At 41.8% G+C, this 57,969-nt stretch overlaps 1 protein-coding gene across 1 annotated transcript; it reads left to right on the plus strand.

Annotated features, from left to right (window-relative positions):
- The first annotated feature begins 16,406 nt into the window (after positions 1–16,406).
- LOC124131226 lies at positions 16,407–53,096 on the plus strand. The gene is made up of 15 exons (XM_046494339.2): positions 16,407–16,597; positions 29,412–30,113; positions 32,447–32,877; positions 33,969–34,694; positions 39,150–39,390; positions 40,220–40,472; positions 41,914–42,054; positions 42,912–42,958; positions 44,042–44,743; positions 46,134–46,591; positions 47,436–48,152; positions 49,718–49,958; positions 50,569–50,821; positions 51,301–51,444; positions 52,567–53,096. The coding sequence occupies exons 1-15, from the start codon at positions 16,537–16,539 to the stop codon at positions 52,721–52,723; spliced, it is 5,274 nt and encodes a 1,757-aa protein (XP_046350295.2). The 5' UTR covers positions 16,407–16,536; the 3' UTR covers positions 52,724–53,096.
- The last annotated feature ends 4,873 nt before the right edge of the window (positions 53,097–57,969 follow it).

Below are 57,969 nucleotides of genomic sequence, written 5' to 3' on the forward strand. Positions count from 1 at the left end.
CCTGACCACCAGATCTCGTTAGTCGCCTTTTACAGCAAGCATGGGTTGCTGAAGACCTCTTCTACCCCGGAATCGGGGGGGGGGGGGGGGGGGGGGGGGGTCGGGGTCATCTGCACTGCGAAGTCCCCCGCCCAACAAAACTAGGTCACCTTCACCCTTTGTCTAAAATATTCTGTGAACTGTTACCCCTGAGTTTTGGTCGCGCAATAGCCGTCCCTTGGCCTACATCGGGTATTATGCATCAGACTCTTTAACACAATCTGTCAAATGCATTCTGTACCGGGCAACGACCGTTGTCTACGCCCTTATCACAAACTATGCATACATGGACTTTGCTTTCAACCAGACATTTAAGGTCATTTTTTATTTGAAGGAAATACATTTCCATTGAAATGAATCATGGCGAACTCAATAATACTTTGACCTATTTTTGTATTTATTCGTGTTCGAGTAACCACGTGAAAGACATATTTTTTTGTTACATGTCTTATCCTAAATTCTTCAGCTGGGAGCACGGGTGGCCCAGTCATCTGAGGTGCCGAAATTCGCTGTGCAGAGTTGCGTCCCTTGGGCACGTCAGGAACCTATGATTCTATGGGTTCGAATCCCTGTTCGCCTCCATTTTTTCTAGGTTTGTCAGCACCATACTTGCGCTCGTGGGTTTCACCGAAATGGTAAACGTCTAAGACTTGCATCACTTCGGGCTTTCCTCCAACATTAAGCTGACACGCCGTGATAGAACTGGAATAATGTTAAAACCGGCATTAAACACAACTCACTCACTAATTCTTCAGCTGAACCAAATATTTTGCTTGTGTTCACTGTTTCATTGTCTCCAAAAGATATCAACGTCATCAAACCTTCTTTATCAGTTGAACCCATGACGACCACTAGCGGACCGGTTCATTTAAACTTAGGGTCAACAGGAAGCTGTTCTATTTTCGAATTACATAGTGTTCGCAAAATATAAGCACGTAAAAAAATACCTAAACTTTCAAATGTCGAGAAAATGCGTTATCGACGCATGTCAATGTGCCACTGACTTACAAGAAAAAGCGAAAGAAACTTAATAAACCTTCAATAAATTCTGTCCTAATAGTTGACGCGTCCATACTGATTAGCGTTGTTATAACATTAACACCTGTTGCACGGGCTGCGACTGGCATTTGTCGCCGCACGAGACAAATTGCACGGGCAAAACATGCGTTTCGGGACACAGAATTCAGGGAGAGTCGTCTGCTCAATTTACTCTTTGTCCAAACTGGAAATTTAATCAGTTGATTTTAATATCATGTAAAATATCACGGGAGTTTCGGGTCAATCTTTTCCCAATAAATTACAATAATAGGCAACATATTAAGGAAGATTCAAGTAAGAATATTCCTAAAAACATTTAAAAACAATATTTGGAAAATTTAGACAGCTACAAATCATTCAAAACATTCCTTTTTCAATAAACCCTTCCCAAGTACCATTCTGTCGGGTTGTTTCAGATGCTCAAACAATCCTCTCATAAACAAATCAATGTTTTAACACTGAAAAATATTCAGTGAATTGCTAAATATTCCGTTGACAAATTCAAGGCTTGAGAAAACTGTAAAAATCGATAAAGTGGCAGATCGATTGAAATCAAGGCCGCGTTGGGTTGACTGGCTTGAATCTGTCGCCGATTTAACGAAATGCGGCGAGGCAAAGTTGTTAGTTAGACAGAAACTTTTTATAAAGGACGGAAGGGGAAAAGGTGTGCCTTTTAAATACTTCAAATACAAAACAGTTTTTTTTCCAGGGAACTAAAACCCTAAAATCTCATAATTGTAGATATTCTTTAAAGATGTTTTCAAAGTAAGGGGTTAACATATTTAATTACACATAATATGTCAAATTCACCAACATAAAAAAATGAGAATATAAATCGTCTTTCATTTGAAAGCGGTCTCTTACAGATAAGAGTCCTATTATTTATTATAATATTAAGCGTCTATTTGTCAAGTGCGGGCACACATCCCGCCAGTAAGCTACATCTCTCCTAGTTAACATGCTACTCAAAACGAGGTACAGAACACCCGAGTCTTTCATATTCCTGTAGTTAAGCTGCCATGCCATGACAGGTAAACTGTAGTAAATAATATGAAAGAATCGGGTGTCCTTTACTTCTTTTGAGCAGTATATAACTGTGTCACGTAAAAATACATGCTTTCCACTAATCAGCAATCTCATTCAAATCAGATCGTTTACTCCGATTGCACTGATCTATGTGAGGGACAATGTACCTGTTACATTTGGAAACTTGACAGTATAACCCGCTTGACCCAAGGTTTTAGATGGGGTCCCCAACAACCTATGCTTGTATCAGGCGTCCTTATGACCCGGGTTATCAGACATGGTTCAATGCGTGTCACTCACTCACTCATGGACGTCCCCAGTCACGCCCGCGTGGACGCATGCACGTAATCACTCACTCGCGTACGCACCCACTATCAAGTCCACAACATCTACAAGTCAGTACTGAAACACCACGCGGTTTCCCTCTCGATAGTCTGAACCGACCATATTTAAACAACTGCCCTTTCTTGTTTCCGGGAAAGATCTTCCACTCAGTGTGTCTAGATGGGGACGTTTCGCCGTCCAAGCATTGCCTTCATATCGACGCATGTCACCTTGTGTTTGTTTTGACGTTAAGTCGGACACAGGTCAGATGCCTGGCGAACTCCGCGCAGTGCCCACCTGTTTCGACAAAACTTTGTGTCCGGCACCACACCGAATCCAAGCGTTGCACAGACGCGTTCATGCACATAAATAACTGTTGTTTTAATTTGCTGTTAAACAAGCAGGAGACTACTGGCGACGACATTGAAATCGCGGATTTGCTTATGTGCGCCGTCGATAACAACAGCATGGGTGGATGGTTTGCTCCTGGGACAGACGACGTGGTGCGTGGACAAATTCACGTAGAGCATGGCATCCACGTGCACCGCGTCACGCTAAACGGCGGTCCCCCGTTCCGAGGAAATGGATTCTTCCGATGCACGGGGAACACCTACTGACCGAAAACGCGGTGATCGCACAAAAAAATTATTCAGCTGTGTGTACCTATAACATATGACGAGTTAGAACCATTTCTGCCAAGGAACGGTTTTTAACGATCTGTAATTCATCTTATATTCATTCTTCATCTGATAGTGTCCACATCAACAACTCTTTTCTCTGTAAAGACAAATTAAGGACGAATTAAAGCAACACAAGCGCCCTTAACGGAACACGAGGGCTGTACAAATGAGAAAATGTATCAGCTGTGTTCGTATAAATGAGAACCGACTCTGTTCTTTCAAAACTTGCGTGATCTGGACTTATAAACTGGTTTTAGACACTGGTCAAACTGTATAAAAAGGGATGATTTTAAGGATTTTCGTGAAATGTTTTGTTTCTAAGATTTGGACCCGTGAAGATCCGATTAAGAACAGGTCTTCAGCAGCCTATGTTGTTAGAGGCGACAAATGGGATCGGGTGGTCAGGCTCGCTGACTTGGTTGATGCATGTCATCGTATCCCAATTGCGTCGATCGATCCTCATGAAGTCATTCACTGGATTGTTTGATCCAGACTCGATTATTTACAGACCGCCGTCATATAGCTGGAATATTGATGAGTGGGGCGTTGACCAACAAACAAACAAACAAAACCTTTGCGTTTCTTCATGATATCTATAGCTATTACCTATTATCGATTCTATACAAAACGTTATATATGTATTCATAGTGCATGAATTCTTAATGTTACGTAATTGTTACCTAACACATTTTTGTATTTTTTAAGATAAAGGAAATCCCACTCAGCTAAATCGTCATTAGCGGCCGTTGTGTGATTCCAGCCTAAAACAAAAATTAAAATTTGGTCGACTGTTTCAAGTTGTAAAATGACGTTTGCTTCCAAATAAGGAATCGATTTGAGATCAAGGCCTGCTGAGATTGATTGAGTAAATATATTATTTTTTTACCAGTTGAGCGCCAGCTACACGTTCCTTCATATCCCGTCCACATGCACTTATGTACATATGGGTGTATATTTGCATACGTTTGTAAATATACATACGCCAGTATACTTGTCATGGGAACGCGTTTACTCATGTGTGTATATTTACACCAGGAGAAACTTTGCATCATGTTTGGAGCATGTGCAAATGTTAATTTAATTTTGCACTTTATGGATATGTTGTAATGTGAACAATAATGTCAACGTCAGAGGATGATTTGCCAACACCAAACAAATTGTCATCAGTTCTGTATTCTGAAGTTGACGCTCTTCAGTATACAGCTATACCAGCTTTGATGCGGACATCCAGTGCTGGGCGGACAGTATTAATGGGGTTTCCAGGAGTCCAAATCTTGTGTATAGATAACATCAAACACATGTTGCTTCATGTGAAGATTTCTGTAAGGTTACTCTATTCTCATTCGACTTTGATTGGAAAACAACATTTTCATGTTGAAAGTCGTGAACAGACTGATGAATATATGTGCCTTACACTATTTAATACACCATATTTACACACCTTAGTTAATTTTTTTGTGAACGCATCGTCAATTTACATATACACACGTTTGTTTAGTTACTTACATGAGTAAATGGTGTGCATGTGAACGGGGTATTAGCATTACGATACCATTTGACTGTTATCACAGTTCAAACAGATCTATTCTTAATCGAAATCCGTGCCGATTAATCAAATGCAAAGTTTAAAAGAAGCTGACATTCTGTAGGTCAAGGTATGAATATGTGACATCAATGTCAGATAGATAATAGTCTTGCTTTGAACTGTATAACTGGGAAAATCTAAAACGAAAATATAGCAAACCAAGATATGCATACATCTCACCCGGCAATATTCCAGCAATATGACGGCGGTTTGTAAATTATTTTAATAATCGAGACTGGACCACGTTTTCAAGTGATGTTTGTCATGAGCATCAATTTACGCAAATGGGATACGAAGACAATCGTCATGCATCAACCATGTCAGCGAGCCTGACCACCCACTCGATCCCGTTATTCGCCTCTTACGACGAACATGGGTTGCTGCCGACCCATTTGAACCCGGATCTTCGCGGGGGACAAGCATGGGTTGATAACGACCAATTTAAACCCAGATCTACATGGAGTACAAGCATGAGTCGCCGTAGACCAATTTAAACCCAGATCTACACGGAGTACAAGCATGCGTCGCTGACGACCAATTCAAACCCAGATCTACACGGAGTACAAGCATGAGTCGCCGTAGACCAATTTAAACCCAGATCTACACGGAGTACAAGCACGAGTCGCCGTAGACCAATTTAAACCCAGATCTACACGGAGTACAAGCATGCGTCGCTGACCACCAATTCAAACCCAGATCTACACGGAGTACAAGCACGAGTCGCCGTAGACCAATTTAAACCCAGACCTACATGGAGTACAAGCATGAGTCGCCGAAGACCAATTCAAACCCAGATCTACACGGAGTACAATCATGCGTCGCTGACGACCAATTCAAACCCAGATCTACACGGAGTACAAGCATGAGTCGCCGTAGACCAATTTAAACCCAGATCTACACGGAGTACAAGCATGCGTCGCTGACGACCAATTCAAACCCAGATCTACACGGAGTACAAGCATGAGTCGCCGTAGACCAATTTAAACCCAGATCTACACGGAGTACAAGCATGCGTCGCTGACGACCAATTCAAACCCAGATCTACACGGAGTACAAGCATGAGTCGCCGTAGACCAATTTAAACCCAGATCTACACGGAGTACAAGCATGCGTCGCTGACGACCAATTCAAACCCAGATCTACACGGAGTACAAGCATGAGTCGCCGTAGACCAATTTAAACCCAGATCTACACGGAGTACAAGCATGCGTCGCTGACGACCAATTCAAACCCAGATCTACACGGAGTACAAGCATGAGTCGCCGTAGACCAATTTAAACCCAGATCTACACGGAGTACAAGCATGCGTCGCTGACGACCAATTCAAACCCAGATCTACACGTAGTACAAGCATGAGTCGCCGTAGACCAATTCAAACCCAGACGTACACGGAGTACAAGTATGAGTCGCTGACGACTTATTCAAACCCAGATCTACACGGAGTACAAGCATGAGTCGCCGTAGACCAATTTAAACCCAGATCTACACGGAGTACAAGCATGAGTCGCTGACTACCAATTCAAACCCAGATCTACACGGAGTACAAGCATGAGTCGCCGAGGACCAATTCAAACCCAGATCTACACGGAGTACAAGCATGGGTTGATAACGACCAATTCAAACCCAGATCTACACGGAGTACAAGCGTGAGTCGCCGTAGACCAATTCAAACCCAGATCTACACGGAGTACAAGCATGGGTTGATAACGACCAATTCAAACCCAGATCTACACGGAGTACAAGCATGAGTCGACGAAGACCAATTCGAACCCGGAACTTCACGAGGGCCAAGCATGGATCGCCGAAGACCAATTCGGACACGGAACTTCACGAGGGCCAAGCATGGGTCGCCGAAGACCAATTCGGACCCGGAACTACACTAGGGCCAAGCATGGGTCGCAGAAGACTAATTCGGACCCGGAACTTCACGAGGGCCAAGCATGGGTCGCCGAAGACCAGTTTGGACCCGGAACTTCACGAGGGCCAAGCATGGATCGCCGAAGACCAATTCGGACCGGGAACTTCACGAGGGCCAAGCATTTGTTGCTGCTGACCAATTCTAACCAGGATCTAACGCGGTACAAGCATACGTTACTGACAACATATTCGAAAACCCGGATCTCCCCGGGAACAAACATGTGTCGCTGACGACCTATTCGAACCCGGATCTTCACGGGGGTGTAAATTAACAAGACAAGATATTGACTGACTCATTTCATGGTCGACATTTGAAAGTTCAGGGCATCCAATACTTGACTACAACTGCAGATTAAAAAAAAACCCAACATGTTTATTGTAAATTTAAATTAAAATGTTATCAGTATTTTTCTTTAAGTACTCATGGTGAACTCTTAGTGACAGACATGACGTCAATCAGGAATGTGATGGCAAACTGACATAGACAGAAAGACAGATAGGTGTGCACTTAAACAGATAAACACACCTACACTGTATATAGAGACGTCACCACGCGAATGTGTTTGGGGATGGTAAAAATCCTGTATTCGAAATAAACGTTATATTTAACGATAGTGTTTATCTCAAAGATTGGATATTTACCATCACCATGCACACAAGCGTGAGAGCAGTTTTATCATATATTGTCATTCTTAAATTCTGGTCACGAAAACAGTTTTTTCACCTATCACAAACGATGCTTAAAAATTGCAGGTTTTACTGAAGCGTGCGCATTAATATATTACATAAGGTCAGTGATAGGTCGGTCGGATAGCTACAGCAGTCAATAACGCTGAACGTGAAAGTTGCTATTTAGACGGGTGGCGCAACTGCATACAGGCAAAATACTCTTGCATACACGTAATGTTTCAATGTCGGTGGACCCGTGAAGATCCGTGGGAGAATAGGTCTTCCGGCGCGCTGCGATGTAACAGTGAGGCCCGACCTCAAGACGACAGGGCCGCGAGTCTCCCTCGAATCTGTGAGAAGAAACCCCAAAGGGAGGGATAGACACTTATCACTTTGGGGAAACCCACGTGCGCTAATAATGCAACGAACACCAATGATCTCAGGATTCGAACTCACTCGTATGGCCCTGACATCGAATTATGACGCGCTATACAACAGAACCAACCGTTCCTATGGCGACAGATATGAGAGGAAGAATAGGCGACCTTTAGACTAAAGCTGTGTAAAGTGAAGCGCATGGTGGAATATATCCATGGGCCGATTTCAGTATCCATCGATGGCAACTTAGAATATGAATAGATTATATCGATGCCGCACTACGTCACCAATAGTGACTATAGACCGTGAAGATCCGGGGTAGAATAGGTCTTCAGCAACCCATGCTTGCCGTAAAAGGCGACTATGCTTGTCGGAAGAGTCGACTAACGGGATCGGGTGGTCAGGCTCGCTGACTTCGTTGATGCATGTCATCGTATCCCATTTGCGTGGATCGATGCTCATGATGTCAATCACTGGATTGTCTGGTCCAGGTTGATTTTTTAAAGACCGCCTCATATAGCTAGAATATTGCGGATTGCGGCGTTAAACAACAAACAAACAAATCAATGTCATTGATTAACTTTTGTATCAGTTCATCTGTTGGCCCTCTGGAGAAATTGGCCTATGCCAAAGGGAAGCTACTCTAGTCTATGAGACGTCACGTTTGTTCATATAAATTAGAGTCTGTCTAGCCTGTCATAACGTTACGGAACAGCTGTGAAATGCAGCCAGATGTGGCACACATCGACAAGGAAAAGCTGGTAAAATATTTTGGCCAAAATACAACAGTCTGTTTTAAATTCGGTCGAAGAGCACATGTATGGACACTGATCCGGTTGGCGTTTTTACTGACATTGCTTTGCAAGTTGTGGCTCCAGAGTTGCCTAGATTTGTAAAGGGTCTAAGCTACGTCCTTGTTGGACACTGAGTTTCGGTATCTAGACTTTTATTTTGACGATGATGACATTTACCCGAGTAATTTGTAGAAAGAACCCCGATGGTCAATCCTGACTCAATCGGAGATAGACAAGGGCGACGCCATGTTTGTTTGTAAACACTGATAGTGGTACCCACCTAACCTCGTATGTTTGTCTATTTATCCGTAAAAGACACCAAAGCATGGTTTGATCTGTTGGTGTTATCCTGCCAGGAACCTACCCATTAGATGATACAATGACAGAGACCAGACAAATAGACGGGCGGATGAACCTACCCATTAGATGATACAATGACAGAGACCAGACAAATAGACGGGCGGATGAACCTACCCATTAGATGATACAATGACAGAGACCAGACAAATAGACGGGCGGATGAACCTACCCATTAGATGATACAATGACAGAGACCAGACAAATAGACGGGCGGATGAACCTACCCATTAGATGATACAATGACAGAGACCAGACAAATAGACGGGCGGATGAACCTACCCATTAGATGATACAATGACAGAGACCAGACAAATAGACGGGCGGATGAACCTACCCATTAGATGATACAATGACAGAGACCAGACAAATAGACGGGCGGATGAACCTACCCATTAGATGATACAATGACAGAGACCAGACAAATAGACGGGCGGATGAACCTACCCATTAGATGATACAATGACAGAGACCAGACAAATAGACGGGCGGATGAACCTACCCATTAGATGATACAATGACAGAGACCAGACAAATAGACGGGCGGATGAACCTACCCATTAGATGATACAATGACAGAGACCAGACAAATAGAGGGGCGGATGAACCTACCCATTAGATGATACAATGACAGAGACCAGACAAATAGACGGGCGGATGAACCTACCCATTAGATGATACAATGACAGAGACCAGACAAATAGACGGGCGGATGAACCTACCCATTAGATGATACAATGACAGAGACCAGACAAATAGACGGGCGGATGAACCTACCCATTAGATGATACAATGACAGAGACCAGACAAATAGAGGGGTGGATGAACCTACCCATTAGATGATACAATGACAGAGACCAGACAAATAGACGGGCGGATGAACCTACCCATTAGATGATACAATGACAGAGACCAGACAAATAGACGGGCGGATGAACCTACCCATTAGATATTACAATGACAGAGACCAGACAAATAGACGGGCGGATGAACCTACCCATTAGATGATACAATGACAGAGACCAGACAAATAGACGGGCGGATGAACCTACCCATTAGATGATACAATGACAGAGACCAGACAAATAGACGGGCGGATGAACCTACCCATTAGATGATACAATGACAGAGACCAGACAAATAGACGGGCGGATGAACCTACCCATTAGATGATACAATGACAGAGACCAGACACATAGACGGGCGGATGAACCTACCCATTAGATGATACAATGACAGAGACCAGACAAATAGACGGGCGGATGAACCTACCCATTAGATGATACAATGACAGAGACCAGACAAATAGACGGGCGGATGAACCTACCCATTAGATGATACAATGACAGAGAACAGACAAATAGACGGGCGGATGAACCTACCCATTAGATGATACAATGACAGAGACCAGACACATAGACGGGCGGATGAACCTACCCATTAGATGATACAATGACAGAGACCAGACAAATAGACGGGCGGATGAACCTACCCATTAGATGATACAATGACAGAGACCAGACAAATAGACGGGCGGATGAACCTACCCATTAGATGATACAATGACAGAGACCAGACAAATAGACGGGCGGATGAACCTACCCATTAGATGATACAATGACAGAGACCAGACAAATAGACGGGCGGATGAACCTACCCATTAGATGATACAATGACAGAGACCAGACAAATAGAGGGGCGGATGAACCTACCCATTAGATGATACAATGACAGAGACCAGACAAATAGACGGGCGGATGAACCTACCCATTAGATGATACAATGACAGAGACCAGACAAATAGACGGGCGGATGAACCTACCCATTAGATATTACAATGACAGAGACCAGACAAATAGACGGGCGGATGAACCTACCCATTAGATGATACAATGACAGAGACCAGACAAATAGACGGGCGGATGAACCTACCCATTAGATGATACAATGACAGAGACCAGACAAATAGACGGGCGGATGAACCTACCCATTAGATGATACAATGACAGAGACCAGACAAATAGACGGGCGGATGAACCTACCCATTAGATGATACAATGACAGAGACCAGACAAATAGACGGGCGGATGAACCTACCCATTAGATGATACAATGACAGAGACCAGACAAATAGACGGGCGGATGAACCTACCCATTAGATGATACAATGACAGAGACCAGACAAATAGACGGGCGGATGAACCTACCCATTAGATGATACAATGACAGAGACCAGACAAATAGACGGGCGGATGAACCTACCCATTAGATGATACAATGACAGAGACCAGACAATTAGACGGGCGGATGAACCTACCCATTAGATGATACAATGACAGAGACCAGACAAATAGACGGGCGGATGAACCTACCCATTAGATGATACAATGACAGAGACCAGACAAATAGACGGGCGGATGAACCTACCCATTAGATGATACAATGACAGAGACCAGACAAATAGACGGGCGGATGAACCTACCCATTAGATGATACAATGACAGAGACCAGACAAATAGACGGGCGGATGAACCTACCCATTAGATGATACAATGACAGAGACCAGACAAATAGACGGGCGGATGAACCTACCCATTAGATGATACAATGACAGAGACCAGACAAATAGACGGGCGGATGAACCTACCCATTAGATGATACAATGACAGAGACCAGACAAATAGACGGGCGGATGAACCTACCCATTAGATGATACAATGACAGAGACCAGACAATTAGACGGGCGGATGAACCTACCCATTAGATGATACAATGACAGAGACCAGACAAATAGACGGGCGGATGAACCTACCCATTAGATGATACAATGACAGAGACCAGACATAGAGGGGCGGATGAACCTACCCATTAGATGATACAATGACAGAGACCAGGCAAATAGACGGGCGGATGAACCTACCCATTAGATGATACAATGACAGAGACCAGACAAATAGACGGGCGGATGAACCTACCCATTAGATGATACAATGACAGAGACCAGACAAATAGACGGGCGGATGAACCTACCCATTAGATGATACAATGACAGAGACCAGACAAATAGACGGGCGGATGAACCTACCCATTAGATGATACAATGACAGAGACCAGACAAATAGACGGGCGGATGAACCTACCCATTAGATGATACAATGACAGAGACCAGACATAGAGGGGCGGATGAACCTACCCATTAGATGATACAATGACAGAGACCAGACAAATAGACGGGCGGATGAACCTACCCATTAGATGATACAATGACAGAGACCAGACAAATAGACGGGCGGATGAACCTACCCATTAGATGATACAATGACAGAGGCCAGACAAATAGACGGGCGGATGAACCTACCCATTAGATGATACAATGACAGAGACCAGACAAATAGACGGGCGGATGAACCTACCCATTAGATGATACAATGACAGAGACCAGACAAATAGACGGGCGGATGAACCTACCCATTAGATGATACAATGACAGAGACCAGACAAATAGACGGGCGGATGAACCTACCCATTAGATGATACAATGACAGAGACCAGACACATAGACGGGCGGATGAACCTACCCATTAGATGATACAATGACAGAGACCAGACAAATAGACGGGCGGATGAACCTACCCATTAGATGATACAATGACAGAGACCAGACAAATAGACGGGCGGATGAACCTACCCATTAGATGATACAATGACAGAGACCAGACAAATAGACGGGCGGATGAACCTACCCATTAGATGATACAATGACAGAGACCAGACAAATAGACGGGCGGATGAACCTACCCATTAGATGATACAATGACAGAGACCAGACAAATAGAGGGGCGGATGAACCTACCCATTAGATGATACAATGACAGAGACCAGACAAATAGACGGGCGGATGAACCTACCCATTAGATGATACAATGACAGAGACCAGACAAATAGACGGGCGGATGAACCTACCCATTAGATGATACAATGACAGAGACCAGACAAATAGACGGGCGGATGAACCTACCCATTAGATGATACAATGACAGAGACCAGACAAATAGACGGGCGGATGAACCTACCCATTAGATGATACAATGACAGAGACCAGACAAATAGACGGGCGGATGAACCTACCCATTAGATGATACAATGACAGAGACCAGACAAATAGACGGGCGGATGAACCTACCCATTAGATGATACAATGACAGAGACCAGACAAATAGACGGGCGGATGAACCTACCCATTAGATGATACAATGACAGAGACCAGACAAATAGACGGGCGGATGAACCTACCCATTAGATGATACAATGACAGAGACCAGACATAGAGGGGAGGATGAACCTACCCATTAGATGATACAATGACAGAGACCAGACAAATAGACGGGCGGATGAACCTACCCATTAGATGATACAATGACAGAGACCAGACAAATAGACGGGCGGATGAACCTACCCATTAGATGATACAATGACAGAGACCAGACAAATAGACGGGCGGATGAACCTACCCATTAGATGATACAATGACAGAGACCAGACAAATAGACGGGCGGATGAACCTACCCATTAGATGATACAATGACAGAGACCAGACAAATAGACGGGCGGATGAACCTACCCATTAGATGATACAATGACAGAGACCAGACAAATAGACGGGCGGATGAACCTACCCATTAGATGATACAATGACAGAGACCAGACATAGAGGGGCGGATGAACCTACCCATTAGATGATACAATGACAGAGACCAGACAAATAGACGGGCGGATGAACCTACCCATTAGATGATACAATGACAGAGACCAGACAAATAGACGGGCGGATGAACCTACCCATTAGATGATACAATGACAGAGACCAGACAAATAGACGGGCGGATGAACCTACCCATTAGATGATACAATGACAGAGACCAGACAAATAGACGGGCGGATGAACCTACCCATTAGATGATACAATGACAGAGACCAGACAAATAGACGGGCGGATGAACCTACCCATTAGATGATACAATGACAGAGACCAGACACATAGACGGGCGGATGAACCTACCCATTAGATGATACAATGACAGAGACCAGACAAATAGACGGGCGGATGAACCTACCCATTAGATGATACAATGACAGAGACCAGACAAATAGACGGGCGGATGAACCTACCCATTAGATGATACAATGACAGAGACCAGACAAATAGACGGGCGGATGAACCTACCCATTAGATGATACAATGACAGAAACCAGACAAATAGACGGGCGGATGAACCTACCCATTAGATGATACAATGACAGAGACCAGACAAATAGACGGGCGGATGAACCTACCCATTAGATGATACAATGACAGAGACCAGACAAATAGACGGGCGGATGAACCTACCCATTAGATGATACAATGACAGAGACCAGACAAATAGACGGGCGGATGAACCTACCCATTAGATGATACAATGACAGAGACCAGACAAATAGACGGGCGGATGAACCTACCCATTAGATGATACAATGACAGAGACCAGACAAATAGACGGGCGGATGAACCTACCCATTAGATGATACAATGACAGAGACCAGACATAGAGGGGCGGATGAACCTACCCATTAGATGATACAATGACAGAGACCAGACAAATAGACGGGCGGATGAACCTACCCATTAGATGATACAATGACAGAGACCAGACAAATAGACGGGCGGATGAACCTACCCATTAGATGATACAATGACAGAGACCAGACAAATAGACGGGCGGATGAACCTACCCATTAGATGATACAATGACAGAGACCAGACAAATAGACGGGCGGATGAACCTACCCATTAGATGATACAATGACAGAGACCAGACAAATAGAGGGGCGGATGAACCTACCCATTAGATGATACAATGACAGAGACCAGACAAATAGACGGGCGGATGAACCTACCCATTAGATGATACAATGACAGAGACCAGACAAATAGACGGGCGGATGAACCTACCCATTAGATGATACAATGACAGAGACCAGACAAATAGACGGGCGGATGAACCTACCCATTAGATGATACAATGACAGAGACCAGACAAATAGACGGGCGGATGAACCTACCCATTAGATGATACAATGACAGAGACCAGACAAATAGACGGGCGGATGAACCTACCCATTAGATGATACAATGACAGAGACCAGACAAATAGACGGGCGGATGAACCTACCCATTAGATGATACAATGACAGAGACCAGACAAATAGACGGGCGGATGAACCTACCCATTAGATGATACAATGACAGAGACCAGACAAATAGACGGGCGGATGAACCTACCCATTAGATGATACAATGACAGAGACCAGACACATAGACGGGCGGATGAACCTACCCATTAGATGATACAATGACAGAGACCAGACAAATAGACGGGCGGATGAACCTACCCATTAGATGATACAATGACAGAGACCAGACAAATAGACGGGCGGATGAACCTACCCATTAGATGATACAATGACAGAGACCAGACAAATAGACGGGCGGATGAACCTACCCATTAGATGATACAATGACAGAGATCAGACAAATAGAGGGGTGGATGAACCTACCCATTAGATGATACAATGACAGAGACCAGACAAATAGACGGGCGGATGAACCTACCCATTAGATGATACAATGACAGAGACCAGACAAATAGACGGGCGGATGAACCTACCCATTAGATGATACAATGACAGAGACCAGACAAATAGAGGGGCGGATGAACCTACCCATTAGATGATACAATGACAGAGACCAGACAAATAGACGGGCGGATGAACCTACCCATTAGATGATACAATGACAGAGACCAGACAAATAGACGGGCGGATGAACCTACCCATTAGATGATACAATGACAGAGACCAGACAAATAGACGGGCGGATGAACAGGCAGGTGGACGGAGACCCGCACAGGCAGACAGCCACAGAGGGACATAGACAGACACCCATGGGAAAAAATACCTAAAAAATAAAATATAGCTTATTCGCTGTCAAATGTCATATCATTAAAGGACGTCATACATAGCGACCATCATCACGCTGACAATCCGGGCTCTATTCCCATCATGGCTCCAATATTGGTGCCATTTTTTGGAATCTCCGGTCTTCATTTGGCTGTATAATTGTAAAATGCGCCGACTCTCATAATTAACACACTCGCTAACCCGTGAATGTATACGGAACAAAAACGTGAGGGATCGTGACTATTTTGGGTTATATTTTTATGAAATTGTGTGCTCAGTCGTCACTACAAAAAAGGTATCCCAAAAATATTATTACTATTAACATTTTTGGTCAGTGTAGTTTGCTTCGCCGCATGAATGTCCATTTGTCACATTTGTCACATTTATGGGTGCAGAGTGTGAGGCATAATTCTGGTTCCTCGTCGTAACAGTCTTGAAAGAAATACTAAACGCGGGTTAAAACTATACTCATTCACTCACTGACACACACACAAATTCGCATCGGCCAACAGCCAACCTCACCAACACGCTCAACTCGATCAAACTCCCTTGACCCGAGTCAGCTCAGCATTGGCAGATCTCCAAACAGAACACCGATAACACTCACAACGAACCCCTCGTAAGGCGACGCAGAATCTTTAAATCGGTGGCAGTAAACAATCAACAAAGATGAGGGGTGTTGATCGCGTTCTCGTCCGCGGCTGACACATCCAGGGGACGCGCTAGGGGGATGCTGACGCACTTGGGGATAGACATGGGGCTGCGGCTGCTGTTGGTCGTTGTTATTCCAGGTAAGAGGGAAAAACGGTCAAAATAGCAGGCGGGATAGGAGGCTCGGTAAAACCGACCGGTAAAAACACTGTACTATTCTTTGGGGATTTAACAATAAAAACCTTTTACGGATCAAAAGATAAATAGTTTTAATTCTTTTATTTTGGGGATTTGGTGACATTTAGATTTGAATTGCGTTCATGCGTTTCGCGTTTGATTCATGGTAGAACCAAAGGTTATTCAATTCGGCAGTTTGCGATCGTGTGGACTTACGTCTTTATGATGATATTGCAATTGATTAAACTGATGATGATCAGTTTGTAACAAAAATGATCATGATAATAATAAATGGTTTTGGATCGTCAAAAAACTATACTTCTAGTCCATGTCTTATCTCGTTTCAAAAATCACAACTCGCTATTATTTCTTTTTTTTAAATATCCGATGTACAGTTGCATAACTGTGATGCTGCTGCCTGCGGCATTAAACAATATTCACTCTCATTCTTACTTAAAATGTTGGAATACTAAGCTGATTTCGAAATTAACGTATGAACAAATCAACCATTGAGATTATAATCAATTCTTTAATACTGCAAGTGGCGGACTGTTTAACATGGGGAAAGTTGAACTGATATGAATCCCACATTTGCACCTAAGTGATCGTAACTCACATTGACTTTGAATTGTAGATAATCTCCACATTAACCATCATCTTTGAGTAAAACGTTATGACGAAAACGTTATATACTGATAGCCCTTTAATTCACCTGAGTTCAACATTAACGGTTGGTGAGATTGGAGGTCACAATGTTTATCTCGTTGCTTGTCTGTTGCTTTCACACGAGTTTAACTGTGAGCATAAAAACTTTGTAAAATCATTGTGTTAAAGGGCAGCGCCTTCCAAAAAACGTTTACACGAACTGACGCGACATCCACCATGCCCGAGCTGTCTGACGCATTCCCCATAATCGTTACTTCGCGACGTTTTATATAGTTTTTTTGTTATTTTTTCCCCGCCGTCAAGATTTTTTGTCTATAAAAAATTAGAGGTGAGTTTGACCCTAGAGATCCGAGATGGATTTCCAAAATGGCCGTGCCCGGTGTAAAATCGCCGACTTCCCTGGTGCTGTGATTGTCAGATTATCGAAGCCAAATTAAATGTTTCTAATTATCAAATTATTTCCTTTCGTCAGCAAATTTTTTATACATGTTTGTCAAAGTAGGAAAGAATATTATGTTGAAAAGACGATTAATTTGTTTTACGTCATCTGTAGGATATATTTGATGACGTCATCTCTAAAAGGTCAATATGAAGGGTTTTTACCTTGATCTCGTTACAGTTCGATGACACTTATGAGATGTTATTGTCACTCGCCAACATTACTTCGAGAATGAATCTTTGTAACGCGTAAGGACGTAATGATAAATTCGTTTCATGTACTGCGTCAAGATGCTGCGTCATTGTTGCCTTGCATAGCGCTCGGCATTAAGGGGATAAAACAAAGAGTGGTCTTGCTCCGAGTCAGTGCACTGTGTCTGAGTGTCCACAAGCACGCACGCACGCACGCACGCAGGCACACGTACGGCCGCACACACGTTCATACACGTCGGGGGGCACGGGTGGCCCTGTCGTCAAAGGCGCCGCGATTCGCTGTGCAGAGTTGCGTCCCTTGGGCACGCCAGAAACCTATGATTGTGGGTTCGAATCTCGGTTCGCCCCGATTATGTTTCTAGGTTTGTCAGCAAAAAACCCGTTATCGTGGGTTTCACCGAAGTGGTAAACGCCTGAGACGTGCATCACTTGGGGCTTTCCTCCTACATTAAGCTGACACGCCGTGATATAACTGGAATAGTGTTAAAAGCGGCGTTAAACCCAACTCACTCACACACTCATAAACGTCGGTATATAAGTGCAATGACGTCAAGCACACCATGTCTATTTTACTGTATGTATATTGATTTGATTTTATTCATAGTGACTCACAGATCAAACGTGTCTCATATGTATGTTATATATGTTATAACACTCTCTCTAAACTCCTGCTTTGATTTCAACATTTGTATATACCTGACGGCCTAGACAGCCACTCTTATCAGTAGTGTACATGTATGATGGACGAGATTGGATATACTGTTATCACCCTACATGTATGTACGTGCGAGACAGAGTTTGTTATGTTAGTTTGTTTCATCGAGATAGCGATAATACGATGCGACAGTACGAAAGGACTCTGCCGATTCACAATATCACTTTATTGCGTACATTATCGCAATGTCGCTTTATAAGGTAAAGGTAAAAAACCAGTCTTCAGCAACCCATGCTTGTCGTGACAGTCGACTAACGGGATCGACTGGTCATGCTCGCTGACTTGATTGATGCATGTAATCGTATCCCAATTGCGTGGATCGATGCTCATGCGGTCAATCACTGGATTGTTTGATCCAGACTCGGTTATTTACAGACCGCCGTCATATAGCTGGAATATTACTGAGTGCGGCGTAAAACAACACACATACAAATTATAAGGTAGAGAAAAAATACACTGGGCTATAATTTGGATCGTGTAATAACATGATCGTGTGTACCGTCGATACTTTCTGACATACCGTTATAGTATACATATGGAGATACAATACTACATTTGTCTTATTGAGTGCGCCACACATGACAATATCAATGTTGTCAGGTGACGACAAAAGTAAAACATTTTTTTTATTCGTTATTCTTTGTCATTGTCAAGAGCACAGAAATGCGAAGTAAAATTTACGCATGTATTGATCTTTATTAAGATATAAAAGTTGTGGGAAAATAATGGCCCTTCTCGGCCATCATAGTTACGTAAGTTAGTTGTGGTCGCGACCTGGCTGAGTTATTTCTAGAAAGAGATTACTACCCTGGTTGTAATCATGACTCTGAATATATCTATTTACCCATACGTCCAAGACCAAGTGTCAGTGCGTTCTCATTGATCCGTGATCGTAGGTTGTGCACGAATGCATGTATTTTTTGAGCGCAAACAAGGTAAACTGAAGTTCAATATAGCTGTTGTTCTGTTCGGATATTGTTTTCCGCCACAGTATAGTCCTGGGTTCTGGTCCACAAAGCCATCGTAGCGCTACGACTGTCGTAAGTGTTTATTAAAGTATGGGAGTTACGATCATCTCAGCGCTAAGATCGCTTTGTGGAACGGGACCAAGCTGTCCCCTGTCCCACAAAGCCCCGGGAGCGCTACGACTGTCGTAATTCAGTGTTGCAGAGTTACAATCGACTCGCGTGAAGATCGTTTTGCGGAAGAGTCCCTTTACACTCCTCGTAGTGTTAAGATGGCGGTGTGTCATAGCTCCTTGCTATACGTCAGTCATGCAAGTGAATAGTCAACTCTGGAATACCTAAACCAGTTCTTTTGGACATGAGGACACATCAATGTCTTTGTGGTACGATGACACACTAATTGTATAACACATTGATGCAACCCGATTGTATTCGACTCTTTCGAGACGATTCTGTTTTTTTCACTCATCTATATTTTATATATGACTGCGGCTTGTGAATGATCGTGACGAGAGTATGGTTTTTTCGCCGCTTTTACCAATATTCCTGACGGGGGACACCAGAAATGGGCTTAACACATTGTAACCATGTGGGATCTTGACCAGACAGGCCTGAGATAAATAGTGATAAACGTCCCACGTCTACAAACATACTGTACTAAGGAACAAGAATATTTTCGACCGAGGAATCCTCACAGGGATTAAACACGCTTTGACTACGCCAGACCAATCGTTGTCGGGAATCCGCGGAAGGGAACAGTCCGGAAAATGTATGCATATACAGTCGAACCTCGTTGTCCCGAACTTGTATTTGTGTCATATTCACTGCTGTCTCGAACTCATAAAATTTCCCTGATGTCTCGAAACCCGGATAAAATTCCCCTGATGTCTCGAACCTCGGGTGTCTCGAACCCTGGGTAACTCGAACCTTTTTCCAGGTCCCCACGACTTCGACACAACGAGGTTCGACAGTATTCACAAAGTTTCTGTTCCTCGCATAACTTAGCCCTGTGTAAGAATAACGCAACATAATGTTGACAGTGTACATACTCCCTCGTAGAGAGCCCCAATATATCGGTTGTGTTTACACCTGACACCTAAATAAAAAATATACCTTTTTATAGATAAGATGATCGGCAGCGCGGCCTCTCGCGTGACAAGTCCACACACAGTATTGGCTTTGTTGTCAAAGATGTAAATAACTGCAATACGGATAAAACCTACATGTAAACAACGACATTTATGTCAGCGTATTTGAAATACCTTTGTTTAGGTTTCCGGGAGGTCTAAAGCGCTCAATAAACAACCGCTAATCTGAGAATTGTGTTTATTGTTAGCTTAATTGTTTTGCTTATATATAGCAGGGACAGTATATGTAAAAGCCTTCGTACCAATGTGTTACAGCCAATAGCCTAAAAATAATTTTTCCATTTTCCATCACCTTTTTTTAGAGGTAAACATGGATAAGATAACATATTGAGCTAATCTTTTTTTTTCATAGATTAACAAATATGTTTGTGTTACAAGCCTTTCATCAAACACACTATGGCTGAGAATATACTTAATTACGTGGTGGATAGGTATTCTCTGGTTGAATTTCGATTTGAGTGTTAGGTTGTAACAAGCCGGGTTATCACGTCGGCCTCATGAACATATATTAGGCAATCATTCGTTGTGTGAGTCGACAAGAACTTTTATTTAGTAAGAGGGAGTAGAACAGTTTGGTCGGTGTGTATGGATTAAACAGGCAAACTCGAATGTTTACAATGGCTGGATTCCCTGTGGCGGAATAAACAAATACATGTTGTTTTCATGTTGATAATAGAATTAAAAAAGATTGCAAATGACTATGCTTTGTATGTTAATCGCCTTGTTTATATATTAATATTTATAAAAAATGTTGATGTGTGGTTAAATTAATTTTCATGATGTGATGAGCGTATTTTGTCGTATTCTTAAAACACATTAGGGGCGGTCGGGTAGCCTAGTGGTTAAAGCGTTCAATCGTCACGCCGAAGACCCGGGTTCGATTCCCGACATGGGTACAATGTGTGAAGTCCATTTCTGGTGTCTTTGATACACTGTCACTGATACCATGTCACTGATACACTGTCACTGATATACTGTCACTGATATACTGTCACTGATACACTGTCACTGATATACTGTCACTGATATACTGTCACTAATACACTGTCACTGATACACTGTCACTGATACACTGTCACTGATACATTGTCACTATAATACTGTCACTGATACACTGTCACTGATACAATTTCCCTGAGAAACTGTCACTAATACACTGTCACTGATACACTGTCACTGATATACTGTCACTGATACACTGTCACTGATATACTGTCACTGATACACTGTCACTTATACACTGTCACTGATACACTGTCACTGATACACTGTCACTGATACACTGTCACTGATATAATGTCACTGATACACTATCACTGATACACTGTCACTGATACACTGTCACTGATACACTGTCTTTGATACACTGTCACTGATACACTGTCACTGATATACTGTCACTGATATACTGTCACTGATACACTGTCACTGATATACTGTCCCTGATACACTGTCACTGATACACTATCACTGATACACTGTCACTGATATAATGTCACTGATACACTATCACTGATACACTGTCACTGATACACTGTCACTGATACACTGTCTTTGATACACTGTCACTGATACACTGTCACTGATATACTGTCACTGATACACTGTCACTGATAAACTGTCACTAATACACTGTCACTGATACACTGTCACTGATACACTGTCTTTGATACACTGTCACTGATACACTGTACAATGTTATTCCTCACATCGGCGCAAAACTCACTCACTCACTCCAAGCACCAAAGCTGAAAACATTTTCGTTAAAAATTACGTGAGGTGTATTTTATCAGCGCGGACTGAAATGGGAACAGTTGGAAGAATTCGGTTTCAAAAAAGGGTTACCGATAACGGGTTTGTTTTAATGTTGTTGAAACCATAAGACTTATCTGCTTCACAACTCTGAGATTCAACGCTATGGAGGTGACAAATGAAGTAACGCTCTACAGTTTTACATTGTGCCTTGACCTGACTTTAAAGTACCTGGTCGACGCCGTTGTTGCATTCAGTGACATCTTTATGGAGGTCAAGTTAGCAGAACACAATCACTAAACGGTACACCCCGAATATCACGAACTCTCACACATATTCCTTATTCCAAAACTATCACAAATTGTTCGTTATATCTGAAGTTCTTCACATAACATTAATAACAATGATAGCAACAATATTAACAAACCTAGGGAATTATATTTATCTGTGATGTACCGAGTATTCGTTTTATTCGACGTTCTATTTTTCACATGAATATTAGCAAAAACAAAGGAATTAAAATTGGGTTTTGCTATAACCAAATACAATGGTCGTTATAGCCTAGTATTCGTTATAACTGAAGTTCGAATTAAGGGAGTAGTCGTAATGTCCGGAGCTGATTTCATATTTATAGGCGTGCCTACATCATAATAGGATCAAGTGGGGGTACAAAATGTCACATCCAAAAAGAGGGGGGTCCTTTTTACCTCATCTTGATATACATATTTATACATTCCTTTGCGCAAGGCTGGCATTGTCCTCCCAAACGTAACGCATTAAGTAACAAAAAATAATCCTCAACTAACTACATCGTGTTTGTGAGATTCATGCTTTTCATGTACGTGTGTTTTATTGGGAAATCATATGTTTGTTTCTCGAGTTGATTCTGAGGTCTAGAAACGCGCCAAGGCGGACCCACTGCAGTGTGTTTGTGTTTTCTAAGACTTATTTTTATCGTAATACTTCACGTGTTCTGCTATGTAAACCTTGCCCATTGAAATAATCCAAATCACACGAAGAAAAACTCAAGTCAGATTGAAAACAAACTTGATTCATCTTTAATGCAACAACGATCAACAAATAACCTGACTCAATGTAGTTTAATCGCCATCCTGACTTCTCAAGGGTGTGAAATATGACATAGTTATCTGACAATGCGAATGAATATTGTCCTTGAAACAAAAAAACTGTCACGCTAAAAACACGTCACACAGGTGTATTATACCTCTCGGTATGATTAACGCAATAACCATGATTAAACCACGGTCACGAAGAGGCCACGAGTTTGTTAAAGCCTATGTATCATATTTGAATCATTACTGCTAACCCGTAGACTTTTAATCGTTTGCGTGAGATGCCCACTTATTTTGATTAGATGATAAGTGCAAATTTGAAAAACAAAAATCGTACGCTAAAATACAAACATCTTAACCCCCATCTCCCTAGCCGGATCTTCCCTAGATGTTCCGACAAACAACGAACGTGATTTAAAAACGTTAGAATCAATACTTAAATATTTGTTGGGCCCAGCGTGGCACCTTGATTCAGCCCATTGTTGACGCTCGTTAAACAGACGCAACTCACTGCAAAAACCAGTCATCCTATACATAGCTTAGTGGGCGAGTTTGTGGTTAGATATGGGGGGGGGGATGCCAGGTCCCTGAGCCAACTTAGTAATACCTCCTTTAAGAGGGTCTGTATGTGCGAAACCCCTTTTGTGGGAGCGAGTGCTGAACGTTATGACCTCTTGGTCAGCCGGGTCATTCCGTTAAGGAGAGTGTGTTGCCAGTAATTAAAGAAATGGTTATTGACAGTATCCTCAAAATTCCAAAAATATCTCCTCAACAGCAGACATACCGCGTTCATAAAACGGATTTTATGCTAGAAAACTATTTATTGAAAGAACGTTTCTTTCTGGCAAGTACTTTACTATATTTCAGAAAGGCATGCCGTCGCTTAGCAAAATAAGTCAATCAAGGCAGAGGGATGTTCCAAAACCGCTGTAAAAAGAACTTTGTATCTGCGTAAAATGACCGATCTTGATAAGCATATTTACATTACTTTTTAAAAAGCTATCATGTCAAAGAAATAAGAAATTTGTACGTCTCAAACCAGTAAACAAAATACTTCAATATTATATACACAACTTATCTGATTACAGTTAAACCATACTAGTACGGAAACCTTGTGGTAAGGCCTAGCGTGTTGCGAAATGTTGTTGAAAACTTTTCTGAATGCTGTAACCAAAACAAACAAACAAACAAACAAACACACGCCTCTTAAGAGAAGTAGAATACGCAGCGGACTGAGACAAACCGCCAGTCTCCATGGGAGACAGCTGTAATGACATACAAACAAGATTAAGTATGGGGAAACGTTTTATTTGAAGAGTGAGTGAGTGAGTGACATACAAACAAGATTAAGTATGGGGAAACGTTTTATTTGAAGAGTGAGTGAGTGAGTGAGTGAGTGACATACAAACAAGATTAAGTATGGGGAAACGTTTTATTTGAAGAGTGAGTGAGTGAGTGAGTGAGTGACATACAAACAAGATTAAGTATGGGGAAACGTTTTATTTGAAGAGTGAGTGAGTGAGTGAGTGACATACAAACAAGATTAATTATTGGGAAACGTTTTATTTGAAGAGTGAGTGAGTGAGTGAGTGAGTACATTTGATATAACGATATTTGATATATCCTGCTAATTTGACCTTTATGACCTCCATGAAGATATCCCTGGATGCAAGAACGGAGTCAGGTCAAGGCACAATGTAAAACTGTAGAGCGTTACTTCAATTGTCACCTCCATAGCGTTGAATCTCAGAGTTGTGAAGTGGATAAGTCTTATCGTTTCAACAACATTAAAAAACCCGTTACCGGTAACCCTTTTTTGAAAGCGAATTCTTCCAAATGTTGCAATATCAGTCCGCGCTGATAAAATACACCTCACGTAATTTTTAATAAAAATATTTTCAGCATTGGTGCTTGGAGTGAGGGAGTGAATGAGTGAGTGAGTGAGTGAGTGTTAATTACAACTTGACCGCCGGGCAAAGGAAAGACTCAAGTTTTTTTTCTTGGTTTTGACCCAAAATTGCAAACGTTTCTAGGCAGAAAACAGTCGCCGAAACACTGCAAACACAAGGTCCAAGACACAACTATGATACCTGTATTAAGTACATCACCATCGAATAACCATCCCTTGTTTGTTCTGTTTTAGGCACCATCAAACAAGGGTGTATACATTCTGAATATGATGGTGATGTATTTGATACGGGTATCATGGTTGTGTTTCGGTAACTGTTTTCAGCCTAGTAACGTTTTGATAACGTTTGTAATGTTTTGGGTGAAATCCAATTTTCAAGTGTATACATTTGACCGGCAGGTTACTACGATGCGACGTACCCTGAGCACAACGGAGCGAGATTTGAACCATCACACTGTATTTACACAGGACCCAGTAACAATATTTAGCCTCCTAGAATCCTGTGTTGGACAGAATGACCTTGAGGATCCCCAGTGTCTTGAAGACAGTTTGTCGTTTCATTTACAAAAAAACAATCTCAGCGTTAACTCAAGTACTTGCGGTAGTATCGCGATGACTATCATAATCCCATTATAGCATATACTTACGATATTCGTAGAGATAGGTGCCCGATCTTCAAAGTGACCTCAGCTCAAGGTTGATCTTAATTAACGAACCTACACTTACCTCCGACAGCTGTAGCGTTTAGATCGCTTTGTGGAACGAACCCTGCTCTGTGATAGATAATCCTGCAAATAATCGAATTTTCATAAGGCAAACCATTATTGTGGACCATGTTACCAATGTTCCCGTGTTAGCGCGGGTGAACACTTGCTGCGCCTTTGAACGTGTTTGTGATGCTCATAAACTCATGCTCATGGTAAAGTCGGAATCGCACAATAGAAACTGCTTCCAGGAGAGATGTCTTGTGATTATTGTCACCTACTGTATGTGCGTTATGTGTCACCTATGTTTACACACAGATCTCAACTAGCCGATAGTTCTTATTTTGTCGTGCAGCACAAACATGCCTAAAGACAAACCCTTCCGAATTCTCAACTGTTGGATGTTTTTGTAAATATATTTTTAGCAAGATGGTTTGCTAAGTAAACCAGACTTTTTTCCTATGTTAACCGAGATTATAAATCATAAAAATGTTTGTTTGAATAACCGATTTATGAAATTAATCGAACTGGAAAACAATAAGTTCTTTCTTCCAGTAAAAAAGAACAAACAATAATTTCTGTGGCAATGGCAAATTGTTTCGAGGCGAGAAGATGCATATGATAGAACAGTAAATAATGTTTGCATAATAATCATGCATAAATAAGAGTGATGTAATATACTGATGTGTTTCGGGGGAACGTCCTAAGTACAGATAAATATAAAACTATTAGTAAATGTATTTCCATTGATGTTGGAACAATTCCAATCAGGTTTGTGGCTTGCGTCATTTTATCTCGGTCATACATTCACAGTGTACGTGCACTTTCAGGTCGGCACGTACTAACGTTTGATTAACAATATCATTTAAAACAACAAGCGCACAGCTCCTACGGGACACCAAAAAGTCAACACCTTGTGAGGAATCCGGGGTAGACTTGAATGTTATGCTGCTTGTAGGGGGACTAAATGGATCGGGTGGTCAGTCTCGGTGACTTGGTTGTTATGCTGCTTGTAGGGGGACTAAATGGATCGGGTGGTCAGTCTCGGTGACTTGGTTGTTATGCTGCTTGTAGGGGGACTTAATGGATCGGGTGGTCAGTCTCGGTGACTTGGTTGTTATGCTGCTTGTAGGGGGACTAAATGGATCGGGTGGTCAGTCTCGGTGACTTGGTTGTTATGCTGCTTGTAGGGGGACTAAATGGATCGGGTGGTCAGTCTCGGTGACTTGGTTGTTATGCTGCTTGTAGGGGGACTAAATGGATCGGGTGGTCAGTCTCGGTGACTTGGTTGATTGCGTGCCATTGTACCCCAACGGCGTGGCTCGTTGCTCACAATATCAATCACCGGTTTGTCTAGACCAGGCTCGACTATTTACAGACCGTCTTAAACCTGTAATAGTACTCAGTGTTGTAAACGAAATTGCGTATTGCGAAAGATAAATCTATAGCTATCTTGTGAAGTTAGACGATGTTGTGAAGAATAAAAGTACCTAGCGCAATTCGACCCGTGAAGATCCGGGATAGAATAGGTTTTCAGCAATCCATGCTTGCCGTAAAAGGCGACTGTCATAAGAGGCGACTAACGGGATCGGGTGGTCAGGCTCGCTGACTTGGTTGATGCATGTCATCGTATCCCAATTGCGTTGATCGCTGCTCTTGATATCAATTCCTGGATTGTTTGGTACAGACTCGATTATTTACAGACCGCCGTCATATAGCTGGAATATTGCTGAGTGCAGCGTAAAACAACAAACCAACCATCAAGTCTGCGACTTTCAATAAAACATTTCGGCCGATTTGGCTTCCATATGAGGCCAGCATGATTGACAGGCAATGCTATAACTTCCTTATTCCAATGTCCAGAGTCCAGTCATACGCTGTATCGCGACAGGGTATTTGTCCAGGAGGAAGGTCACGATATTGTACACGGCACCGCATGAAATGCAGACAAATGCAATGTTCAGGTGCCTTATTTTTAAATCACTTAGAATCAAAACAGACAGAACCAAAATCTGCATTCACCAACAAAAGACAGTATTTTCCAATTCGTGTAAAAAGAACCAACGCATTTTCTTCTCATACACTGACATATATTTGCATCACTTTGTATTGCTACACTATCTCAAAATATGCCTCGCACAGTGACTGGGGTGCTGGATTAGCCTAGACGTCAAAGTTCTCGCTCGTTACGCCAAAGACCCGGGTTCCATTCTCCACATGTGATCAATGTGTGAAGCCATTTCCGATGTCCATTGCTTGATTATTGCTATAAGCGGCGTACAAAAAATACTCAGTCACTAGTATTGCGACACAACGTTTTGCATAGTGTTAAGCATTTTGTTGTTCTATAGTGTTAATTAATTGCGTAACACATAGTGTTATTGCATAGTGTTATGACATTGTGTTATTGAATTGTCTTACTGCATGGTGCTATTACATTGTGTTATTGCATTGATATTGTGGTGTCTTATTGCATTGTGTATTGTATAGCGTTAATGCATTGTATTATTGCATTGTGTTACTGCATTGCATTATTGCATCATTGTATTGTGTTATTACATAGAGTTATTCAGTAGCGGGCTGAGTTTTCTATTCAAAAGTGTGCGGAGTATAAAACTGTAAAGTTAATGGCATAACCGTGACCTGTTGTCGATTTCACATGCGGGGTATATACACTATTTATATAGATATACATTGAAAGTAACCCTGAAGGTATTACGATATATAACAGATAGACAGATATCTAGGCTTAAAACACGACGTGACATCATCGCAGACTGACGTCATGTCTGTATGACCTTATATGACAATGTGATTGCACATTGCGGCCAGCAAATAAATAACGTGTGGACCTGCCATAGATCAGATTCCTACAAATATATATGTTGTACTATATATGTTCACTGACACAATATAGAGAATAGGTTTTCAGCAACCCATGCTTGCCATAAGAGGCGACTACGCTTGTCGTAGGAGGCGGCTAACGGGATCGGGTGATCAGGCTCGCTGACTTGGTTGATGCATGTCATCGATCCCAGTTGCGTTGGTCGATGCTTTCGACGTCAATCACTTGATTATATGGTCCAGACCTGATCATTTACAGACCGCCATCATATAGTAATATTGCTCAGTGTGGCGTTAAACAACAAACAAACAAACTGACACAATAATGAAATATATTCGTTATATTTCAGCATTGGTCACGTGTCAGACATGGAACCAGGCGACTCTCAACCTCTTCAGCCAGCATCTGAAGGTCAGCTGGAAGGTCAAGGACAACACCCAAAATGAACTGACGACACAAGTCGAGGTGACCTTGACCAACGAGGGGTCAAAGACGCTGAGCAAAGAAGACCAATGGGGGATATACTTCGACTGTATCTATATGATAGAGCCAGGGAACCTTCCACACCCGGACGGGTATGTTCTACCCGGGCAAGGAATTGTTGTCACCCATCTCACGGGAACCCATTTCAAGATGGAACCAACAGAAGACTTTTTGGACTTTCCTCAAAAGAAAAGTAGAAAGATCAAGTTTAAAATGCAGTACTGGTCAGTGGCCATGACGGACATCATGCCCAATTGGTATATCATAGCACCCCTTCTGCAGCCCATGGTGATTCAGAGTACGGTTGGGAATAAACTGGACTTTGTTGAATCTTTCGGAAACGTGGAACAGTTTAAGAGGTACGATTACGACATGTATTCTCCTTACACCGCTCAAGAGAGGTACGCAAGGAACAGAGTTGAGGATATTTTTGAGGATGATGAAATCCGAATAGTTCCTCGGCCCCATCAGGTGAAGGTCGACAGAGAAGTTAACATGACCTTCGACACCTCGACATGGAAGATCCTCGCACCGGACACCCTCAATGAAGAGGCAGCTTATTTAAGAGGTACACTAGCCTACGTCTATAAAAATTTATGATTAGGGGACTGATGACATACTTTCCTTATAAGTCAGTGCTTTGAAAGGAGTATCTGAACTTTGTTTTTAAAAAAAACCCCAAAAACCCAGTTTTTTTAGGACTCGCAACATGCCAAGCGAAAATTATGGTTTAGTAAAATCGGGTGGTCAAATCATGTTTCCATTGTTTACAACTGAAACACTGCTCAAAGCGGCATTGAACCCCAAATCACTCACTCACGCTATGGGGGACACGGGTGGCCCAGTCGCCTAAGGCGCCGTGATTCGCTGTGCAGAGTTGCATCCCTTGGGTACGCCAGAAACCTATGATTGTGGTTTCGAATCCCGGTTCGCCCCGATTATGTTTCTAGTTTTGTATGATCTGGTTTTTGCCATGACCGCATCATGACCTTGTATTGTCTTTTTCATGTCATATGTATCATGTCGTATCATGTCATATGTATCATGTCGTATCATGTCATATGTATCATGTCGTATCATGTCATATGTATCATGTCGTATCATGTCATATGTATCATGTCGTATCATGTCATATGTATCATGTCGTATCATGTCATATGTATCATGTCATATGTATCCTGAGATATGTATCATATGTATCCTGAGATATGTATAATATGTATCGTATCATATGTAGCATATGTATCATGTCATATGCATCATATGTATCCTGAGATATGTATCATATGTATCGTATCATATGTAGCATATGTATCATATCGTATGTATCATGTCATATGTATCATGTCATATGTATCATATGTATTCTGAGATATGTATCATATGTATCGTATCATATGTAGCATATGTATCATGTCATATGCATCATATGTATCCTGAGATATGTATCATATGTATCGTATCATATGTAGCATATGTATCATATCGTATGTATCATGTCATATGTATCATGTCATATGTATCATATGTATTCTGAGATATGTATCATATGTATCGTATCATATGTAGCATATGTATCATGTCATATGCATCATATGTATCCTGAGATATGTATCATATGTATCGTATCATATGTAGCATATGTATCATGTCATATGTATCATATCGCATGTATCATGGCATATGTATAATATTATATGTATCATGGCATAAGTATCATATCATATATATCGTGGCATATGTATCGTATTTTGTGTGTCCTATTATCATATCTTGTGTATCATATCATATGTATCATGTTAATATATATCTACCATATTTATCATGCCATATGTATGATATATATCGTATCATATGTAGGATGTCATATGTATCCTGCCATATTACCATATCATCATGTCATTTGTATCATATGTATCATTTGCGGAGTACCCTGAAATAACCCTGACCTTACTCTGTATGACCAGTGTTGCGTACTTACGTTACCCACGTTGCCGAACACAAGATAATGTTTGACGATAACGATGACGACTGCTGGGTAGGATGGTCCAGGGCTTCCTGGTGCAGTAACAAAGATACCACAATCTCCATCCACGCATGGAGTGTAATACTCAGTGACACCAATTCTCTGATAACAACTTGGAAAACTACATCCAACAGGTCTGAGCGAGATGGAGAATGACTGAGAGAATCCCGCACATCGTATTAAAGTTGGATTAAATTAAGTCCTGTTGATTCCAACTTCATGGCCCGCCAATAATGGTTGCATTGTTTCAGTTTCACACATGGCACTCACAAGGCTTCATGTCTCATGTACAACCCCATCCAACTCCACATGTGCCCCAGCCCAATGTGTATTTAGCACTTATACTCACATTTTATTTGTGCACCGCATTCCAACTTTTTGCACTCTCTTTATCATTAATATCATTGCGTTAAAACGCCCTGGTCAAGAAAGGGCGGATGCATCTCTGCATTCTTAAAGTCGCAGGAATTGTGTACAAAACTGCCTGGCAAAAGAAAGTATACACTTGAAAATTGGATTTGAACAAAAAAAATAAAACTGAAAACAGTCGCCTAAACCCTGCAAGCTAAGGCCCAAAACACAACTAATGATACCCATATAAAATACATCACCATCGTGTAACCATTTCTGGTTTGTTTAATTTTGGCCATCATCAACATGGTCGTATATTTTCTGTTGCTTGGAAGCTTATCTGAATTAACTAACAATTGGTGAAGAGAACATTCCTTCCTCACTATTCAGTGAGTTTAAAAAACATCATGAGAAAAACGAACATATATTGTGGCCAGACTTTGGGTGCAAATAGTCGTGTTGAGCATATTTGCCCTTTGCCAATAATATTTTACTTTAATAATATTTTTATTTCCATTTTTCAGAAAAAGCCAACATAGAGATCGGAGCTCCAACAGCCGAGTACGAGGTCATCCGCCTCCTCATGGAAGATGTCCATATCACTGGTGACGTCATCGCTCATAGCCCGGATGCTTACAGCCTCGATGTGGACCCAGCCAATCAGATCATCATCATCAAGGGCAACAGCCAATCGGGAGTTTTCTACGGCGTTCAAACGCTGCTGAATCTGATTGAAAACAATGGCGGTATTTTGTATGACACGTTCATCAAGGACGCTCCCCGGTTTGAGTATAGGGGCATGCATCTGGACGTGGCCAGGAACTTCCATTCCAAGGAAGACGTGATCAAACTTCTCGACCTCATGTCCATGTACAAGCTCAACAAGTTCCATTTCCATCTGACCGATGACGAGGGATGGAGATTGGAGATTCCGAAACTTCCCGAGCTCACCCAAGTGAGTGTTTAAAGTCCCCGAAAATGTCAAAATCGGGCTTGTGGTGTTAAAAGCTTGAGTTGCGTCCCATACACCAAGGACCGCCTCCGTGGTCTAGTGGTAGAGCCTCCGCCCGGAGAGCGGAAGGTCCAGGGTTCGATCCCGGGCCGCGTCATACAAAAAGACGTTAAAAGATTGTACTTGTTGTTACCCTGTCTGGCGCTCGGCATTAAGGGGCTCAAACAAGGACTGGTCGGCTCGGAGTCAGTATACTGTGTCTGAGTGGGGTATTCATGTTAAACTGCGGCATGGTATCTCAGTGAGCTAGCACTATAAATCGGCATCAGTCCGGACTAGTACAAGCAGCCACACACACACATACACGTGCATGCACGTCGCTATATAAGTGCAATAATCTTGGACGCGACGTTAAACCCAATTTCACCTCACCCCATACACCAAGACAATAAAGTGGCCGGATGGCCCATACTCGGCCGTTCCCTGGGACCGTGCAATTTTGTGAAGTTATTATGGTATACTAAACACAACTAAACCGGTTCCACTGATTGTATGCCCAGCAATCTGGGATATGGTGGCTAAAAGATGGCGGCCCAAAAATGTGGTAGAAGTCTGTGCCACACTCCTTCAGCCTGGTTCCGTGTGTTGGCAGCACTTGCGCTACACTCTGGGAAGCAGGCTGGGCACCGTTCATAACCAATGTATATAAACACGGAGAAATGTTTCCACCTGGAACGTTTCGGGCAACAAGATTATAACAAACTGCTCTGTTAATGTGGATTTTAGCTCGAACAACGGCACTTCACATATTCTGCTAGTTTCAGTTGATACCGAGGACTAATGAATGTAATGTTAAGGCGGTCGAATCGCAGCCAACGAAGAATCAGTCATTCCCAGTCTACTCGTTGACGTGATTTTGGCTTGAATATTCTGAATACGGCATTAAAAAACATTCGCTCAGTCTAGGTATAAAAGTGGATCCTATATTTTTATAGGAAGCAAAATACCTCCATCTTTTAATGTTTTTCTCACGTAAAATATATTTGTACAATTTCAGTTCGATTGCTGACTTGCTGGTTTTACCTTTGCTTCAGATCGGTGCCCGTCGTTGCTACGACATCGATGAGACAAAATGTCTGCTCCCACAGATCGGTTCGGGGCCGACGTTCACCACTTCCGGGTCTGGCTTCTACACCACGCGAGATTACCGCGATATCTTGAAGGAAGCCAAGCGCCGCCATATTGAAGTGATCCCAGAGTTCGACATGCCGGGTCACGCTCGAGCCGCCATCAAGGCTATGGAGGTCCGGCACATAAAGTACGCGCGGACTAACACTGAGGAAGCCATGAAGTTTAAGCTGGTTGAAGAAAACGACCCCTCGAAATACTTCTCAACTCAGATGTTTACAGATAATGCCATCAACCCTTGCCTAAACTCAACCTACGCATTCATCGAATACGTGATGGATCAGGTTCTTCTCCTTCATCAAGAGATTCAGCCATTAAGAATATTTAACTTCGGAGGCGATGAGGTCGCAAAGGGGGCGTGGGTCAACTCCACGGCGTGTCAGACGATGTCCAACTCAATAAAGGTGTCAACGACGAAGCTTAAAGAGCATTTCTTTACGCGGGTTGCGGAGCTTGCTGCATCCAAGAATTTGAACCTCGCCGCTTGGGAGGATGGACTGATGCATGGCGGGAGTGCAGTATACGACCGTGACCTTGCCGGAAGTGCTGAAGTCTACGCCTTTACTTGGGATAACGTGTGGGAGTGGGGTAGCGCAGGTCGGGCGTATAACCTGTCCAACCACAACTATAAGGTAAGCTTGCTGAAACCCATTTATGAACATGCCGAATGGTTATATAATGAACAATAAAGTTCATGAATCAGTGATAATGAAGAGAGTTTTATAAGATTATCCTCCAAAATATTCTCGATCCCTAACTGTTCGGTTTAGGATGGATATATAATGCACTGGATTACCGAGTTGGGATTCTTGGGCCAAAGTGTTTTTTAGTAATACTTTCATTCTCATAAGCTTGTCCAAATTTCGCTCGTACCATTGACGGATCGATATCGCCGGATAAGTATGCTTGCCATTCGTGACCAACTCGTGTTATTCCGGGACAAGCCGAATAGCGACTCGTGCTCCTTTCATGGCCATTTTTGCGACCGGGTTCCGTCTTAGCGCAAACGGGCATACCTAAAACAATTGTCAATTCCTTGCGAAATGGTTCACATATATTTCCCCATGTATTACATATATTTCAGATGCAATTTAAAGCACACAGGGATGTGCGGAATTATACAGTATAATTGAACACATTTTACTGTATCTTGGGTATATTTTTAGATGCAAGACATACGTAAAATCAAAAATTATTTCTGAGGGATTGTTTGACGAAGAACTTGAAATCATACGCGCAGTCTGATTGGTTTGTCGTATTTTCGCACATAACATTCATCGATAGGGGGACGAGTCTTCTTTCAGGTTACGGAAAGAGGCGAGTGGTGACGAATGGTATGCTGTCTATACACAGCAATTTTGGAAACTTCAAATATGTTTTGGTACTTGTCTAAATTGTCTAAGCTGCACTCATATGTGGTGCCCAGTTTACTATTCATGGTAAATAGCCATAGTAATGATGACATGTAAATTTGAATTGGGAAACATAGTAAATACAAATATAGCACCGGTCGACGTATCAGTATACATTCATGATATATTCTCAGCTCCCCGAGGAATATACAAAAATGAATGGTCACAATGTTTTTATTTAAACCACAAAAAGACATAATCCAAACTTTACAGATTCGTACATCATAATTATTATAAGCGACTTAGCATCTCATGAGCATGTGACTATAACTCACTTTCAAATGGTGATGAACAGACGTGTTCGCGAAAACGTGAACGTATAATACCTGAACAGTGGCACCCGTCACAAATGCATGCCAGGCTAGTCAAGTATTCACCAGAAAAAGACACGGGAACATATGGTACAAGTCAAGATAGGGAATTGTATCGGACATCATTTTTGTCACTGATGCGTCAAATTTGGAAAAGTTCCTTCAGTTGTATGTCTACCATGAAGCTTTACTGAGGCCTTAAATTTTGTATCTTGATCAAACAACTTTAGCGCCAGAGTTGTATGACGCTCTGTGAAATCTCCGTAGGAAGAGCATGTCTGATTGTATCTCGAAAGTTGTGAAATGTAATCACCAGGGGTTGGAGCTACAGGTACACTGCACGACATGGAGAGAAAGTTGAGGTGAGGTGAGGTTCAAGATTATTGGACTTATATAGCGACGTGTATGCACGTGTATGTGTGTGTGGCTGCTTGTACTAGTCCGGACTGATGCCGATATACTGTGCTAGCCCACTGAGATACCATGCCGTAGTTAAACATGAATACCCCACTCAGACACAGTACACTGACTCCGAGCCGACCAGTCCTTGTTTTAGCCCCCTAATGCCGAGCGCCAGACAGGGTAAAAAAAAGTACCTTCTTTTAACGTCTTTTGGTTTGACGCGGCCGGGGATCAAACCCCGGACCTTCCGCTCTCCGGGCGGACGCTCTACCACCAGACCACGGGGCGGTCAGGGAAAGTTGACTTCTGGAAAGGTGAAGTCATTCATCTTGTCACACAGTCTTGTGTAGAATTGTTTGTCATTTCGAATCTGTATAGATCTAGATATGAAACAAATGAGGCGGTCTCAAAGGTCTCCTTTATTTCTGGTTCAGGTGGGTAAATCAGTGGAAGGGAATTGGCTATTTGATGGTTATTGAAGGATATGAGATCATCGATATACCTGAAGGTTAAGAAAAACGTCGTGGCCAAATTACCTTGTTTTGACTTTTCCAATCCAAACAGAAATTCCTGTTCATATGCATAAGAAACAGATCAAGCAAGAAGGGGAGTACACTTGGTGCCAATGGGGATGCCTACATCTTGCCTAAATGTCTTACATCCAAATGTTTATATAGACGTTATCAATGAGGAAGTCCAGCATTTCACATATTGTTTTGTCAGTACATTTTAGATGGAGGTTGCTTTCATTTTTTATGAATTGATCCGAACCTCTGAAGATAGATATGTAACTGTATCTGTGGCCACCACATTTTGTAACCAAACCGCATTAATCAAGGAATGTCAATGGTGGTGTACAAGGAATCAAATCAATGTTTTGACAGCGTAGAACTTGTTCATTTCTGAGATTGGAAAATTTCAATCAAATCTTTGTGTTTTTGAGAATCCACATGGTATTAACTTCACTTGTCTCAAAGGCCTTCCTTGATTGTATTAAGGATTATGGTTAATCTATGAGACGGAGGTTCGGTGGTACATGTTCTAGGCCCAGCAATATTTCACAGATTTTTATGGAGCTTAAGGCACGTGGGGTGTTTATAAATTATTTGAATAGAGCAACTGTCCACGATCCACTCCGAAGTCTGAAATCAGCTGATTGTATTAAAGTGTTGACGATATCGATGTATTTCTTAATCAGACACACCATGTACACACTACCGCAAATTTACATTACCAAGTAAACAAATTTCCCAGCTAATATTTCTTGTCGGGAGTACAGCAAACGTCTAATGTTAGGAATGCAAGCATCAACGTTTAAAGTACGCGTTTTCCCTTGTACGCGAAGTTACAAATCTGCGAATTAAAAAATCGAGTTTAACACGATGTCGGCATCTTGCGAGATTCCCGAAAAAGCCTTATCCTGTCAAATGGAAAAGACCGAATTTCCAAACAACATTTCATTTTTATCACGAAAAAAACATTTTTATTAAGTTTCGAGGCAAGCTGACACTTACCGACTTTTGGCATAATTTGGAGGTTTGTGTATTCGGGACTTTTATTTTAGAATTCTAAGAAAAAGAAACGTTGTTTATTTTCCCTTTTTTTCAAGTCAGACATTGTCTAACCTATTTTTCAAATTGAAGTTCTATAGGTTCTATTTTAAAGTTGAAGTGACCTGCGATATTGGTATTCGTTTTTAGAGATAATCACACCCACCCACCCACCCGTGGGTATATATATATATATATATATATATATATATATATATATATATATATATATATATACAAAAATGAGGTAAATGTTCACTCGGTGTACATGTAATATATAATAAAATAATAAAGTCCACGTTAGTCCATCATCTTCTTTATATAAAGAAGATGATGGACTAACGTTGACTTTAACGTGGACTATATATATATAATCATAATATCAGTCCATCCATAAACTGGTGTCTATGTTTTTTAGGAATGTTTTAAATTCTTTTTATATGTTCCTGTTTCCATGACAATAAATTAGACTTCAGTGAAATCAGTAAGGGTTCTTTTCCAGAGCATAGCTCATTCACTATTTGTCTCTACACACTTATCTAGAGGGCAACTGGGGTCTTTGGTTATCTATTGTATATCTTCGAATTCCATCAAAATAAATGGAAAACTCCAAAGTATATATGACCATGCCCAGAGATCGTAGTATCACCGCCCAACTGAGCTAAAGGTACAAGTCTGCTGACAGCATGTAACTCAGTGTATGGTTCATTGTCATCGATTCCTTAGAACAAGTCCAAGGCGGCATGTGTAGCCTTACACTCAGGACCGCCTCCGTGGTGAGGTGGATACAACGTCGTCCCGGAGGACGCATATTTGGTAGTTCGATCCCCGGCCGCGTCATACCAAAGTCCTTTGAAAGATGGTACTTATTGTTACCGTGTCTGGCGTTCGGCATTAAGGGGCTAAAACAAGGACTGGTCGGCTTGAAGTCAGTATCCTGTGTCTGAGTGGGTTATTCATGTTAAACTGTGGCATGGTATCTCAGCTAGTATTCTCAAACAGGCATAGGCCCTGACTAGCACGCAGTCAATCACACGAGTGCATGCACGTCGCTTTACAAGTGCAATAATGAATGATCTTGAACGCGATGTTAAACACCATTCCACCTCACCATCTTACACTCAACATAATATGTCGACCCGGAGAGATTCGGGGTGGAATTGGTCTTCAGCAACCCATGCTTGCCGTAACAGGTGACTGTGCTTGTCGAAAGAGCCGACTAACGGGACCTGGTTGATGCTCGTCATCGTATCCCAAGTGCGTGGATCGATGCTCATGATGTCAATCAATGGATTGTCTGGTCAAGACTCGATTATTTTACAGACCGCCGTCATAGATCTGGTATATTGCTGAGTGCGGCGTTAAACAACAAACAAACAAACATTGGCAAACATTGACCGATATCTCTCCAGGTTGTCATGGCCCAAGCGACCCACCTTTATTTCGACCACCCCTATGAGCCTGACCCCGAGGAGATGGGGTACTACTGGGCCACCCGCTTCACAGATTCCCAGAAGACGTTTGGATTTATGCCGGAAAATATTTACGAAAATATCGACACAGCTCGCAGCGGGAAGCCATTGACCCGAGAACAAGTTTGCGGGGATCATAGCCAGAGTTGTCCCCCTTTGAAGAGCAGGGAAAATATTGCAGGTACGTCCGTTCGAGACCATTCGTGCCATTCCGGGACAAGCCGAATAATAGTAACGGAAAGGGACGAGTGGTGACGAATGGAGGCGATATAAGGCCTCTTGTAAGATTTTATGGGAAATGAACGCTTTGAGTTTGTTTTTCGCAATGCATACATAATGTTAATGCCGCCGAAAAAAATTCATTTTGATGGTTAAAATAATCTCAAAATATTTGAAAAACTGAAATGATGAAATGAAACACTCAAACACAAATGTATGGTGTCAAGTTTTTAAAGGCCTACACCCAGTAACTTCAGATTTATGAGAGACATTTCCACCACCGGCCCAATTAAACCTCATAGCTCCTGTTCTGTTGAAAACGTTTCATTCAGTACTTTTTATTTCGACCTACCGACCAAATATTTTAATTAAATAAATCTCCACCTACTCAAGTGCAATTCGCAGAAAATTTCACTGTCGAGAAAGATAATGTTTTGTAATAAATCTGTCAGCTTGTCTGTAACGTGTGGTCAGTAGACATTAAGAGTTCTTCACTCACTGCCGAGCTTGACACGAGCAGTATCATAGAACTATCAACAAACAGACCAAGGAGCCTTGCGGGATGAGAGAAACAAAGCTTGATCACAAACATATTATATTCCCTTGAAAAATCAAAATTTTCGTGCTGTCTAATAGAGTGAAATAGGCACCGTTTGTAAACAGGAGAGAGCTTTGAGGTTGAAGCGCTAAGGGCTATTAGATTACTAGATTTCCTCATACTTTCCACGACTGTCACGGGAGTACACCCGGATGTGACCTTGTGCTGTACTTGTACCGTTATTAACCTCCAGGAATCCAGGGTCAACTGTGGAGCGAGACAGTCAGAACGTCTGACGACATCGACTACAGACTCTTCCCCCGGATGTTGGCGCTAGCTGAGAGGGCGTGGCATAGGGCATCATGGGAAAAAATGTCCGACAAAGAAGCACGCAACCGGGATATGACAGCTGATTGGGAGTCATTTGCACGTGCAGTCGGTCGTCGAGAACTTCACCGTCTGGACAGTCTCGGTGTGAAGTACAGAATTCCCCCGCCAGGTGGCAGGTGAGTTCGTCACGTGGGTTTCACTCGGGATGCAACTTCTCACCAGGGGTCATTTGGCATTGCGCACTTTCCCTTAGCACGCATGCGCACAAGTCTGTTCTGATTGCATGCCGACAAACTGTTTCAAACTGTTTTTAGACTTGGAAAAAAGTTTTACTTTAAGTAAATAAACTTCTGGTAAGTAAACATTAATGTGTCTGAAATGGTACTTTGACATGATTTCAGGAGACATTTGTAAATACATTGAGTCGCTATAATCTTGAACGCGAAGAAGTCTTTCATCCAGTGTAAGTTCTGTATGGGATGTGGGTAAAGGCAGATCAAATAAATGATAAAAAGTCTCGTTGTCAGTCTGTTTCCAATAATTCTCATATAAGATTTTCCTGGTGTGTTTTCGCGCAGTACACAAAGTCTTTAAAAGGGTTTGTCTTCGAGTTGGGGCTTAGAAGATTTTCGCTTCGAAGACGCGCCCTTGTGTCATATTCGGAGATAAACTGCATTTAAGATGTTAGAGTTAATATCCTTTCAAGGGAGGCAACTCTTCCGAGCGTATTGGTCGTTTGGTTGAGCACTGCTTCTTTCACATCCGCAATCGACGACCTGTTCCTCATTTACTGTTTCAATACACCACTGTCCATAATTGCCCAATTTAGCCTTCTTAGCTTGCGTATCTTCATGTCTTTACATATCCGATTTCCTGACCGAATGTCAGGCATCACCTGTACATAAACTGTACTGAAGTGAATAATGCTCAAAGGGTTGCGTCTCGCTTCTGCAACTGAGACACGTTTTGTTTGTTTTTTGTTTGTTATTTAACGCCGCACTCAGCAATATTCCAGCTATATGACGGCGGTCTATAAATAATCGAGTCTGGACCAGACAATCCAGCTATTGACATCATGAGCATTGATCCACGCAACTGGGATCGATGACATGCATCAACCAAGTCGATCCCGTTAGTCGCCTCTTACGACAAGTATAGTCACTTTGTGAGCTGACGCGACAGGTGACACACTTGGGGCACCACATGAACAGAAGAAAATAAATAGTTACCTGAAACAGCATTATATAAAAAAAATTTACTCTTTGGTTTACAAATACCCCAAAAGACTGGACCCAAGTGAGCAAAATAGATGTGAGAAATGTGAGAAAACACTTGGCGACTTAAACAAAAATACCTGGATCCCTGGGAACGACTAGCATTCCTGACGTATAGTGCTTACTGGTGTGTTTACTCTCTAAGTTGAAATCTGACTCAAAGCTATGGTAGTGATAATGAGACCTTATGCACTTGATTACAGAGGCTGACGTATCACGACATTACCGCATGATAAAAAAGATGTACATATGCGGATGCAGAGGTATCCTATACACCGATTTTCCGGTGTGGATTCAAAATTGAGTGTAAAACGTGTAACTGTCTTCCTTCTGTCTTTGGTAGGATCGAGGACGGCATCCTGAAAACAACCTCCTCGTTCCCCGGTCTCCCGGTCCAGTACAGTCAAGATGGCGGACAAACGTGGTACTTGTCCACAGACGACGTCATCATCAGCAACAGTGACCCCGTCCTCTTGCGAACAAGGTGAGATCGTGACCCGCTGTCATAAGGGCTGCATCACCACAATAAAAACAGTGTTTTGCTTCCGTTCATGTATGAGAGGCTGTTGAAAAATGGATATCACAATGAATACGTAAAGTGATCTTCCTTCGTTGAATGTGGATTTTGAACAAGCATCATTTTACTGTGGTCACAGTTCTGACGTTTACACATTTCCGAAGTTCAATGTCTCTTGAAACCTCTGTGTTAATGGACACATCTTCATCTTGTTTGTTTATTGTATAACGCAGCATTCAGAAATATTCTAGTCCAAACAATCCAGTTATTGACATCATGAGCATCGATCTAGGCAGTGGGATACGATGACATGCATCAACTAAGCCTGCGAACCTGACCACCCGATCCCGTTGGTCGTCTCTTACGACAAGCATGGATTGCTGAAGACCTATTCTAACCCGGATCTTCACGGGTCTCCTTCTTCATGAGTCTGTCCGGAGAACGGAAAGTCGGTGGTTCGATTCTCATACCAAATGGTGGCACTTGCCTGGCGCTCGGCATTAAGGGGATAAAACAAGGACTGGTCGTCTCTAAGTCAGTATACTGTGTCTGATCGTGCGTGGGGCATCCATATTGCACTACGGCATGGTATCTCAGTGGGCTACCACTATAACACGGACCTAATTATGGACAAATACAACTAGCCACACACACATAAGCATGCTCGTAAAAACAATAAATGCAATAATCTTGAATGTGAGGTTAAACCCAATTTCACTTCACCAAAACTGAAAAGTGACAAAAAAATAAGACCACTTTTCTGACTGAGGAATATTAGAAGATAGTTTCCAACTGTACCTAACTACGTTCTTGTTTGGATTCAGATCTGCTGACTTGTCAAGGAACAGCCGTGTTGTCACACTCCACCCAAGTAAGTTAGATAAATGTGTACCTGACTGACAAATGACGGTGTTTCCTACTGTGCCACAGAACCCTTCAAGGTGAAGGGAGCGGTGGGATCGCACAGTGGTTAAAGCGTTCGCTCGCCACGCCTAAGGCACGGGTTCGTTCCCCACACGAGTATAATGTGTGAAGCCCATTTCTGGTGTTCCTTACTGTGATAGTTTGCTAAAAGCGACGTAAACCCATTCTCACTCACTCTTTCAGGGTGAATACTTCAGAAGCGCTTGACACCCCTTTGAGCAATCTTCTGTTGTACAGAGTCGCATCCTCTTACTGTACCAGGATAGGCCTATCGTGGGTTCGAGCCAAGACTTCGTACAGCTCATGATCCAAGTTTTGTCGTTGGCATTACCAAAGTGATGAACTACTGTCATTTGCCATATATTTGTCTTCCCTCTCATCGTTTGCCCACACAGATGGATAAGAGGCCAGATTATGACGTAATGGATATTTTTGGACCTTTTACTTGTTTCTTGTTAGAGGAGTAAATTTTATACATACACTGCTTTACAGTCATTATTTTTGTCACATTTCATTTTTTTGTACTCAACGGATTCGTAGACCAAGTTTTATAAAGTCTGGCCTGACTCATTATGTTCACATTCGTTTATATATAAATCTATATTTATAGAATGAGTAAGTATATTTTTACGCCGCTTTAGCAATATTCCAGCAATATCACGGCGGAGGAGACAAGAAATAGGCTTCAAACATTGTACCCATGTGGGTAATCGAATCCGGGTCTCAAGCGTGACGAGCGAACGCTTTAACCACTTGGCTACTCCATTGCCCCTATCTTTCTTAATGATACAAGGACATCATAGGCCTGTGGTGTTATAACTTGTTATACGTGGTGGAGGTTATTTAATTGTTTAGGATAAATTTGACAAAGATTCAATATCAAATTGCATCGATATCAAAACAATTTGAAATTATTGTATATTTGTGGTCCTTTTATATTATTTTGTTTCTAACCACTTCTGTTGACCTTAAATGTCATACCTCAACATAAATATATACCTTGAGAAATTATAACACATTTATTTTTCAGCACCATTAGTGCCTATCGTAAATCAGCCAATCGTCGACAACGTTGCTCAGAGCCTCGTTGTGAAGTACGCCGTTCTTGACAACTTTAAAAATGGCGCTAAATCTTTCATTGCCCAAATCTCGTTAACCAACAAAGGAGCTCACGATATTCAGGCCGGAAACTGGGGTCTGTATCTCTTCAGCATCTACAAGATAGAACCCGACTATCCAAACGGGTTCGTATTCGAAGCTACGAAAGTCAAATTCACCCACATAGATGGGTGTTTGTTTAAAATGGAAACAGTCCACGGCTTTGAGCCCATCAAACCAGGTGAACAGCGGAAGTTGAAGATTACTATCCAGAACTGGTCCGTATCGCGCACTGACGTGATGCCAAACTGGTACATTTGGGCGGAGGGTATGAAACCTCGAATTATTTCCTCCACCACGGGAGAAGGGCTGAGCTTTGTGGCGGATTTCGACACTCCCAACAAATGGAAACGGTACAATACGGATAACTTCAAGGACTACTACGACCCGTACTCACCAGCAACACGGTTCCGACGGAACGAAAAAGTCCATGACCTCGGGACTGCGCCTCTTCCCATCATTCCAACACCGGTTTCCATGGAGACGGGAAAGCAGGGCACCGTTTCCCTGGCAACTTGTTGCTGGGTCATCGTCAGCCATCCGATGTTCATGAATCAAGCCGACTACCTCAGACGTAAGTCTTCTGAGAAAACCTCCAATTTCCAATTAAGACTTGACTTCAATATGTTTAAATTGCTTTATAAACGGAGGAATCACGCAAAGTGCACACCGCTTTTTACGTTTATGCCTTAAAAATATATTGAAGTCAATTCTTATAAATATATACGTCAACAATAACAACTGTTCACAGACTTCTTATTCAGTCGTTAACCCACAAAAACGGTTGACAATAATACGAATTAGGGACATTGTTCAGCGCATCAATGCAAGAAACAGTATTCCGTTAGTCGGCGTGACCTAGTCTTTTCGGTTTATAGAAACATTAGCGCTAAAGAAACAGTTTTGTAGCGATTCAAATGCCACGAAATCACTTACTTATTTGTTTACGATCTCCCTTTCCCCAGGGTATTCCCATCCTTGATGACGATGCTAATAATGATAAATGTAGAGGGAAAGGGACAAGGGGCTCCAAGAACACCAATTCTTACTGCAAATCAAGGATGATTCCCATGGTCTAACGTCCGCCTCCATGATCTAGTGGTAGAGCGGAAGGTCCGGGTGTCTATCCCCGCCCGCGTCATACCAAAAGACGTTAAAAGATGGTACTTGTTGTTACCGTTCCTGGTGCTCGGCACTAAGGGGATAAACAAGGACTAGTCGGTTCGGAGTATAATTTGTCTGCGTGGGGTATTCCAAATGTATTTTTGTTTTGTTTGTTTGTTTGTTGTTTAACGCCGCACCCAGCAATATTCAAGTTATATGACGGCGGTCTGGACCAGACAGTCCAGTGATTGACATCATGAGCATCAGTCCACGCATTGTGATACGATGACATGCATCAACCAAGTCAGAGAGCCTGACAACCCGATCCCGTTAGTCGCCTCTTACGACAAGCATAGTTACCATTTAAGGCAAGCATGGGTTGCTGAAGACCTATTCTACCCCGGACCTTCACGGACATTTAAAGGTGAATTACTGTAGTACTACGAGCCGAAATGGATCTGCATCTAATGACGGAAGGTTTCTGGACAATAATCTCTGAGATATATGATGTGGCATGCCGTTTTTATGAATTGATACGTTCAGACAGTCTTCAATTCAATGAATTTATAAACGTTGGGAACAAAGCCAACACTTAAAAAGAGTTTTAAACCCAAATTATGAACTGTGGCCATCGGCCTTTCCCTGGAATGGATAAGAGCTGGTATTTGTTGACTTTTGCATATCTGTGAACATTTAGAGATGTGTGTTCATTTTCAGAGTGAAAATATGACGTTAAGAGTTTGTAATTATTGACTTGAACTGTAAATCCCCTCCAAAGTTGATTTTATCCTTTTGACAACTGACAGACACTCTAAGATACCGTCCTTGCATTCAGTTGGTTTACCTTGTGTCTTCAACAGAGAGCATGATAGACTTTGGCATGGAAGAACCGAAGATGTCGGATGAGAAACCCCCGAAACAGTATATCCTGATCAAGTTTGCCGAAGCTGGTGTCGAGGTTAACGGTAACATATCCTCGTCCCCAGACGCTTACACTTTAACTGTTGACCCTGGACCAGAAATAATAGAGGTCACGGCCGTAGCGACATCCGGGGCCTTTTACGGCATCCAAACCATCCTCAGCCTCGCTTTGAAACATCCAGTGAAAGGCACGATACCTGGTATGACTGTGAAGGACGAGCCTCGTTTTGAGTTTCGGGGCATGCATTTAGACGTTGGACGGAATTTCCATTCGCTTGATTCCGTTCTGACACTTCTAGACGTTATGGCGATGTACAAGCTTAACAAGTTCCACTTTCATCTGACGGACGACGAGGGCTGGAGACTCGAGATCCCAGGTCTTGAGGAGCTAACCATGGTTTGTTTGTTTGTATATTTGTTCGTTTAATGCCGCACTTAGCAATTTTCCACCCATATGGCAGCTGCCTGGACCAGACAATCCAGTGATTGATATTATGCGCCAACAGCTTCCCGTGACACGCAATCAACCAAGTCACTGAGACTGACCATCTGATCCCTTAGTCTCACTGAAGACCACCATAGTTTTCAGGGGGCCTATTCCAACTCACGGAGGTGTGTAAAACTATCAGATGTACTTTTCAGAAACGGGTGGGCCATTGTTCTGAGACGAAAACTGTTTTGTTATGTTTCAGTCTCGATGAGAAAGGCGTACATTAGTCACTGATTTACAAATTTTGTTCAACAGTTGCCTCCCTTAGCCATACAAGGATCGGCTGGTTGTTTGTTCGAATCCCCAGATTCCCTCTGATAGAAATGACTGGTTAGTCGGTACCATATCTGTACCACATTACCACATAATTACGAACGTTCCTTAACATTGCTTAGGGTTTCATAATTACCGACCTAGGGTTAGTCGTCGAAATATGATTTAAATGGGAAAACATATTATTCAAATTTAGGGATCCCTTCAATAAAACATAAAACCACATACCAATGTACGAAACGTGCTGCATTTTAAAGTATACTAGAATTACAAGTCAAAGAGTTAATGCCCTCACCATATCGATCTAAATTTACCTAATTTTTTGGTACTACTGAAAATTAACAAGCTCGCGAGACTTGCTCTCTGGATGCAGATGGTTGGTTATTTTTGAAGTAATTTGGTTGACATGATGAAATATGAAAATTAAAAAACAACAACACGAGGGTTCTTGACATAAATATATGTTTCCTTTTTCTAGGTTGGTGGCAGGAGATGCCACGATCTGTCTCAGACCCAGTGTCTGTCGCCCCAACTCGGGTCAGGACCCTTCTCCAACAACTCCGGTTCCGGTTACTACACTAAAACAGACTACCAGACCATCCTCGGCTACGCAGCCGAACGTCAGATCGAGGTCATACCGGAAATCGACATGCCCGGACATGCGCATGCAGCTATCAGAGCTTTGGAGGCCAGAAGATTGAAACTTTTAAGCGAGGGGGATTTTGAAAATGCTGACATATACAACCTCCGTGATCCGCAAGACACGTCCAAGTATTCCTCGAATCAGATGTTCACTGATAACGCTGTCAACCCCTGCATCAACACAACTTACACATTCATACTATATGTGATGTCGGAGATAGAAAAGATGCACAGAGATATCAATCCGCTGCGGACGTTCCACTTTGGTGGTGATGAGGTCGCCGTCGGGGCATGGGTCAACTCCACCGCCTGCCAAAGATTAAAGCAGTTTTCCCCGCGGCTGAAGGAGTACATGATCCAAAGGGCGTCCCTCTTCTCGTCTGACCTTGGCGTTAACCTTGGCTCGTGGGAGGATGGCTTGACGGCCAGCGGAAATGAACCCTTTGACCGAAGTCTGCTCATCAACAAGGCGGTGTACGCTAACGCCTGGGACAATGTCTGGGAGTGGGGCACGGCGCCTCGAGCCTACATCTTTGCTAATTCAGGGTACAAGGTAGGTAAAGTGCTTCTCTGTTGGGTAATATGACTGGCCATTTCCTATGTTGGTGTGGGCCCGGAATTTGTTTTGAAAGAAATAATTTGTTCCAGAAAATACTCGAAAAAATGTAAAAAAAATTGTCAGCTTCCCGATCGCCCCTTCGCCATGAAGGGTTCAATGGCACATGAGGAAACACTAACTCTTGTCAGTGAGATACACATTGATCGAACCTACATGGGTGGAGTGTGACTACTGTTCTTTGGCAAGTCAGCAGATCTGAATGCATACAAGAAAGCATTTAGGCCCCTGATGTTTGTCTGAAACATATTACTGTGTCCGTCAGTGCTTCAAAAAATACAAGACCCGTGAAGATCCGGGGTAGAATAGGCCTCCAGCAACCCATGCTTGCCGTAAAGGCGACTAACGGGATCGGGTGGTCAGGCTCGTAGACTTGGTTGATGCATGTCATCGATCCCAATTGCGTTGATCGATGCTCATGATGTTAATCACTGGATTGTCTGGTCCAGACTCGATTATTTACAGACCGCCGTCATATAGCTGAACTATTGCTGAGTGCGGCGTTAAACAACACACAAACAAATCAAAACATACAAATTGTGTCTCTGAAAGGAGACGCCAAAGGATTATTGTTTTACCCACAACACGTTATGTTTCCGAAGTTGCAACATGTTCAGTTGGTGGTCTATTTTGTTTGGGTAAAACCTGATAACATTTTTCTTCTATCGTTCGTTTAGGTATTCATAAAAAAAATTGAAAACAGCAGAGCATATATGACAGTTTAAATCAGATAGATGAAAGTAAAATATATGGGCCCAAACATTGGAAGGACAATCAAGGGCAACTGCAGGGTAAAAGCAAATACACGCCCATGTTTGATGGTGGCTAAAAATAAAACAAACACGAAGTGGTTATTCGATGGTGATACGGGTACAGTTGTGTATAGGACCTTAAGTTGCAGTGTTTCGGCGTCTGTTTACAGCCAAATAACGTTTCGGTAACGTATGTCATTTTTGGGTCAAATCAAATTTTCAAGTGTATATATAACTTTCGTTTTTACATACCAACTTTTTTAAGATTTAGTGACCACGGTCTTGTGGTAGAGCGTCCGCCAGGAGAGCGGAAGGTCCGGGGTTCGATCCCCGGCCGCGTCATACCAAAAGACATTAAAAGATGGTACTTCTTGTTACCCTGTCTGGCGCTCGGCATTTAGGGGCTAAAACAAGGACTGGTCGGCTCGGAGTAAGTATACTGTGTCTGAGTGGGTTATTCATGTTAAACTGCGGCATGGTATCTCAGTGAGCTAGCACTATAAATCGGCATCAATCCGGACTAGTACAAGCAGCCACACACACACACACACACACACGTGCATGCACGTCGCTACATAAGTATAATAATCTTGGACGCGACGTTAAACCCAATTTCACCTCACCTCACTTTAAGATTTAGTTAACCTTTCTCCAGAGATGAGTGAGAAAGCGGTCTTTCAGAAACATCCCAAACTATACAGAGGAATAATGTAGGACACAACACTCACTCACTCACTCACTCACTTGCAGGTGGTGATGTCCCAAGCGACCCACCTGTACTTTGACCACCCGTATGAGCCGGACCCGGAAGAGAGAGGGTACTACTGGGCCACCCGATACACCGACACTAGGAAGACGTTTGGCTTCATGCCAGACAATCTCTATGGCAACATCGATGTCCAGAGAACCGGCAAGCCTATCACAAGGGCAGACGTTTGTGGTCAACACGACGAAAAGTGTCCATCGCTGACCGCTCCGGAGAATATTGTAGGTAGGTCATAAGAAGAATAATATGTATCTTAACCTGCAGCTCAAAGGCCTTTTTTTAAGTAATACAGTAAGTGAGTTTGGTTTAAGGTCGCTTTGAACAGTATGTCTGTGATAATGCGGCGTGTCAGCTTGATGTAAAAGGAAAAACTCAAATGATGCAGGCTTACATTGATTGATTGAGTTTGGTTTTACGCCCCTTTAGCAATACTCCAGCAATATCACGGCGGGGGACACCAGAAATGGGCTTCACACATTGTACCAATGTCGGGAATCGAACCCGGGTCTTCGGCGTGACGAGCGAACGCTTCAACCACTAGGCTACCCGACCGCCCCTGCAGGACTTACAAGTTTAACACGATTGGGAGGCCATGAAACACCTCTCCCACCCACTCTTATGCACAATTGAGTGATTCACGGAAGCTGTGGTGGGTGGTCTGGTGGTTGAAGTGTTCGCTCGTCACGACGAAGGACAGGATTCTGCTCATGGGTACAATGTGTGAAGCCCATTTCTTAGTCCCTGGCCGTGATATTGCTGGATTATTGCTAAAAACGACATAAAACAAAACTCACTCACTCACAAACTCACTCACCCATGTCTTTCCCCATCCTAGGTATGCAAGGTCACCTGTGGTCAGAGACGTCGCGGACATCTAACGAGATGTTCTACATGATCTTCCCCCGACTGCTGGCTCTAGCTGAGAGGGTGTGGCACAAGTCCTCATGGGAAAGCATCGAAGATGCCACGCAACGAGAATCGGCAAAGAGTATTGACTGGGAGAAATTTGCCAATTCTCTTGGGCACCAGGATTTACTCCTCCTCGACAGGATGGGCATACCATACCGTATACCTCCCCCGGGAGGCAGGTAGGTCTCTTGGATGTTTTCATGGATCATAATAATGATCATTATATTGAAGATACCTATTTATGTATTGTTTATAATTATTGTTTATGTAGAAATGAATATCTTAACTGCGGCCCTGCATGTATATTCGACCACGCTATGAAATAAAAAGTAAGTTTTGGAATTGAGGGATATACAAGTGAAAAGATTAATTCTTTTCCCTCCCTGATTTAAATTGGATGCATACGACGTGCAAATACTAATTGAGCGACAGGTGAAAATGTGACACACTTAGTGATCAGTTAACAGCGTAGAAAAATCAATAAAATTTTTAGTTTTCGTTAGATATTCAATATGAATATTAATAATATGTAAAGGCTATATTTGACGCAGATAAAGCATGTATTGTGGATGTACCCTGCTAAACATTAGTCAGATACCGATGTAATCTATAGAAAACTTAAATAAAATTGTGACCTGGGTGTAAAACTTTGTTCCAGAGTGTTTAAAGACGTGCTGATTGCTACAAGCCCGTTCCCTGGTCTGCCGATAGAGGCAAGCTTTAATGGCGGCAGGACATGGACAGAGGTCACGAGAGACGGAATCAAAGTCAAGAACGGCCAGACTGTCACATTGACAACCAAGTAAGCAATTACACTTTCTGAGACGGCACCGTTACCTTTTTTGTGGGAGCCTCGGTGGCTGAGTGGGTTAGATATGTACTTTACTAAGAAAGTGTTATCCCAAATATAACATTTGTTACAACTTCCAGTAATAAAGATATTATTACTGCAGCAAGCTGTTACCAACGTTAGCTTGTCCTTTGACCACATGAAGTAGTTGCGCAGCGAATGTACATTACATAAGACGTGTATTTCGTGCGATATACGATGACGGTTGGGGGGCGGGGGCGGTCACACAGCACGTCATTGTGCACACTGCACGTGATTTTACTGCGAAAAGGGAGACTGTACAATTAATAGGATTGCGTGGTGCTTTTGATTTCTCAATGTGCAGCGGAAAACAAAGAGGATTCGTTATTTGGTTGACTGTATTTTAATGTCTAGTTCATTCATTGGTGTTTGTCAAACGCGCTCATCAAGTATCCTGGTTAGAATTGATATTACAATCACTTATAATAATATAATATAAAGGATATAAGTCAGTTCTAAGCACACCACCAAATCATATAAACTGCGTGTTTGACAACCTTCGAATTAAAACTCATTCGAGTAAAACCACTTCCGTCAGGTTTGATATACGAGTAAGAAAATTGATCCTCTAAAAACTATAAATTTATAGAAATTATTAGATAAATCCAAACTGATGACTACCATATTCCCAATTACAACGTACTTGAATGGAATGTTATTCTAGGAAAAATCTACGGAAGTTTTTTATTGAAATTTATAGATCGCCCGCCATTTTAAGGCGCTTGTACACATTCAGCGTGTGTCATCAATAGCGATGGAACTAAACAAACAAACCAACAAAACAACATGTTAGGAACGTGTAAATAGTCCCGACAACTGCCAATTACCAAGTGCCAAGTTTCTTTAACCAACGTCAAGGGGTCCCTGTGAGTCATGACAAATGGCTTGAACTTTGACCAGTGGCGACATCACCCCTCTCAGAAGCGAAGACGTTGGTGTGGTCTCTTCCAAAGACTGGATTTATTTCACTGATAGATTTGAGTATCTCAATGCTAGTTAAGTTTTAAGTATTTATATCAATATAAAGAAAATGTGTTTCCTTTTTCGTTACAGATCCGCCGATAATACAAGACGAAGTCGTGCAGTAACATTGGAGGTGTCAGGAATAACTGTTGTCGCTGCTGGAGGAGCACACAAACCGATGACGTCATGCGCAACTTTTATTGTGACACTTTTAGTTTCAGTTTTATTTAGATATACCAATCACTGACAAAACATTCCCTCGTAAACAGACAAACCTGGTCACAACGATTGTATATAAGAAAAATGCAGAATTTACCCTTCTTGATGATCGTTTAATTTTCTTTCACGCATATTCATACAAAACATAAATTGAGGGGCAAAGTAAAGTACACCAAGTTTGTTTTAACGAAATGGAAAATTGAAAGTATTAAATTGAATTTGATTATATCTATTTAACCATCACTCATTCCTGCAACAGTTTGTAAAAGGTAATCTGTGGCTGGGTAGTTTTGTGTTAACATAAACTGGTTCAATGAGACGTGCAACCTCATGATCCCTACTATGTTTAAAATGATGTACATTTGTGCCGAAATAAAAGCAAATTTTTATTGATTTTTAAAGATAGGACCATCAGCAATTGTGTGTTATACGCATTTTAAGAAAAATAAATATAAGTTTAAATCAATTTATATTTTAAGGAAATAAGCCATGTTGAAGTACAGTCATTTTTTTTATGTAATATCTCAAATCAAATGTTTATTGTATGATAGGCCGTAGGCTCAAATACACGATGTGGATACAATACAGTACAGGATAATTTTACAAATAGACTCACATGTTTCATTTCTGTACATTTCTGGTCTTGAGGCACATTTGAAATATAACATAACAGATTTTAAGTCTTGATAATTTTAGGTCGCCATAAGGCGAATAAATTGTTGGACTGAATGAGAATTACAAGGATGGACATATAACGGTGAAATATGGTTAACTTAAGATATGTTCAATTGAGAATCAAACATACGATGAAAATAAACTGAGAGGTATAGTTTCCTTTGCCCCCCCCCCCCCCCCCCCCCCCCCCCCCCCAGTTTATAGAGTACACCTTAACCATTTGAAACAAGAGATTCATTGTTAGCCTGTGAAATTCGGTTGATGACATGACGCCTAGGATTAGGTGGTTCAATTGAACAAAAACAACAGCTTCTATGAAGGTCACAAAGAACATAGTGATCACAACATGTGACAAACATGACGTCATCATCACCAGCCTGCATCACGTCTTGTTCCTTGTTCGTTTTTTCTTTCCACAATTCAGCTTTTTATACATTTTTGCAACAGCGTATTCCCCCTTGTATATGTGGATACGCACTATGCGTACTGTCTCATTCAAAACATCCCATACAACGACGTGTGTCAAACACGCTGTTTGTGACTTTATCCGGTTATTTTTTCACAGTTCAAAGGTGTGATCCTAATGCTAAAAGCATTCGCTCGTCACTCCGAAGGCCTGGGTTCGATTCCCCCACATGACAACAAAGTTTGAGGCCCATTCCTGTCCCCCGTTGTGATATTGCTGATTTATTTCTAAATGTGGTGTAACTTTCCACTCACGGGGTGGTCTAGTGGCCGAAAGCTGCAAGTCTCTGCTAAGTTGCATCAAAGTCGTCGGTTCCACCACGTGGAAAACGTCAACGACCTACTCCTTGTTTAAATTTTATTACGTCCCTTAGACGCACCAGGATCCGCTGATTGTAGTTCGAATCCCATGCTGGCCTTGATTCTGACCCGAGACAGCATTAAACCCAGCTCACCCACTCACTCAACACATGGTGAGAACTAGATGAATGGTCGGCCTTCGTTACAGAAGCGATTGCATGAAACGAAATTAAACCTAGTTTATAATTATATTTATGGAAACGCCCTCATGAAACTATTATTGATACTCTCTGTATGTCTGTTCTTCTACTCTAGATAACTGTAAGTAAGGACTCGTGTGTTAGTATCAATATAACTGACGTAAATAATAAACTTATCAATCTATATTGCAAAGGTTACCACTCGTGTCATTGCTAGAAGCGGACACTGAAAAAAACCCATTCGTGATATCTCGAGTCTTCCGGAAAAAATCCGTGTCAATACGAATCGCTACTCGTACCCGTCTTCTGTCTGTTTTATGATCGTTAAAACGAGCTGTTGTCTTGGCGAGTGGTGACGAATGTATCTTAAGGCAATTACCCTTGCTCTTCCCCTGTTTTCGTCACAAGACTGCGTTGTTGTGTCATGATGCCTTACAATGCGTCCAATGTTTCAAATATGTTTCATAGTGACAATCAAATGTGTTTTTTTATGTTTTCTATGTATAAAATAATGTTTGTGTGCTTTGTTTATGTTTGTAAACACTGCACGATCTGTCATTGTCAATGTCAAGTGTACCATAAATGCCAGTCTAAGCCTTCATATGAGGTTTATGTCAGTGTCTTCATCAAGCTTTTGTGTGTGAACATGGTATGTCCTATATCAGGCTGTTGTTTTATTACTTTGCATGCAGATCTGAATACCCAAACACCTGTTTTCAGTAAAAAATACATCCTAAAATAGTCAGAAAAAATACGTCTTAAAATAGTCCAATAGAAAAGTAATTAATTAACGTATCCTTCCTTTTCAAGAATTTACATTTCATTTAAAAGTTTTTCTCCCGCTCTACACCACTTAAACCATGTTCAACGGAATATTTTACGTTTATTTTTTAATTGTTTTAATCCCGTATTTTTTAATAAATAACGAAAACCAAATAATTAAGAAAGTTTCTATATTACAAATATAGTATGTGCTGTCTGTAACCAAAATTTTTTTTTATTCTTGACAAACAACATATATGAAAAGTAACTGTATCAGTATGATAGAAACTGACCTGGAATTCGGAGAAGGATTCTTCTTTGAAATTGTATTAATCCAAATATTTTGCCGCGTGTATCTTCATCAATTTCCACGTTCACACCGCATCTGGCCTCTATGTGGCTTAATCCCTTTCCGCAAATAAACATCTGTCTCTACCCATCAGTGCGGAAGTTCCGTTACATTTACTCGTGGTATCCTGGACATGTGTAGTTGTGAATGTAGCGATGGTAAGATGAAAAAATATTGACAATTGTTCAAAAGTTTTAAAAATCAAAATTAACAGAAATAGATTTCACCAACGTTCACATAGGAGCCAACCGTTTGATATTATGGGGAAGTGGTTTGAAAATTAGTTATATAAACAACGGAAATGCTGAAAAAAAGTTGTTCTCAGTTGTTACAAGTTAAATACATTGTTCTGAAACAATAATGTCTTGTGGGTACAAAATAATCAATTGCCTCTTTCGGACAAGGATTTATCTTAAAATATATCTTTTTCATCGTAATAATGTGTTAATGTCAACGTTGTACAAGGTTTAAAACATATTGACATTATTTTCTCGTTATGCGACGCGACGCTTTTTGATTTTCAAAACATTGATCCTTTTGGGGGGACCAGTGTAAGAACGTATATATGATAGCATCATGTGTGAATGTCGTAAAATTCATAACTTGCCTTAAACATGCCATCTTCAGTTTACGTTATTGTCTGCTAACGTTGCCCCTTGCAAGCAAATGGGGACGACTTTGTCCTTGTGACGTATGGACAATTGTAGTTTGTCTAATGAAATGATGTTTCTGTAGTTCTAATTTAAATCTAACGCTTTGGTTGACGGTAGACAATGTGTATTTACAACCAATGTATTTTATTGTATTTTTCCCAAAAGATTTAAGCCATTGATGTTTAGACAGGTAGCCTGGTGGTTAAAGCGTTCGGCCTTAACGATGAAGACATTGGTTCGACTGCGACATTGGTAAAATATTTGCGTAGAACCATGCTCACTCACTCTCCCCAAGCATTAGGTTTATGCACATATCCAAACAGATAAAAAGAATCTGACAAACATATACAGCAGGAAAAGAGTTTCAAAAACCATTCCTGGTTTATTTACATATATCTCAAACATTCATGCATCTTTTTTCAAATATCCACATGTGACATTGATATAATTTAGATAAATATTTTTTAAAAAAACCACTCTGAGGTACAAGAACATTGTACATTTCCCAAGCACTGAGTCAGGTCAAATGGTACAAATACTAGATATTGCTATGGAGGAGTAGCAACGCATGTCATTAGGTAACCGATTTCGGTTTCTCGATGTCAAAGAGTATGTCATTTGAAAACACAACTGTGTTTCAGAAAATAAATACTGGATACGATTTATGAAAATGGCTTTTTTGCATGGAAAATATATACCATAGAAAGAGGCGCTGAACCGTTCTCCATGTGTATTTACAACTCAAAAGAGGTTAAAGAACACCCGAGTTTTTTCATGTGTTTTGTTTGTTTGTTGTTTAACGCCGCACCGAGCAATATTCCAGCTATATGAGAGCGTCATTTAAATAATCGAGTCTGGACCAGAAAATCAAGTTACTGACATCAGGAGCACCGATCCCCGCAATTGGGATACGATGACATTCACCAACCGAGTCACCGTGCCTGACCACCCGATCCCGATAGTCGCCGCTTACGATAACCGTGGGTTGCTGAAGAAAAATTCTATCCCGGATCTTCTCGGGTCGTTTTTCATATTACAATAGTTAGTCTGCCATGGCTGGCGGGCATTGTAACACCCAGCCTTCTAATTGTGGTGTTCTTTAACGTGTTTAGAGTAGTATATATTGACCAGACAGCACTAAATTGTTGAAAAATCTTTGTTTATTTTACAAAACACGAATATTGGTGTTAGCCTTTGAGATTTTATTTCCTGTTAATAGGATTACAAGGTGTATTAGCACATATCAGACACTTATTAATGATAACTTACTGTGAATAAGCCTCAAAAGGAAACAGTCCGTCAGGAACAGAGATGCCTATTACACATGTCTAGATTTTTTTGTGTTTTGTGGAAAAAGTTCATATCAATATTTTCTTCCTGCACGACAATTCTAAGGGATAAAGGAAGTGTGAGTATTTATGTGAGATAGTGTGTAAAAAGCTATGCTTGTGGTTTTGTCACACACACGTACAAAGCCAGGTATATATGTATATGTTTACTAAATTGCTCAATAAACTGTCTGTTTTAAATCGTCACCCGTTGTTATTTCAGTGAAGTTTCCAAACGTTTTCCCTTCAAACAAGGGTTCTGGGATTGGTCACTCGCAAGTTCTTTCCTTAGGAGCCAGTGTATCGTATACATATTATCAATATTGGAATATTTTTTTGCGGAATTTGTATCTGTCATTGCTATATGTCCTTCTCTGGGGAGGGGCCAAGCACTTTATTCAAACCGGGCAAAATAAAGTATACACCCATGTTTAGTGGTGGCTAAACATGAAACAGACACAAACAGGTTATTTGATGTGATGTATTTGATAAGGTATCATAGTTGTGTTTTGGACCTTAAGTTTGCAGTGTTTCGGCGATAA

Source organism: Haliotis rufescens, unplaced genomic scaffold (genome assembly GCF_023055435.1).
Source record: "Haliotis rufescens isolate VD_foot unplaced genomic scaffold, xgHalRufe1.0.p SCAF_14, whole genome shotgun sequence".
Classification (NCBI taxonomy): domain Eukaryota; kingdom Metazoa; phylum Mollusca; class Gastropoda; order Lepetellida; family Haliotidae; genus Haliotis; species Haliotis rufescens.

Excerpts from the sequence above, each read along its gene's own strand:
- LOC124131226 (XM_046494339.2), top strand. The coding sequence starts at position 16,537 with ATGCTGACGCACTTGGGGATAGACATGGGGCTGCGGCTGCTGTTGGTC. Across the intron at positions 39,391-40,219 it reads GAGCAGGGAAAATATTGCAG|GAATCCAGGGTCAACTGTGG; the intron begins GTACGTCCGTTC and ends ATTAACCTCCAG. Across the intron at positions 51,445-52,566 it reads ACTGTCACATTGACAACCAA|ATCCGCCGATAATACAAGAC; the intron begins GTAAGCAATTAC and ends TTTTCGTTACAG.